The 70,511-nt window shown below is 43.1% G+C and overlaps 7 protein-coding genes across 8 annotated transcripts; 4 read left to right on the plus strand and 3 right to left on the minus strand.

Moving 5' to 3' along the window:
* Positions 1-1,167: 1,167 nt before the first annotated feature.
* Positions 1,168-3,320, minus strand: snai1a (snail family zinc finger 1a; the record flags this gene model as incomplete). Its single annotated transcript, XM_084441039.1, has 3 exons — positions 3,126-3,320; positions 2,079-2,597; positions 1,168-1,352 (listed from the first exon to the last, which is right to left on the minus strand). The coding sequence occupies exons 1-3, from the start codon at positions 3,199-3,201 to the stop codon at positions 1,168-1,170; spliced, it is 780 nt and encodes a 259-aa protein (XP_084297165.1). The 5' UTR covers positions 3,202-3,320.
* A 2,062-nt stretch (positions 3,321-5,382) lies between these two features.
* Positions 5,383-7,889, plus strand: tp53inp2a (tumor protein p53 inducible nuclear protein 2a; the record flags this gene model as incomplete). The annotated part of the gene is made up of 4 exons (XM_084440986.1): positions 5,383-5,475; positions 6,805-7,056; positions 7,304-7,430; positions 7,628-7,889. The coding sequence occupies exons 2-4, from the start codon at positions 6,933-6,935 to the stop codon at positions 7,887-7,889; spliced, it is 513 nt and encodes a 170-aa protein (XP_084297112.1). The 5' UTR covers positions 5,383-5,475; positions 6,805-6,932.
* A 1,542-nt stretch (positions 7,890-9,431) lies between these two features.
* LOC311311307 (glutathione hydrolase 7-like) lies at positions 9,432-12,703 on the plus strand (the record flags this gene model as incomplete). The annotated part of the gene is made up of 11 exons (XM_084440987.1): positions 9,432-9,509; positions 9,641-9,795; positions 9,894-10,011; positions 10,098-10,165; positions 10,244-10,317; positions 10,490-10,671; positions 11,656-11,720; positions 11,825-11,942; positions 12,144-12,212; positions 12,321-12,426; positions 12,552-12,703. The coding sequence occupies 11 exons, from the start codon at positions 9,432-9,434 to the stop codon at positions 12,701-12,703; spliced, it is 1,185 nt and encodes a 394-aa protein (XP_084297113.1).
* A 10,813-nt stretch (positions 12,704-23,516) lies between these two features.
* Positions 23,517-34,743, plus strand: top1a (DNA topoisomerase Ia). Of its 2 annotated transcripts, XM_084441204.1 has the most exons (21): positions 23,517-23,618; positions 24,148-24,172; positions 26,786-26,882; positions 27,598-27,730; positions 28,441-28,493; positions 28,642-28,734; positions 28,947-29,028; positions 29,104-29,195; positions 29,405-29,520; positions 29,652-29,773; positions 30,039-30,161; positions 30,315-30,502; positions 30,774-30,918; positions 31,399-31,542; positions 31,658-31,843; positions 31,937-32,005; positions 32,217-32,331; positions 32,646-32,773; positions 32,900-32,994; positions 33,111-33,260; positions 33,415-34,743. In XM_084441204.1, the coding sequence occupies exons 1-21, from the start codon at positions 23,586-23,588 to the stop codon at positions 33,515-33,517; spliced, it is 2,292 nt and encodes a 763-aa protein (XP_084297330.1). In that variant the 5' UTR covers positions 23,517-23,585; the 3' UTR covers positions 33,518-34,743. The 2 variants fall into 2 exon arrangements, with proteins under 2 accessions (XP_084297330.1, XP_084297329.1); XM_084441203.1 differs by having other exon boundaries at positions 28,947-29,195.
* An 826-nt stretch (positions 34,744-35,569) lies between these two features.
* zhx3a (zinc fingers and homeoboxes 3a) lies at positions 35,570-47,191 on the minus strand. The gene is made up of 3 exons (XM_084441191.1): positions 47,083-47,191; positions 37,608-40,523; positions 35,570-37,036 (listed from the first exon to the last, which is right to left on the minus strand). Exons 2-3 carry the CDS (start codon positions 40,418-40,420, stop codon positions 37,003-37,005), a joined length of 2,847 nt encoding a protein of 948 aa, XP_084297317.1. The 5' UTR covers positions 40,421-40,523; positions 47,083-47,191; the 3' UTR covers positions 35,570-37,002.
* A 1,586-nt stretch (positions 47,192-48,777) lies between these two features.
* fam83d (family with sequence similarity 83 member D) lies at positions 48,778-53,965 on the plus strand. The gene is made up of 4 exons (XM_084440781.1): positions 48,778-49,278; positions 51,443-51,610; positions 51,772-51,896; positions 52,307-53,965. Exons 1-4 carry the CDS (start codon positions 48,796-48,798, stop codon positions 53,259-53,261), a joined length of 1,731 nt encoding a protein of 576 aa, XP_084296907.1. The 5' UTR covers positions 48,778-48,795; the 3' UTR covers positions 53,262-53,965.
* A 13,632-nt stretch (positions 53,966-67,597) lies between these two features.
* mafbb (v-maf avian musculoaponeurotic fibrosarcoma oncogene homolog Bb) lies at positions 67,598-69,451 on the minus strand. The gene has a single exon (XM_084440584.1). It carries the CDS (start codon positions 69,214-69,216, stop codon positions 68,224-68,226), a length of 993 nt encoding a protein of 330 aa, XP_084296710.1. The 5' UTR covers positions 69,217-69,451; the 3' UTR covers positions 67,598-68,223.
* Positions 69,452-70,511: the final 1,060 nt, after the last annotated feature.

Below are 70,511 nucleotides of genomic sequence, written 5' to 3' on the forward strand. Positions count from 1 at the left end.
TGATGATGTAAACATTTCAGACATGTTCTTTGGTCCCAGCCTTTCACTATCTCTGAATGTTTGATGTTTGAAGATTCTAATACTGAAAATAGATGTTTTAAACACAAACTACCGACTGAGGTAAGAAGGCACATATTTGGTTTGGAGATAATACGTTTCAAAAAAATAAGTTCATATCTTAGAAAATGGCTTTGAAGTCTGACTCCTGTCAACTAGACAGGACCAATTAACACTGTGGTAACCTGGAGTGCACGGCTTAAAATGTCATTCAAGATATCCACAGCAATGTAGGAGCACATCTTCCATGACAAGATGGTTTTTCCTATCATAGCCATCAGATTAAAGAGGCGCTTGATGTGTTCAAAATAGAGGCTTAATCAAACCCTCTGGAGAAAAGCCTTCAAGGAGACCAACTGACGCCATCCTTTTGTAATGACTTGCTTCCTCTTTTTTTCTAGACTAACTAAGTGGAAGTCACCTGCTATCGGCCCAGTGAAGGTTAGTGCCATAGCACCTGCTAGCACCTTGTCTCTCTACACCACAGTACCGGGGACAGCTGCATGTGTGCGTGCAAGTGTGTGTGTGTGTATGTGTGTGCGTGTGTGTGTGTGTGTGTGTGTGTTTGTGTGTGTGTGTGAGAGTGTGTGTGTGTATGTGATATGCTGAGCGATGTATTCCACCCACACACCCCTACCTCAGCAGCTGTGTCTGGGCCGTGATCCTGAGCTGGCCAGCACTGAGACAGAGATAGAACAGACTCAGAGAAACACAGGCTCCTACAGCCCCCATGAGCCCAAGGTATTTGGTCTTTGAAACAGAGGAGAAAACAAAGATGTTGGAACTAGGTCAATGGGAAGGATTACACAGTTGAGAGCTTTGCTTGAAATGGGAGGAGTTTGAAAAATAGACCTGTTCCTCTTCTGTTTTAAATGCAATCCAAGCGAAGAAACAGAGTCTCCAATCCAGAGAGAGAAAAGGCCCAGTCGCCCGCCTCTTCCACCAGTGTGGGTCCATGATCTTTTCTGGCAGACGGAGTCAGGCTCCTGTGGTCTTGCTGGTGGTCTGGAGCCTGGTTTGGCTTTCCGGACCCCCCCCCCCCCCCCTTATCCCCCTCCCCCTGAGGTCTCTGTAGGTCTCCCCCCCTCCCTCCCTCCCTCCGCTGGGTCCTCATGCTGTGGAGGAGCAGCAGCCAGAGGCGCTGTGTTTCTGGAGGAGGGACATGCGGCTGAAGGTGCGAGAGCACACGCCACACTGGTACTTCTTCACCTCGGCGTGAGTCTGGAGGTGCGCCCGCAGGTTGGAGCGGTCGGCAAACGCCCGGCTGCAGTGAGGGCAGGAGAATGGACGCTCCCCTATTAGGAGGAGAAGGAGGAGGGGACGAGAGAGCACGTGTTGAGACACCACACATCACATGTCACAAATGCCGGGACCATTGCCCTGGGTCTCCTCCAGATGACACAACGGTCTGAAGTCCTCTTGACTTTGATTAGCAAATAGTGCTAATGATCCTACCCTCACAGTGATATCAGTCAGGTTGTCTGTCTCTGACCTCACCATAGGAGTCCATTAACACCTCAGTGAATCCTTCTCTCAACTCCATTCTGAAGTTAATGACCAACCAGGCAGGATCAGGGCCCACTTCAATTAGCATGATTAAATCAGCATCAAATTAGATTAGTACTCCCAACAGATAAGTGGGCAGATTGATAGAGCTTCCATGGTGCTCTTTGACCCCTTTCATCACAATGTTGTGCCCATTGTGTCATCCAACACTACAACCAATGATAAGATTAATTTGTAATGTCATTGTTGTAACCACAACAATGAGTGATCAATGGGTCCCCAGGGCTTCCCTGTGTGATGTCTACCATTCCACTGAACAACATATTACATTAACTGTAGATTACAGTGTGCCATAGGTCATGAAAGTTATAATTCAACGCAATGAGCGGTGGTTATCATTTAGCATTTTGCTAATGTTTCACAAAGTTATTATAAAACAACAGCTTATAATAAAAGCTATATATTATATCATATGGAAGACAGTAAATGTCCTCTATGGGTAATGGGGGTCTTACCTGTGTGTGTGCGGATGTGCCCACGCAGCAGCCAGGGTCTGGAAAAGGCCTTTCCGCAGGTAGTGCAGACACAGGGGAGGGTGTGAGAGCGGATGTGCATCTTCAGAGCCCCCAGGCTGGTGTACTCTTTAGGGCAGTGCTTGCAGAAGAAGGCAGGCCTGGCTGCAGTGACAGGGGCCTCTCTCTCCTCCTCCTCCTTGACAGAGCCTCCGTGGCTCTTGGCGCAGTTGCGTTTGGGTCGCTGAGGGGGGTGATAGCCATCTGTGGGCTCGGGGCTGGGGGGGTCGGACGTTCGGCCCTCGTCCTCCTCCCCACTGCTGCTGGCACTGCTGCTGAGGCTGGAGGGGGAGCTGAGGTCCAGGGGCCCCGGAGTGGAGGAGGGCTCCATGGGGGAGGTGGGGAGGTAAAGGGCTGGAAGAAAGCTCACGTCCCATACCAGTCCTGTAGCATAGCAGGTGGCAGGTGAGGCATTGTCTGCTGACGGAAGCTCAACCAGAGGGTACCTCTCCAGTGAGGCGGCTGAGGAAGATGGAGGGTTAGATTAGGTATAGTAATAAATCATCACAAAGATAACTTTCTCAATCAAGGTCAAGTGCCTTATAGAGCAGGTTAAGTGTTGGTAGTTTGAGATCAGGACAACTACACATATCAGGTGCCTTTTGGGGTGACTTTTTTTCCTTTAAAATTCCAGATGATATTTTTCCCCATATACAAAAACATTACAACTAAAGCCAAGCAGAGGTTTCATGGGCCGTTTCCTCCCACGTATTCACAAGAGGTTGCATGAATGGCAGCTCTGTGTAGTTGCAGTTAGGGGGAAAATGTTGTAGCTAACTTCAAAAGTAGAAGCTATCTGGGAATTGTGATCGACAAGTGAACAGAAAGATTTTATGTTTCAATAGTTTCTCAGTGTTCAGAAAATAATTCAGCTCAAAGCATATAGCCTGACTACCATAATTGAAAAAACAGGTGGCCCTACATTGTTTTACACAATTATGTAGGCCTAAGTCTATCTAAATGTATGTCTTAGATTGTTGGATTACTCACCATTTTGGCACTCCAGTTCACTATAGTTGGGTTTTTTATTTGCGAAATACTTTTTAACTAAGAAAGATCGAGGCATTTTATTTATTATTTGGTAGAGCTGTCTGTGCGTAAAAGTATCCTGCAGTCACAGAGTAAACTTTCGAACCGAACTGACTTCTTAGATCTGCCTGGGAGTGCTGTAGATAGTAAAGAAAAAAATGACAGTTTTCTGAAATGTATAGTCCACCCGTTTCTTCGCTTGCCCAACGGTAAAATCACAGTGTGTGCGCCGTTCCCAATGAATGCTACTCTACTGAAATACTCTGACACAACCAAGGGGTGTGCACGCCCGCAGGGCACACCCCACGTCTTATATCAATGGTGAGAGCGCAGGAAGGGGACCATTAGCTCTCCCATTCTTGAATAAAACACGGGCCCTAGAGTGTTAACAGGGCCATCTCGCATTGACCCGATAGACTCGTTTAATGTATTGTTGCATATTGCTCATTCCCCATGCCAATTGATTAGCTCAGGGTTATTGCGCATCTCAACACCTCCTGAAATAAATGGGTCAAGTTACAAAATTCATTGTTCAACATGTTTATATGTGTGTGTATATAAGTAGCCTATATATTGCAAGATAACGCTAAGGAGTTTCAGAAGTAGAGAGTGCACCAGCAGGTTCTATATAGCCTGTAGACAAATTATCTGATAGCGGCACCGTCTGGCTGATCGTGAACCACCAAAGTACACCAGAAACCACTGTTTCCAATGACTATATATTTAGTAGGACTAGCCTACGCATAGGCTACACATAATAAATCATATTTAAAAAGCATAAAAAAATAAATTTCGGTAGGCTAATTGGAGAACATCAACAAACTGATTAAATTTAAACGCAACATGCGCACGTCAGTGTTATGGGGTGTGATTTAACGCTACTAAAGCCACAATACGACATCGTGTGTTATGTTTTGGTAGTGCACGTTTATGGTATCACTCCACTTTGTGAGAACGTGTATCTGGATCTTTATTGTTCGTAATTAGAAACTGGCCTACAACCTGACAACAAACATCTGAAATCGTTTCCATTTCGTTTTTGTGTTTTGAAGCATTAACGCTGGATTCATCATTACAACGTTAGTATAATGTGGGAGGTTGGTATATGTAGGCTATTGTGTGTGTGTGTGTGTGTGTGTGTGTGTGTGTGTGTGTGTGTGTGTGTGTGTGTGTGTGTGTGTGCGTGTGTGTGTGTGTGTGTGTGTGTGAGAAAGAGAGAGAGAGAGAGAGAGAGAGAGAGAGAGAGAGAGAGAGAGAGGGAGGGGGGGGGGTAGAGAGAGAAGTCATTGCAAAAATGTCTTGTTGCCATGCTGGAAGAAACTGCACTGTTTGTCCTGATGGCACCTGCTCTCTGCACTATAAGCCTAACCTCAAGCCAGGCTGTGATAGAGTGGTTGCTTCTCTAGATAGGCTTCTAGCGGAAAATGCCCCTATAGTTTACCTATAGGCAAGTGTCCTTTGGTCCATGGATGGGTCAGGCAAGACATGCATGGGGTAGGCCTAGCCTGGGGCCTATTTGAGAGGAGAGCCTGGTGACGTGAGGCTAGGGTCTAGTCTATGCGACTTTCAAATCTGGCCCCGCCCTGTTTTGAGGGGGAACTTTACAAACTACTGTAGTCCCGAACCGTTACTGCCCCACCCCCACCGTCCAAATGTCAGAGGGAGATACGTTGCATTTGTAACACTGCATAGTTTGTTTTCTAGTTTCACAAAACTATAGGCTATACGACTTTGTATTCCACTGTTGTTTGATTGTTTGTGACGCAATAAAAGCTGTATCACAATTAGCCTTCACAAGTTGGCAGAATGAGGAATTGTATGCATTAGCCTACCATTTAACCTGTACGAGGTTTTCCTGCTGGTGAAGAAGCTTCGGGTGAGTCTATGTTGTTGTAGTGCTTTTAAAGGTGTTGTTTTTGTTATACAGTAGGCATAGGGTACTCATTTCTAATAACGTAGCTCATTTTGGAATATTTAAAGGCCTTTTTGAGTCCAGCCTACAGTCACTACTGCAGAAGTTAACCTCCGTTTTGATTGGCTATATACCACGAATGGGAGGGGGAGAGGTGGTGCTACGGTTGCTGTGGTATCAAGATCAGCTGTTTGTTACATTTTTGAAATAGTGGCAAAGCAGGACCGCAGGACACAAAGAGCAAAACAAGGTTTTGTGGAAGCCACGGCTGCTAACGCTTTAATTATAAAACGTAAGGAATCGATGGAAATTTTGGTGTAGGATAGGCCTATAAACTGCATTTTGGTTATACGAACGTAATAAGGGTTACGAAAAATAAAAGCTATACTGCAAATCCAGGTAAGAGTTTTTACTTGTAGCCTACGCCTTGTTTTAAAGCAGTCTTAGTCCTAGAAAAAGTAAATATGGTCAATAGTTGAATTATTGAGATTACAGCATCGCAACAATGACCTAGCTAGCCTGCAGCTGCTGCAGCTGATCTGTCATTGGCAACTCAATTTAGGCCACTAATATAGTCAGATTTTATCCGTTATCATAAACTTGTATCCATCATTATTGTAATGTTGAATGCTTTAACCATAGAAATAGACCTTCATTTCTAATTAATTTCTATTCCCGAGTCCCGACCGATTCAATTGTCTCCTGATCCATTCCCTTGCCCAATCCCCTGAGACTGTGACGTCACTTATGTCCAGCCCAGCAAAGCGCTTGGGATGTTGTGAGCAGACTGGGTCTGAGCCGCTCCCACAGCAAGTCAGTATGTAGGCTACTAGCCCTGACATACACTAGGCACTTTGTTGATGCTTGCTTTCACGTGTAGCGTGTCCCTACTGCTGGTATGGTTGTCACTGCACTCACCGCCCCACCCCCCCACCATCTCTCATGATGCAGTAAAGGGCCTTTATTACACTTCTAGGTCAGTAGTTATAAAAAGAGAATCACCTGTTGAGCAAAAAGTCCTGCATGCATGAGCCATGTGACACTATTGGGGTCAGCAGATGCCCCTTTGCTATCTTATTATTAATTCCAACACCTCATCAGTTCTGTGTGTGACCTTGATGATCAGCCCCATTCATATGGAGCTACTATAGTTTAAGTTACTTTTATTCACCTGGAAAAAAAGCAATGTGCCAGTCTTTCCCAATGGGTTAGGAAATGTGTATTGCTCATTATAAGTGGCAGTTCATTGAATAGTTCTGAACTCTTTGAAGGACTACATTGAACAGAGGAAGGTTTAGACTTTAACAGTGTTTTTGAGAGATGACCCATCCCCCATACAATAATATAGCAGATGGGCTCTGACAATGGAACTCAACAAGGGGTGCTGATTATTCAGACTCCTATATTCATAGCGATCTCATTGGCCAATCAGTGACCACTGAGGTCAGCTGACTCAGGGTTGTATTGATTACAATAGGCCAAAATGAATGAATGGTGTCCCAGTAGTGGCATCCTCGGCCTCCTAAGTAATCACCAGGGGATTAGGCGTTAGTAACAGTCAGTTATTACAAAAGTATATCCCAGGGTGTTCATGAACTTTCTTATTATAGTTCATGAACATCCTGGGATATCTTTTAAAAATAGTTAACGGTGCTTAGAGCAGTTCTGAGTTATAGGAGAGAGATCTGATGTAGCCAATGTATTCTTTCCTTTTTCTTGGTAATCCAGGTCTCTTGTAGTGAGATTTCACCCGAACCTACGTCAAAACTACGAGCCTCCTGCCGAAACACTGAGAGGAGAAAGACAGAGAGCACAGGAAAAGAACCACCACAGAACCACCACAGAATTACCCAGCCATGTTTAGAAGACTCACCAGCCTGTTTTTCGGAGGAGATGAGGAGACCCCTAAAGACCAATGCCAAAGGACCTCCAAGCCCGGAGACATGGTTGAGGAGGGATGGCTTCTGGTCAGCCATCATGGTCAGTGTAGTAGTGATGTGTAGCTTCAGCGTGGCTGTGTTGATGGTCTCAGCTCATGGGAACATGATCATTTCTGAAAGAGAAGTGCAATAATCCTTTTTGCACTTGGGAATCGGTATATAATAGAGCATAATATGTTATGTTATTCTGCTGTGCATGAAATGACCGTTCCGACAATTGTGATTACTTTATTTCTGATGATGAAAAGAGTTTCAGTTGTCACCATTGTCCTCTTGTGTCACTACAGAGGCAGTCAGCGAAGTGAACACAGTGGAAGATCAGGCGGTGGAGCTGGCCAACACATCTGTGTACAGGTGTCCATCCCTTCCACCAGTCACTGAGGAGGCTGAACCAAGCTTGGGAAATGATGTCAGGTGAGAAACTGAAGGCAGACAAGTAACATGCACTGGTGGCATGGAGTTACATTTTCACTACTTGATGTCTATAGCATTGCATATTAAACTGTCAGTGAAGAGAGAGGACAAATGTTTTACCGTGTATTAGTTTGAGTCTGTGTGTACACACACGTGTTTGTTTCAGCTCCCGTTTGCCTGCATGTGTCTCTCAACAGGAGGTCAGAACCAGAGCACTCAGTCCAGAGAGGTCACCCACCCAGCCGAGCCCTCCGTGGATCCATGTCCCACGCAGGAGCTTTGGCCAAGGTGACCCAGGTAGCACGTGTCCAGAGAGCTCAGGCGCGGGCCGGCCGCCGTCACCTCGGACGGACCGGCATTCAGCGCCAGAACTGTATCCGGCAGCGAGCTCACCGTCACTCTGCCCGCTCATGCACAAATCACCTCCACCAGCCGGGCAAGCGCAACTTCAGCCACTGACGCTCTGACGCTCTGACCACCAGCAACTTAGCACCAGGATGTGTTGCCAACAGGAGAAAGAACATTCAGTCTGCTGACACCATATGCATACAGTAGACACAAACATATTTACACACACATAAGTGACGCTCAATTACAGACATGCTCAAACACACACACACGCAAACACACATTCTCAAACCCTCTTTGATCTGCGACAGATTCCGGCATTTCAAAATAAACTCATGATTCAAACACATCTTGCACAGTTCACTTTTTACTTGTGTAGATAAGCTACCCCAAACCTTCCCATCTGATAAGGAACAGTTGATAACTTTGTTATTGTTACTTGTTTATTGGTAGCTTTTAAACCTGTACTGTAGACGACAAAATAATGAAGTTGTGTTACATCTCATGAAATGAGACATGGTGTTTGTAGACCTGATGGTGTGAACTTGGCATATCCAACATAAAGTGTTAGGCTTAGTTTATATAACATAAAACATGTTATAGGAAAAAAATGAGAGGTAATTTTCATAAATACTGTATGTTGTCGGACTGTGGCTTGTAGGTTTCAACTTTCAAACATTTTCATACAGCAATAAAATGTATAGTCTAAATTCTTGCATCATCCTTTCTTTTTTACATCATGGATACTTCTTGGTCAATTAAGTTCTTCTCAGGTTCATTTCGGTCTCCTGGTATGCAAAAAGGTTTTGAGCTTTTACTTAATGGATATACTTCAGTCTGTTTAACTCTTTGGTGATTATGACATTGCAGTGTCTTTGACTACAAGTCAATTGAATAATTGATGGGATGATCCTATTGGTTGTGACATAATTCTTTACCACCTCTGTTCATTATAAGCCTGTGGTGACTCAAAAGAGATTGCAGATAAGTGGTAAGATTGGTTTTGAAACATTACTTCTTTCAAACAAGAATATTGCCTGACTGGCTCATCTGTGTACCCATCTTATAATTTGTCTGATTTTTTATACATTTTAACTAGCTGGTCTTAATTAATCACCTGTTGGCTTGAGAGACTTTTTGTAGATCACATGTTTATCCTTTTCAGAATATAGGAAGGATGGATGAGCGCCCTGACTCGAGACTGAACTGTGGTCATATACCAGTTGATTACAAAAGCTTTGAGAGCTTACCAAAATTGACTGTGGATCACACATTGGTAGAGGATGACAAATGTGACTTGGAGAGACAGCATGGCCATTATACAGGTATGACAAAATGATTAAACTTATGTCAATTCAGTTGATATCATCTTAAATTTGTTTTCAAATGGGCACAGATTTCCCAATAAAATGGTGTTTAACCACATCCCATACTCCAGAGTCTGAGGCAAGGAGGGCTCTCTCTCCAGATCCCTGTGGCCTTGCCACTGCAGCAGCCCTCAGCCTGTTCCCTATGGAAGTCCCTCTGAAACAGCTGACTTCTGGAAGCCCAATCCCTGCTGACCTGGACCTCTCCTCCCTTAGAGAGACTGACAAGGACCCTCTGGCTGGCGGACCCAGGACATGTTGTCTCTGGCAGGATGGGCTTATGTCCATGTATGTCGCATCTCTCACCCTTGCCACAGGAATCACCATTGCTATGGTTTTGCAGATTTACTTGGGAACAAATCAGGTGCAGTCTTGTTTACCCTTATCCACAAAAGTCGAAACACTTGACAGTACTACAACTGCTACTTTGTATGGCATTTCTTCTCACTTTGTTTTTTAATTTAATCTGCTTTAATCTGCACACGTGATCAGAGTCAGGTCCTCCAACAAGGTGTGTTGGTAACAGACCATGAACACTGTACAGCTCTGGGCCGTGAGGTGTTACATGCCCAGGGCTCCAGTGTAGATGCAGCAGTTGTTGCTGCGCTGTGTCTGGGCATAGTTCATCCTCATGCTTCAGGCATTGGAGGGTAATTGATCTATTTTCTCTTACTAAGCTCTGGCTATGATCATGCAGATGGACATAACTGCATAAAAGACTGTACCTGTACTGATTATATTTCTGTAGAGGAGGAGTGATGCTGGTTCATGACATCCGTAACAATGAAAGCAGGGTGATTGATTTCCAGAATACAGCGCCCTCTGCCCTCCAGGAAGAGATGTTACAACATGATTTGGACCAGAAGGTAAAGTGCTTGTAAAAAAAAACTAAAAAAAACAGCCAGGTCATATTGTTGACCCTTAAGAACCATCTCTGTTCTCCTCCATCCAGCTAGGTCTGCTCGTTGGTGTACCAGGCATGTTAAGAGGATTATACCATGCTCACAAACTCTATGGGAGGTAAATCCTATTTCATAGCTAATAAATGGCTCGTAGAGAAGTTTTCTAACTAAGGAAACTGTTTATATCACCTCACAGACTACCATGGAAGGCTATGGTCCACAGAGCTGCTAGAGTGGCCAGAGACGGTTTCAATGTATCTCACAGTCTTGGTGAGTAAACATCTGTGATCATCTATATTGTTTGGCTCACAGGTCTAACTTTTCAAATCAAATTGTATTTAAGGTGCATTTGACAATTTCTCAATCTCAACCTTTTTTCATGCACATATCAATACAATAAATACACATGTTTAACCACAGGGTGATTTCATATTCTCCACAGCGGAAGCTATATCTAGGGTGAAAGGTCAAAATCTGTCAGAACGCTTCATGGACATGTTCTTACCCGGTGGCCATGCTCTGGCCCCTGGCTCCTTTCTTAAAATACCCATTTTGGCTGCCATCTTGGATGCTGGGGTCTCTGAATTCTATAATGGGAACTTCTCACAGGAACTGGCCAAAGAGGTAAACATCAGTGGATTACATTTACACATCTGGTTCATAACACAATCAGCTGCTACTGCTTCTTTATTGGCAGGTCCAGGCAAATGGAGGAGTTCTAACCGAGGAAGATGTAACCAACTACAGTGTAGTAGTAGGAGAGCCTGTGAGTGGCTTGTATCAAGGTAAACTCTACTTTATCACATGTGGACATTAGACAGAGAATTACTGTCTTCATCCATGCATGTCATAGTGCTTAATATTCCCCAGGGGGATCTTCACCATGTACAGCATCTCTAAAGGCAGATGGTTACATTGTCTGAATTCACCTTAATGTCCTTGCATTATACCTTCCTTCAGGATTTAGAGTTCTAGTACCCCCTCCACCCTCTTTTGGTGCTGCTATACTATCAGCACTCAACATTTTAGAAAGCTTCCACGTAAATGGGAATACTACAGTCAATAGTGCACACCACTGGATTGTTGAGGTATTGTATTTCATCTCTATTGGTCCATAGACTTATCAACCATGAATTATCTGGTCACCTTATCAGTAACCGAGAATTCTTGATGGCATATCACTCGTCTCTTTACTGTATGAGTTGAACTCAATGGATTGTCCAATGAATGCTACTCATTTTCCTTTTCAAGTCACTCAAAGCTGCGCTAGCTATGGCCAGTGGATTGGGTGACCCTTTGTATGACTCATCAGTCTCTGAATTACTCTCCAGAATGTTAAGGTCAGACTTTTACATCATTGGCTTTTGTGTTGTTCTGATTATCACCAATATGAGTTGTAATGCAACGCCTATGTCTATTTACATTGTGGCTTTGCTTTTATTCCCTTTCTTAAACTTAGACCAAACATAATATTTAATCTGTGTAGTCTATATTATCCGCTCCATACTGTCTCCCCAAAGTCAGAAGCAGGCTGCAGAGCTTCATCAGATGATCAGTGACACCCATGCGTCTCCACCAGAGCGATACTCCCCGGTCTACCCTCTGCAGCGTGATGCCGTGGCCAGCCAGGTGGTGGTGATGGGACCTGATGACATCATTGTGTCTGTAGCAAGGTGCTGTGATGGAGGAAAGAATGCCTGGATGCAATTTGTCTTGCATGGTTAATGTGAAAAGACATGCTTTTGTATTTGTACATCTGTTATTTTTCATGTTACAGCTCACTCGGTACATCCTTTGGAAGTAGACTCATAATTCCTTCAGGGATTATTTTGAACAGCCAGATCATGTCCTTCTCTTGGCCAAACACAACCCAGGGTCTACTCCCACCCAATCCGGTACAGTGACACCTCAAGATATTTACCATTACTGTGTCTTCCTTAAAACTGGATCGTCTTAGGCTACTCTAAGACAAATAAAAACTGGTGAGAACAGCATTTATCAATATTGCTTTTGTAATGACATTTCAGAACAATAGAATCCAGTCTGGAAAGAGACCCACATCCTTTCTCATGCCCACAGTTGTGATGCCCTCACAGGGTAAATGTGGGACCTATGTGGCCTTAGGCTCTTCTAACGGAGATTATAGTCTTAGTGGGATCACCCAGGTCTGTCCCTTTTTTAAACTCTTCAGTTTTTCATTATTCAAGACTGTCAGGGGAGATGATGGTGTTCTTTAATTATGGAACCTTCTTTGTTGTGCATTTTCACTCCAGGTTTTGATAAATGTTTTGACATACGGTGACACCAGCTACCATAATACCAGCTTGTCCCGGGGAAGACTTCATCCACTGCTGGAACCCAACCACGTTCTAGTAGACTGTGAGTATAACTAATACCATTACAACACTCTTCATTTTAAGTTGAGGGCCACTGCATGACAATCATTGACAGTAGAAATTTATGTTTCTCACATTTCTTGTGTCTCCCTGACTCTCTCCCCTCAGCCAAGTTCCTGGAGGAGGATGTGCAGGTGTTGCGGTTGAAAGGCCATGTGGTTCACAGGGTGAAGATTCTGTCCCCAGTGCAGGGCATCCAGAAAACCAATGACATGATTAAGGCCCTGATTGAACCTGATGCATTGGAAAGCTCTCCTTAGCACTTCTCAATGTTTTTCTTCTCGATAAAGCTGGTTTTTAAGCCATTGAACAATCAATTAATTCCATGTGATGGAGAGAGACCTAACCTAAATTAAGGGTTGATAATTTCCAAGTAATCTGTTTAAGCATCGGGTGAAAGCTTGCATGCTAAAGTTTTGGTACCTGAAACAAAGATAATATTTTGTCACTAGAGGGCGCACTACTCCAGAGCAGAGCTATAATAAGGTAGTCTCGTGAGACCATCTTGATTTCACGATCTTAAACCATGGATGTATTAAACCAAACTCACATTCTGTTACCACCTGGTAGTCTCAACGCCAGACCCATGAGAGTTCATTTGCTGATACACCACGTAAGCTACACTAATTACTGCATGCTGCATATGTAGCCTAGTATGCGGAATGCAGCGATTCAACGTAATATTTGAGTTGGTGCGTCAGGTTTATAATAAGGGCTAGCAAAGCAGCACTTTATGTAGGTGAGTGATAAAAGACGATATGAAAATGTACCTCATCAAGAGGATTACAGTAAAATGCATATAGTTTTGACGAAGTTCTTTAGTGTCGCTGGATAAAGGCAGTATAAGCCCTAGATCTTCAGGTAGGGCCTATATTCATTGTTTCTATTGTAACCTATGCTAGGAGCTACACAAACACGTCACTCAAAACTCCTCCAGGCAGGTAAAGCATTTTCCCCAGAGAAAACACGTGACGGATGACCCCTCGGGTCTTGTAATTACATGGCAGTGGCTCATCAGTCTCAGTTGGTGGAGTTGGTTTAGCCTACCCTTTCAGCAGTTCTTAGATTTGTCAAGTGTCACTGTTACAACTGCCCCGAGGTGTCATGTAGAGTGGGTGTGTATAGAATGCTCTGCTGGAGAAAAGCCGTAGAGAAATGTAACCTTACAAGTAGCCTTGGCCTATGGGCTCTCTGACATATGTCAACAGAGCAGCTAAGCCTATATAGCCGAGACGAGGCTGAAGTTATCTTGAAACCCCAAGATTCCGACTGTGAGGAGGTCTCCTACCACTGTGTAGCATAGAACCCGTGGCATCTTGGGTAGTTTTATTTTAATCCTGATCTAATCGTGATTTAAGGCGTTTTTGAGACTTTAGAAGACTTTTATTTTGAAATGCCATATCAGAATCTCGTGAAACTCCACGAGTCAGACCGGGAGGAGGTCTACTACCACTGTGTAGTATAGAACCCGTGACATTTTAGGTAATTTTCTTTTAATTTTGATTCAATCCCGAAACTTTTTTTTAAAGTGGACCGGATAATTCCAAACGCCGGGTTCTGAGAAACGGGTTCTAACTTCAGCCTCGTAGCCTATAGCCGAGTCGGTTTTCTTCATTTAAAAATTTTAAATTTAATAATTACAAAGCTGTGACATCATACTATAGGCTACCCGTTTAATAGGCATATGTCAGTCTGCCCTTCAAATTATGAAGTCTGACATTTCTTGTTGAGCGGGCTCGGCGAAATTTGCATAATAACATCGTCAGTCATGCGCGTGTCGAAGATTAGAAAGTGGGAGTTGTTAGTCAGGTCAAGGAAAGTGTAGCCTACATCAGTTGGCTGTTCAACTTCCTGATTCAGAATTGTAGGCTACCCTTGCTGATAGCAGTTGATGTCCTGGTCTTCAGATAGGCTACTTGAACAAACGGTAAGAAAGGTACTATATTTTATTTAATTAGTACTCTAGCCTAATAAAATATTAAATTTTGTTGTAGCCTTAATGTGTAGGTTGACACATTTTTTGTAAGTTGTTTAGGCTAATTGTTAAACGCGCATTAATCAAAAGCCTAATAATAGTGAGGGTGTTTGAATTAAAGGCTGTTTGAATTAAAGAATGCAGGATATCAATGACATGGGCAACTGTGAAAGAATAGTTCACAGGGTCATCTTATTGTCCTACACGGGATAGGTGGGTTGACTTCAGCTGGGTTGACTTCGCTGAAGAATGAATCATTCCTGTTCACTTCTATCCTGTTTAGGTTGCCTGGACGTTTGTCAGCAGGACTGCCAGTGTAGCTTAAAAGAAGGACCCAATGGAGACCAAAGTGAAGGACAAGTTTTTCATAGTGACACGTGGGAAGGCTAACAGAGGTTTCAACAGAGGATGCATCGGTTGTGTGGAAGCAGAGACCCAGCGCGGGGAGCTGATGGGACGTGTGTATGGAGGAGGCAGCAGTGCTGGCAGTGCCAAGAGCGGTTGTCTTGTGAAGAGGGAAGACACGTACCCACTCTCCCGTCACCAGGCGCAGCTACTGCTATTTGTGTCTCCCCCTAGCAAGCGCCTGGAGCTCCTGTGTAACCCCCAGCTCTTTGCTGCCACCTGTGAGCTGTCGCAGGATGACCTGGTGGTGGTGAAGTACAAGAAGGGTCATCAGGCTGGACTTGTCAGGAACCTGATGCGGATCGGTAGGAAGGACAACAAAGAAGATCTACTGATGCTGGGCTTTGAGGTAGAGTTTGTGGTGAGTAAGCCTACATGACGTGGGGGCTAGTACTGTATGTACAGTACAATATACCTGTTAGGTAATAGGAAAACAGTGAGCAGACGTGAAGAATGTGAAGATGGGTCACATTCTAGGAAGAATGTGATCTGCCAAAAGATTGCAGTGCATAGCTTTGACTTGACCTAAAACTGTAATTAGTACATCAGCACCATTATATTTCTAGCCAGTGAAACCTCATCTCCACACCTGTTTTGATAATATGTTTACTGGATGGCCTTGGGCTGATTTGCCAATTGTCATGTTTCCTTTGCTTTTCAGGACACTGATCAGACTGACTCCTCTAAGAAACCCGTCCCTCTCCCCCTATTCAGCGCAGCAGACATTGTCCAGGTGGTCACTGCCTACTCTGTACCTATAGGGCCTCGCTGGAGAGATGGCCATTCTGAGGGTCTGTACTGCTTAGTTTGAATCACACTTATTCAGAGGTTTACTATTTGTCTAAATAAAAAGGTGTGTTTGGTAGTACCGGTAAAACGTTTGACACACATATAAATAATCTTGGTACAAGTGGTGTCAACTGTCAACTCAATGACAGATTTCTTCAAATTAGTATCATCCCCTACAAAGCCGGTGGTGTACCACCCAACAGAAGACTGGCCTTATCAGGCTCCTTTATCAGTAAACACTGCTAAACGTTTTTGGAGGTTTAGCAAACGTGTGACCAGACAGCAGGGCACAGAGTACAGAACCGGTAAAACTGGCCCAGGTGTTCTGGAATGCAAAAGAGAAGATTTGTCACATGATCTGGCATTTGTGTACCGTATCACCGCGTGCTCCACGCTCCTTACATACCTCATATGGAGACAGACCTCATGGAGACAGACATGTCACAAGTTTACTAGAGGTCAGTCTTAAGTCACAAAGTATGTGATAAGAAATCACAAGATATTTTGTATTTCTAAACCCCTTCCCTCCCTTTTATTTCTGTCTCTTCTCCCCCCCAAGGTCTGAGCAGAAAGGATCAGATCAACCCCATGCCAAACATAGGGTCATCTCATGGGCAACATGTGAGAGAGACTCCTATAGACCAGGTTGTCCCTCGAAGCCAAACCCATAACCATTCACACACCCCATTTGAGGTGGGATCTATGGTGGAGGTGGCATCTGATACAGGGGTCACTGTGTACGGGGTGATCCGGTGGATGGGGGTCCCCGGAGGGAAGAAAGGCGAATGGGCAGGGCTTGAGCTGGTGAGTAAACCATTTAAGGGCCCTGTGAACATTGCTATATGTTTTTTTTAACAAAACAGATGGAAAATAGAACATTTAAGGCAAGAAAAAATGTTTCACTTGCATGTCAATGGTTATAACTCAGATCAATCAAATCAGACTTGGATCAATTGTTTTTGTCATTCCTTCAGGATTATGAGGTGAAGGGTTGCTCTGATGGGAAGTATGGAGGCCAACGGTATTTCACTTGTAAAGGGTCCAGGGCTTTGTTCGTACCCCTCACAAAGCTCAGCCCTGATGCGAGGTTCCTGTGCACCGCGAGGTTCCTGTGCACCCCCATTCAAAAGGAGACCCTTGTGTCTACAGAGCACTCCCCAGGTAAAGGAACTCTTAAAATACAATTGCTCTTACTCTTGCACACACACACACACACTTTTCACAAATTGTCAAATTGCAAAAGATACAAGAAGACTGATGTGTTTGTTTTAGTTCCTCCATCGGAGGAAATGGAGGAGGATGTCCCGCCTATTCCAGAATCTGAGGCCCTGTCTTCGCTGGTAGGCAAGATGAAGGGAATCCAAGGTCACTTCAACTCCTGCTACCTGGATGCCACACTCTTCAGGTACACCTCTGTCCTCCCAAGCCTTTCTGTGCCAGTAGCTCACTGTTCTAAACTCTTGCATGACATAGGCATTCTATTACCCCAGTGTCATGGAAAAACAAGATGCTCTGCTTTACCATAAGTGCTGAGTTAACAAAGCTCTGCTCCGCCCACAGTCTGTTCAGTTCATCCAGGACCATGGACAGTGTGTGTCACAGGCCAGCTGAGACAGAACTCCACATATCTCGCACTCTGAGGAAAGACATTGTCAACCGTTTGCGAAGGTAAAGGCAGTTAGTGACAGTGCTGTTTTAGCCTTTCTGCTGGTGACAGTGACACAGACACCAGACACTCATGAGGTTGATGAAGTGAGTGTAACACGAGTGATGATAACCAGGAGTGGTAACTAACTGTGTCCACAGACAAGGTTTTGTCCCTGCGGAGTGTGTGATGAATTTCCGTAAGCAGCTCGGCGATGACACCTTTGTAACAGAGGAGAAAGGTACAAGAAACCTTACACTTAATTTAACAACTTAATCGTGGTCATGTTCATTTCACACCAAATATTATCACAATATTATATAATGAATATGAAAAACTCTTAACAGTTATTCTGCCTCCCTGCAGACCCTGAAGAGTTCATCACAATCCTTTTTCGACATGTGCTTTGCATAGAGCCATTGCTGAAGCTCAGGTTTGAACCTATCCTTTTAGATTCTATTGACTGTATATTATTTTGCATCCCTTCTCTACAAAGCATAATGCATCTACTCCTCCTGGCCTCTCCCCTCCGCTCACTGCTATATATTTCCCTTTGAAGTCCTGTTTGACTTGCTACAAGTCAGTAATTTCCCGTGGTGGAGCTCAGTTGTGAAGCATGTCTTTTCTCTGGGCACCAGGTCCAGTAGGGAGACATCTCAGGATGCCTACACCTTCCAGATAATCCTGGAGAAGGAGCAGGTGGAACAGACACCCACTGTCCAGCAACTGCTGGAGACCTCCTTCCTGTCATGTGACCTTAAGTTTGAGGAGGTGGGTGCGACTCTGTTATATATTCTCAAGAACACCATCTACAAGGGCCTTGAGGGCCAGCCATATTTGTTGCCTTTACAATGACAAGTGTTTACACTCTGTGCTCCTCAGATCCCATCTTGTTTCATGGTCCAGATGCCAAGGTTTGGAAATAGGTACAAGATGTTCCCCCACATCGTCCCCTCAACAGAGCTTGACATCACAGATCTTTTATACAACTGTGAGTAACACCCATAGTCAACTCATTGAAGTTCAGATGCAATCTCTTATACAGTGTTATACGTTATAAAGTGTTTACTGAGTGATACACAGGTGCATCTCAGAAAATTAGAATATTGTGGAAAGTTAATTATTTTCCGTAATTTAATTCAAAATATGAAACTCTCATATATTATAGATTCATTACACATGAAGTGAAATATTTCAAGGCTGATTGCCTCCATGCCACGCTCCATGTTGAGGCAGTAATTTGTGCAAAAGGAGCCCCCACCAAGTATTGTGTATAAATGAACATACTGTACAATCAAAGATTAAAACAAAAAAGACTTGAAATATTTCACTTTGTGTAATGGATCTAGAATACATAAAAGTTTCACTTTTTTAATTCAATTATGGAAAATATTGAACTTTTTCACAATATTCTAATTGTTTGGGATGCACCTGTTTGACCACCACCGTCTCCCCCCAGCCCCCAGAGAGTGCTTTCTGTGTGGCCGTTTGGCAGAGTATGAGTGCCCCCAGTGCCTACAGGACTGCAGGCTCCAACCAGGAAAAATCAAACAGTACTGCACTACCTGCAAAACACAGGTGTGCACAATATCACAACCTGACATATGTGCTCATTTATAATAATTAAATAGAATAAATAATCTGATTTCCTACATCTCAATTTCCTGTCTCCCTCTAATGATCATTCTACTACTACTTTTCTCCAATTCTCTCTTTGGCACAGGTTCACACCCATCCCTCACGGCAGTGTCACCTCCCCAGGGCCCTGGCGGTCCCAGCGGAGGTACCAGCAGACGCCCCTGTCCCCAGACATAAGATGCAGCTGTTTGCTGTTCTCTGCATCCAGACCAGCCACTATGTGTCCTTCGTGAAGTATGGTCCTAGCCCCAGCTCCTGGCTCTTCTTTGACAGCATGGCTGACAGATGTGGCAAGTATTTATCTATCCCTGAGAACACATTTGTGTTTATTTATCAATTACTAATCATCACATCAGGTAATTTGAAGAGTCTGAAATTGTCTAAACAGTTTGTCAATACTGTCAATAACTCAAATGTCATGTGTATTGTGTCTTGCCTTGTCTGGTCTTATTTGATAGTTTTTGTGGGTACTTGATACCTTGTGACTCACTTGCTATCTAGATCTCTTCACTGTCAGATGAAAACTAACGTAACTCCATTTTTTATTTATTTTTATTTTTTACGTCAAGCTGGAACTACTCTTTACGACCTCTGAACACCTTCCGGCCATGAGACCAATTACATGTATTCTAAACAGCTCATCATGTGATTTTATGTTCAAAAACATAGAACATCATTTTCATCTGACAGTGATGCAGACTGCAGGATAAGACTTCACCATGACGTACATGTCTTATCTTCCCTTATGCAGATAATTAATCTTAATCCCTACCGCAGGTGATGGCCAAACAGGCTACAACATTCCAGAGATCAGGGCTTGCCCAGAGGTTGGTGACTTTCTGTCTCAGTCGGAGGAGGAGCTTGCTCGGGCAGACCCATCCCAGGCTGCAGAGCCTGTCCGCAGGCTGCTCTGTGATTCTTACATGTGTTTATACGAGAGTGCATCCATGGGGCCCTACAGATAAAGCCAGCATAAACCTGGCTGGGATGCACCATGGAGGACTCGGCGTTCCAACAACAGGCCCTAAATAACCTTGGTGTAAGCGCCGCTGTGGCGTCAGTGGGTCGTCTGCAAGGTTCTGAAAACGCTGTTGATTAGCTGGAGAGGATACTTTTATGATAACAGAAATAAAACTGACCAAGATCTGGTCAAATATTTGACATTTTACATGAGCATTGACCTTGGTGGAAATTAATATTGATATGATCAATTAGCCAACACTGACTATTTTCCAATGCTGTTGTCTTTTATTTTTCACATTTATATGTAATATATTTATACACTAGACTTATAGCGAATGATCTGTGCTTGCTAAACTTTTTTGAAATTTGAAGTGTTTCTTTGGATGCCTTTTTGTACACACCACTGTCTTTGAAATGTAAGATGAATATCTTCTGATATCATTAGGTAACAGAAGACCCCAATACGGTTTTTTGTTTTAATTTATACTAAAGTTATCTTCCAAACATGTCCACTGTACCTCAGTGGTGAACTGGAGACAGTTTTGTATTGGGACACATTCAGCTTTTGGTTTTAATGCACCAAATCCCTGGAAAACATTTTTTTTAAATGAAATCAACTTTATAAAAAGTCACTTATTACTGAACATTTGGTGGAAGCCTGTACATGTTTTGTCTGAAGTGTCCTGTTTGTTCTTGTTGTAGATGTGAGCAGAGCACTACTGAAAAAAAACACTGGTCTCAGTTGGAATTAATAAATGTTGAATGTCGCTTGAGATAAGACTAGTTAATGTTGTCCAGACAGACTCTGGTGGTGATAATTGCAGGGTAGAGAGGGCTGTGGATGTGAAATATCTGAAAAACGTACACTCCGAGAACCCAATATAGTCCGTTTTAACTGTAAGATAAGTACTCTTTGTGGAGGTTACCCTGTAAATTTCAACCCAAATTAAAGCATTGAAGTACACAAATTAGATCATTTGTTGAAAATGTGTGTAGGTTAGCCATAGTAACACACTGCACAACAATATTGTACAAATAATTAATACTTTGTTTCCAATCCTTTAATCCAATCCACTGATTTTTTTACACACCCTTATTTGAAAGATGACAGACAATTGACAATACCTTGTCCTCGGGGTGCCATAGTAACACACTGCACAACAATATTGTACAAATAATTAATACTTTGTTTCCAATCCTTTAATCCAATCCACTGATTTTTTTACACACCCTTATTTGAAAGATGACAGACAATTGACAGTACCTTGTCCTCGGGGTGTGCATTGTTTCGAACAAGAAAACACTGCAAATGATAAAGGTATCTGATTTGATCAAGGACGTGTTCAGCACATGCATACAGTACCAGGCCAGGCAAAATGAGAAACATAAGTTAGACTATAACGCCCTCTTATGGAGAAACAAATGTTCAACTCACCACACATCCACAGCATATACAGTACAAATATGAGAATGATAGTCCTAGATAAGTGATAACACGTGTCCACATCCTAAATGACAACCATTAATGCATTATATGGATGATGTTCTTAAAAAGCAATCTTTTTTTATTAATAATAAACATCAATCATAAACATTAGTATAGCAAAAATCTCATCTCTGAACATTCTTCTTAAAGAAATTAGATAAAAGATCTGGCTAGTCATATAGATGTATCAAAAAAGAAAATCATTTTATGTGTTCTATGAACATAAGGTTCTGGCATTGTCTCATGTTCATCCTTAAACCCTGCTTATCCTGCTAATGAGGTTACACTCACTGATCTAAGAGGGTCTTACATTGATCTGAACACACATGTGCCCCCTGGTGACCCTGGGAACTGGGGCCTCTGAACTGTGTAGGATACTTCCACAGGTTAGCCTTCTGGAGTGACTATTGCGTTTTATTATTTTATTTTTCCTGCATTTTGTTTTAAATGTCCTTTTATACTGTGTTTTTTTTTTGCATTTCAATTTATATGTCCTTTTATAATGTGTTTCTTGCACTTTGTCTTGATGCTTTTAATGTCTCATGTAAAGCACTTTGAATTGCCTTATTGCTGAAATTCCCTTCTCCGTTCCCTACTCTGGTTCCCTGTAGCGGCTCGCATCCATTTTAAAACTCTGGCGCTAACCTACAGGGCAATGAAAGGAACAGCCCCCTCCTACCTCCAGGCCATGGTCAAACCCTATAACCCCTCCCGACCGCTACGCTCTGCTACCTCGGGGCGACTGGTTGCCCCGTCACTCCGAGGCCCCTGCGGTCGATCGACACGGTCTTCTCTGTCCTGGCCCCGAAGTGGTGGAATGAACTGCCCACTGACGTCAGGACAGTAGAGTCGCTGCCTATGTTTCGTCGCAGGCTCAAAACTCATCTCTTCAAGAAGTACTACAACAATCCTCCCTCCTGAGCACTTATTGTATTGTATTGTATTGCACTGTACTTTAGATTGCTTCAGCACTAGATTATGCTCTTAGTCACTTGTTTTAGAAAGAAGATGCACTTGTGAGTTCTGGCAAGTAGTAGTACATTGGCTTTTCCTACGTTAAAGGCAATTATTGTTAGTCGCTTTGGATAAAAGCGTCTGCTAAATGACTGTAATGTAATGTAAATGTTCTATACAAATAAACTTGCCTTCTGTAGGCTTACAACTGAATAGATAATAAACTTGCCTTGAATGTTTGTGTGGGTTATGCTCCAGTCTACCTACGTAAGGTTGGAGGTAAGAATTTAATTCACCCAGTTCAAGTAACTATTCTAGCTCACCTTGGCCCATTAAATAAATGTCCCACATTATTCAAAATGGTATTGCAATTTGCAATACAGGTAGGCTAATGTTAATGCCTCCAGCAAAGTTGCGACTTTGAATGTTAAACAGGACTTTGTGATTCCCATTGGACAGCAGGAGGCAAGATATGCATGTTACTAGAGCCAGTTAAATATATAATATGTGTGTGTGTGTGTGTGTGTGTGTGTGTGTGTGTGTGTGTGTGTGTGTGTGTGTGTGTGTGTGTGTGTGTGTGTGTGTGTGTGCGCGCGCGTGCGTGCGTGCGTGTGTGTGTCCAATGAGCTCTAGCTGCCTAATTTGGACTCATAGGAGCCAATAGTATATTGAGGCTCCATGCTCTCTATACATGTAAGAAGAATGACGAACATTTTGTATAGGCTACCATGACAGATCTCCAGACTGTTCCGTTTTTGCACAAGAAAAAAATCAATATTTCATAAATCATTTAGTCTCTCTCCAGACTCAAATATTGCGTTGAATCGCTGCGCTCCGCATACTACATAATAGATAGATCTGCAGCATGCAGTAACGTAGTTAGCGTATCTTACGTAGCGTAGGCTATCCGCGAAAGAACTCTCATGGGTCTGGCGCTGAGACTAGAGTAGCTGGTCTAGGCTATAGCAGAGGTGTATAACCCGGTTTCAAATACTATACTACTACTACTATTTCACCAATTAGTTCCTCTACCTGGCTAAAGAGTCGTGCTAATTAGAATCAGCTGATTCAGTGCATGGGTGGAGCAAATACATAGTTAGTGGGAGGGGCTTAAATTGCCCAATACCCTTTCCCCGCCCATCTACTGACACGAGCATGCGCATTTTTATAAAATTGGGACTTAGTCTGTTACACAACTATTTCTTTCTTCATTCTGTCCGCATCTCCTCGCCGGCGTTTTATCTTAACACGTTTCTCACTTTGTTTTTATCAGATTAAGCATAGGAAATGAGTGGGGATCATTCCCACAACGATAGTCAGGTAATATTTTGAACATTATGTCATGTCATATTTGAGGGCTCTATAGAAGATACAACTCAGTTGCTGCTGTTATTTGCTAAGGACAGACTAGCTGTTAGCTTGCTATCCAGCTAGAACCCTTAGCTTGGACTGTCTAGCTAGCTATCCAATCGACATTGGCTATATAAACCTAACGTTAACTACAATGTGACATCTAACTATATGAATGCCATTAGTTGTATTTAAGTGTGACATTGAGATTATGTGCTACGCTAGCTAGTTGTGTTGCTATAAATGGCTAGCCAACTAGCTACAACATTGTTTTGGTGAGGACTGAGCTAGCACTAGCAAGTTAGCCAATGCGTTGCAGCCAGCAGGCGGTTACCAGTGTTAGATGGCTAGCTAGTCGGCGTGTGCTACTGTGAGAGGTGGCTAGCGTCTAACTCACGGTTAGCACTAGCTAGCTAACTAACGTTAGCCAAGTTCAAAGTTATCCATCTCTAGCCGCACGTGCAAAAAACATGATCATTCTTTGCTTTTGAAATTGCAGATCGACTCAGGCTCTCGGGTCAATGGTAAGTCTGTGATAAACTACTGACATTTCACGAGGCTGAGTATCTTCTTCAATTCTGACGTGTCTGCACCATCCATGGTTAGGATAGCATGTGCTAGCTAGCTAGTGTACTTGCTAACGTCAGTGTAGGTAAGGACAGAAATGGCGTCCAGAGACTAAGTCCGCTGCCTCACTCACAAGCGCCTATTGTTCAAAAGACTGGCTCTGAAATGGTCTTTAGGCAAATTATTATATTGATGTTTTCGCAGATTCCTAAAGACCTGGAAGTGTTTTATAGCTAAACGTACTTCGAATGTGTTGGTGTTTGCATAAACATGCCACATTCCGGGTCTGAAAGTGAGGGTTTGAGGGTTGAGGACTTAGTCTCTACGCCATTTTCTTTTTCTGTCTAGCGGTCTGAATGTTGAGAACATAGCTGAAGTGCAGATGGCTGTGATATGGAGGCGAAACACGGAGGAGCGTTCGGTTGAGACGTGACTCCAAAAGTGTGGAATGAGTGACATCAAGATGGCACCGATCAATGCACATTATTCGGTTATAGTTGAAGTTCAAACCTTTTTCAGTCGTAACTACAGATAGCTTAAGTTGGGTGCTACATACACTTACAGTTCTTGTTTCCACATAGCATGGGGGGAAATAGTTTACTCACCCTTTTATATGTAATGCTATTGGTGTAAAATAGTTGCTCTATAGGCATAGGCATATTAGAATGTATGCTACTTTAACTTTTAGTACTCTTTTTAGCCTTTTGATGGTTGATTTGAGCTACATCTTTGCCACATGGCTACGTTGGTGCCACACAACCACAACCAATTAAACTCAAGAGGGTGTTCTTATGTTGAACTTTCACAAGCTACAACAAGTTCCCCACACCATGAACAAAGCAGTAGGTCTGTTTTTGTTTGTTTGAAAGACTACATTGCACAGGAAGACCATGCCAGCACTACAAGTACAAGGTAGTGCAAGCCCCATGCCTTTTTTTTTACCAGCTTGGTTAAAGGAGTAGTAAAGGGAAAATGCATGTTTAGCCCTGTTTTAAGGTTACTTATGATCATATACAATGGACCAGATCAAAACGTTGACAAACCTAGCATTTTCGAGAAAGTTGATAATTGCTCTACCACCGTTTTGGTCATACAATGGATGTGGATGGGCATCTTGAAAAATCATTCAAAAACATGTTAAACTCTCAATTTCAAAGACGAGATTTGTTCAGAGACAGTTAATTTATCCTGTATTCCTCCTGGTCTAAAATGTCCAGTGTGACTAGTTTTGGAAGGCTGCTTTTCTCTAACAGTCAATGACACAATGGTATAGTAATCAGCCTTACCTTAGAACACATGTTGTGGAGGTCAGTTTGACTTGAGGGTTGAGACTAGGCTATTATGTGCCTCACAGTAGGAACATGGTTCCCTAAATGTAGTCCAATACTGATTTGCTCTGTTAGATGTCATAGAAAAGCTGTAGTGATGTAGGCTTACTTATCAACATCCTGTTATGGAGTTTAAATGCAATCATTAGGTTAGGCCTCGCATAGTCTGGCTAGTGCACAATACACATGTCGGCATTAATGATATAGACATGACTTATTTTAGTCCCTCAAACCTTCTGGAAAGTGATGTAAATGGCATTTTTACTACCCATTTCATGTAAACTAAGGAGTGAATAATGTTGATTTCTCAGTTATGGCAACATTGCTCAATTGAACAGTGCAGGAAAACGGGAAGCTGACATGACATCTTACACATTGTACTCTAGCCTACATTTAGCCCCTTATCGGCCATACTTGCACATCACAGTTTGAGCACTAGGAGGTGCTGTTCTCCCAGTAATAGTGGGTCATTTAAACCAGAATTTCCCAACCTGGGGGTCTGGGCTTCCCTGGGGGAAGTGTCCATCAGGTGTAAGTTAGGGGGGCTCTGGGGAAGAACGGTTGGGAACCCCTAATTTAAACTACACTGCTCAAAGAAATTAAGGGAACACCAGTCATCAATCATCATTGCGAATCTCCATGAACAAAATAACTAAGTTGAAAATCTTTATTGATTACATTGTGCAATTCACCGAGAACAAAATGACGGTCAGTAGAAACCAAAATACTTAACCCATTGAGGGCTGGATGTGATTAAGTGCGAGTAAGTGTTCCCTTAATTTTTTTGAGCAGTATATCAAGCTACAGGACATTACCTTTTTCCACCTTGCTTCCTTCAGGCCCTGTAGATTAAGATGGAAAGATTCCAGTATGACGAGTGAAATTTCAATTTGTTTTTAGTCTTTTGCTGCACTCTTTGTCTGCATACTTAAGATACCCCTGCATTCTTGGTTTGGTCAGTTTAGGCAGCTCTCTGAGAAGCGCCACATCAGTTGAATCTCCTTTCAATACCCAAGTAGCAGGAGGTCTATCTCCGTGACTGAGGAAGCCTGGGAATGAGGTTAGGTTGTTCCTGATTCAAAATGAGGTTAGGTTCCTCATTGGTTATTCTCACTACAGAGTTGGATGTAGAATTTCAGGTTTAAGGTAGGCATGTTGGCATGTTTCAGTGTTTGGCTTGTTTCTATCAATATCAGCTTTTTCTCTTTACAAACCTAATTTATACTCTTGCTTTCTCCTCAGATTCTCACAAACATAAAGACAAGTATAAGGAAAAAGAATACAAACATAAGGACCACAAGAAAGAAAAGGAGCGTGAGAAATCAAAGTATGGCAACAGGTATGGCTTCCACCCATGCCAGGCTCATTTAGACATGGGGTGGGTGAATGGGATTGACATGCGTCATGGTTGGGGAAACATGGTGTATAGTTGGTCATCTCCACCCACAAGGAAGATGAGGGCTGCGTTCCGAATCGCATACTACCCTACTATATAATATGCCAAAACAGGATGTAGTATGTCCCAATACATAGTATGCCACATGCAGTATGGCAAAAATACCAGGATGTCCTACTACATCCGGTCGTATTTTGCAGTATGCAAGCCAGCAGGCTATTCTGACCCACAATCCTGTGCGCAGCGGAAATGTGCGTCAAGTGCGAGTCATGACAGCTGTAGCTGTAGACGAATGTCACGTTATGGACAGCGACGGATGTGGGCAAATTTCAAGGCGCAATGTTATGACAAGGTAGTATGTCCCAATTGGATGCCTACTGCTTGAAAAGTACATACTTTCTAAGGGCAGCTGTAGTAGGTAAAGGTAGTAAGAAGTAGAAGTATGCGATTCAGAACGCAGCCAAGCTCTTTAATATGGGTATTTGTATGGATGTGTGGCTGATGAGCTGGGTGGGTGTGTATCTGACTGGGTATAAAGCAGATGACTTGCTTATTTTATTGCTGTTGTATTGTCTCTGTCCTCTCAGGCAATTTATCATTTCTGCTTTGGTATGGCTAGTCTTTAACATTCTGTTTTGTCAAATTTTTGGGATCCCAGTGACCATAAGGACTTCTCTGACAAGAAACACAGAGACAAAGACAAGGAGAGGATGAAGCACAAAGATGGCAGCACAGACAGACACAAGGACAAGCACAAGGACAAGGAAAAGGAAAAGAGGAGGGAGGAGAAAGTGAGAGCCAAATTGTTTATATTCTTCACATGATTCAGCCTGCAGTGGTCCCCTTTTTCTATTGTGTACAGTGAAAGTTGAATTAATTAGTTTTTTACTGAAAAGGAAAGGTGATATTGACTTATATACACCCAGTTGCCCCTTATTAGGTACACCTTCTCATTGATGGAAATGGCCTGCTTCTCCAAACAGCAAATCACATGCCTTGCAACTAAATATATAAAGCATGTGACATGGTGAAAAGGTTTAGTTGTTAGTTGTTGTTCAACCAAACATTAAAATCTGCAAAAATCTGATTTAAGGGACTTTGTCCATGGTAGGATTTTTGGTGACAGTCGTGGTGGTTCTAGCATCCCAAACAGCTGCCCTCCTGGGAGTTTCACACTACAGTCTCCAGAGTTTAGAGAGTGATGCGATTAAACAAACATCCAGTAAGCAGCAGCTCTGAGGGCAAAAACACGTTACTGAGAGAGGTCAGAGGAGAATGGCCACACTCGTTCAAGCTAACAGAAAGGCAACTGCTCAATAACTGCGTTTTAGAGCAGTGGTGTGCGAAGGGCACCTTGTTGAATCCATGCCACAGGGAATTCAGGCTGTTCTGGAGGGGAAAGTGGGTCCTACCCGCTACTAGATAAATATATCTATAATAAAGTGGTCTCTGAATGCATTTGGCTTGCCTATTTGTTCTGAATGACATTATCCCTTTTTAGATTAAGTCTCTTGATGTCAAACCAAAGAAGGAAAAGGAGAATGGCTTTGCCAGGTAGGTACATGGCAGTTGTGTGTGGTATAAAGGAGTGCTACTGTAGGCATATCATTTATTTGACTAGGTAGGTACATGCCAGCTGTACGTACTATAAAGGAGTACTAGGCATTTAATTTCTTTATGCCTGATGAATTTTTGTCAACAGCCCTCCTCGCATTAAATCTGAGCCTGAGAATAATGACTTCTACCACTCCCCTAAACATGAGAAGTCTCTGAAGAGAGTCCGGGATGAGGACGAGTAAGTAGATCTTGTCCCTTTTTCCTCTTCTACCCTGAAGTTTCATTCCGTTCTTTCTTAAGTTATACTGGCGTTCTAGACTGTTCTCAAAGTCAACTTATCTGGTTGGTCAACATTGTAAACAACTCCATCACTTGAGTATTTCAGAGAGCTTTCAAATGGTAGTCAAAACCATGTTGCCATAAGTAACCTTACAGTTGGTGTCTTCTCAGTTCTGATTTCAAGCCTAAAAAGATAAAGATTGAAAATGACAGGATGGACAAGAAGGTTAAAAAGAGGAAACAAGATGATGAGGTTAGTGAAAGCCCCGGTTGTGTTTGCCAGCCGATGAGAGGAAAAAATAGCTCACCTTTTCATTTTCTTTTCAAGGATGTCAAGCCTAAAAAGACAAAAAACAAGAAGGGGGAAGTCGCTGATGGTAAAAAGAAAGCCAAGAAAGAGCCCGAGGAGAAGTGGAAATGGTGAGTTTCATATAGTTTGACAACCAAGGAACTACAGTAAGTTCTCATAGCACAGTGGGTGTCTCATTTCGTTGGGGGTTTATCAATATGATGATGGTAGAAATGTGGATGTATTCCGTATCACTACTGGACAAAATGATCATCTTGTGCGCAAACTGTCTCCTCTACCTCCTGCTCATTCCATGTGCTTGTTCTGTCTGGGACTGTAGGTGGGAAGAGGAGCGCTCCACAGACGGCTCCAAGTGGAGGTTTCTGGAGCACAAAGGACCAGTGTTTGCCGCGGCATATGAGCCTCTTCCCAGCAAAGTCAGGTTTTACTACGATGGTGAGGCTAACTTACTATTTTTCCATGTCTTGTGCTGCTCATGACTCATCTCAGAGACAGGGAGTATCTTGTGGTGCATGGTGATAACCGTTTTGATCAGCTGCGAGTGTCAAGTTTAAATCTCTTAATAGGGAAGCCCATGAAACTCAGAACAGAGGCAGAAGAGGTAGCAACGTTCTTTGCCAAAATGCTGGACCATGAGTACACCACCAAGGATGTTTTCCGGAAAAACTTCTTCAAAGACTGGAGAAAGGTAATGAGTTCTGGATGATCCGGGTTTCTGGTGAGAAGAAAGTTCTGTGGTCTAAGTACTTTAAAAATTCATCCTACTGTCCCTTTTGTGGAGATCCTAATCATTGATTTAAAATGGATTTATTGGTCAAAGCATTGTCGAAGTTCTGTAACTTTGAAAGTCATGTCAAATCAGGTTGTTACCTACATTACCTAAAGCAAGTAAAGAATCAATTGCATTTAAGACCATTTCAAACGAATGTGTCCTTCTCTCCGCTCCTACACAGGAAATGTCCTCTGAGGAAAAATCAAAAATCACAGACCTGAACAAGTGCGACTTCAATGAGATGAGTGAATACTTCAAGGCTCAATCTGAGGCCAGAAAGCAGATGACAAAAGAGGAGAAACTGGTGAGCCAACAGTTGCATCATAACTGTTGTCATACTGTACTTGTCCAGTCTAAGAATTCTCCCACATTGCTGCCTAGTAGCTCTACTTCTGACAATAATGGCATTGTGTTAACAACTCAAGTAAAGGGGCCTCCTTCCCTGTGTCTGTTGTAGAAAATCAAAGGGGAGAATGAGCGCCTCCTCCAGGAGTACGGCTTCTGCGTCATGGACAACCACAAGGAGCGCATCGCTAACTTCCGCATCGAGCCCCCGGGTCTGTTCCGTGGCAGAGGTGACCACCCCAAGATGGGCATGCTAAAGCGCAGGAGCCGGCCTGAGGACATCATCATCAACTGTAGCAAGTAAGTGAAGGCTACAGTGTAGACGTTTCCTGCAGCAGAGCTGAGGCCAAGGCAGTGTTGTAATGAGACGGTTGTATCAATAAATCTTTTCTTTCTTGGTCCCAAACCAACACCCCGGGTTTCCCAACAAGACTAGTGTTAAACAACATTATGGCAATTCCAGTTAGATAACCTGAGGGAAATCGTCACATTGATGAGTCATATAGATGTGGTTAGGGGAAGGTTTGATACTGGCCCTCTGACTTGACCTCCTTGACCACCCTCCCTCCAGGGACTCCAAGCATCCCAAGCCTCCCCCCGGCACAAAGTGGAAGGAGTTGCGTCATGACAACAAGGTGACCTGGCTCGTGTCGTGGACTGAGAATATCCAGGGATCCATCAAGTACATCATGCTGAACCCCAGCTCCAGAATCAAAGTGGGTTGATTTGATTTATAAGGCTCATTCTATATCATCTAGTCTGAATGTTGTATGTAAACCTACAATATGTGGTTCTATTTCCAAGATAAAATCGAGAGGGATCATTCAAAGATGACCTCTGTGAAAAGCGTGTCTTCCTAGCCCGCTGTTTGGCCCTGCTGCCGCAATTTATAAAATTTACTGTCGACACCAGTTTTTGCAGCATGCGCGTGTGCTAAGATTCAATCGGCAACACAGAACGTTCTTCTACCTTATTTGGGAGTGTGGACATACCTAATATAAACAGAATTTACCCTCGGCTTAAGTTACATATTTCCATATTAAACAGTTCAACTGTTCTACATGCTGTACAGATTCACCCCCAATTAGTAATTTGTCTCGATCCCTAAATGACAGAGACAGCCCCTCTAAACAGGTCCTCATAACCATGTGGTGTTTGCTGAGCGCTCTAATGGTTGTGTGTATCTTTGGGTCCAGGGGGAGAAGGACTGGCAGAAATACGAGACAGCCCGGCGGCTGAAGAAGTGTGTGGACCGGCTGAGGGCTCAGTACCGCGAGGACTGGAAGTCCAAAGAGATGAGGATCCGACAGAGAGCGGTCGCCCTTTACTTCATTGATAAGGTGAGATGTTCGCTTCACACAAACGCATGCGTGCACAGACTGGTTACTTGCCCCATGGTGGATGCCTGAGATTGCATTGTGTTTTAACATGGCTGTGTGCTCTGCTGTGCTCCAGCTGGCTCTGAGAGCTGGTAACGAGAAGGAGGAAGGGGAGACTGCAGACACGGTGGGCTGCTGCTCCCTCAGGGTTGAGCACATTAAGCTGTCCCCTGAGAAAGATGGGCAGGAGTTTGTGGTGGAGTTTGACTTCCTGGGTAAAGACTCCATCCGCTACTACAACAAAGTCCCTGTGGAGAAGAGGGTAAGAAATTCAGTAATTGACACGCAAGCTCATTTCAGCCAGTCCGAATCACGTCTTTCATGACTTGCTTTTATTGTTATACCCTTTTCCCAGGTATTTAAGAACCTTCAGCTGTTCATGGAGAGCAAGCAGCCAGAAGATGACCTCTTCGACCGCCTCAATGTAAGCAGGAGACAAAGACCACTCCTGAAATAAAATTTAAAAAAGACCATTAAATGTCAGGCAGTTCGGAGTCCCGTCACTCACACTCCACCAAGTGCATCATCACATTAGCAGGGTGGTGACATGACATGTCCATACATTACTGTAACTCTGCCCCTTTCCCTCACCATTGTCTCATGACTGCCTTCTCTCCATCCTCCCATGCCTCCAGACCACCATTCTGAACAAACACCTTCAGGAGCTGATGGATGGACTGACAGCCAAAGTGTTCAGAACCTACAACGCCTCCATTACCCTGCAGCAGCAGCTGAAGGAGCTCACCAGCCGTAAGTTAACACCTGCCCTGCTACACACATACAAACCATCACTACCTTTTGAGGTCAAGGAGAATGGGTGGAGTGAAAGCAGAAGTTGTATTTTGGTCTATTGAAATTGCTGCCATACATTTCGCAAGTTGTGTTTTGTGGAATTTGACGTGATGAGGGGGGGGACTTGCCTCAACGGTAGTGTGAAAAACAGGTTTTGGAGAAGGATTCAGTTTAGAAGAAAGGCTGTAGATGAGACTTTGTAGTTGCAGAAAGGCCCCAGGCCTGGAGCAGAATCACTGATGCTCTGCTGACATGCCCCCCCCCCCCTGTAGCTGATGAGAACGTTCCTGCCAAGATCCTGTCCTACAACAGGGCCAACAGAGCTGTGGCCATCCTGTGTAACCATCAGAGGGCCCCGCCCAAGACCTTTGAGAAGTCTATGCAGACCCTCCAGACTAAAGTGAGTGTGAGCTTTGCTCATGCACCTGCTTTAGATCATTTTAACTGCTGAACCGGTTGAGCAGTGGTATGCTAGCTGACATGTAGAGGCTACTTTTTCACTAACTACTACTGCCATTTCCACCAGATTGATGCAAAGAAGGACCAGCTGTCGGACGCCAAGAGGGAGCTGAAAAGCGCCAAGGCCGATGCCAAAGTACGGAGAGACGAGAAGGCCAAAAAGTAAGTATCAAAGAGTACTAAGGGCATGTTGAAACATCCACGGATGGTGCTCCTGGGCTTGTGCAGACGGCTGACACTCCCGCTCGTGCTCTCTCGCTCTCCCCCTCCCTCCCAAGAACTGTGGAGACCAAGAAGAAGGCAGTTGAGAGGATAGAGGAGCAGCTGATGAAGCTGGAGGTGCAGGCGACTGATCGTGAGGAGAACAAGCAGATCGCCCTGGGCACCTCCAAGCTGAACTACTTGGACCCACGAATCTCTGTGGCCTGGTAAGACAAGACTATAACCTTGTACACAAGCCTCGCTGGCAACTCTAATCCTCAGGCTATGCTGGGTGGTGTGACGCACTGACAGTCTTTTGCTTAGCACCACCTGAGTGAAGAACTCTCATCCCCTCCCTTCCCACTCCCCATGTTTCCCCAGGTGTAAGAAGTGGGACATCCCCATCGAGAAGATCTACAACAAAACACAGCGTGAAAAGTTTGCCTGGGCCATTGACATGGCAGATGACGACTTTGAATTTTAAATCCAGTTTGCAGTTTTAATGATATTATTGTTTTATCAGATACCCGTTTTAGCTTAACCGATTACACCTGATGGCCAGCCTGATGAGGAATGGGGAGTAGTGTGAGCTCAACAGGCATGGTTGTAGAGGAGTTGAATGCCAGAGGGTGGGAGGATATTCAGGCCATTACAGATGAAATAGCAAGAAGGAGGGGTGGGGGGGGGGGTTAGCCTTTGAGGAGCTGATCTGAGATCAGACGAGAGGGCTGAACTATACCCACATCGGGAGGTCAACCAGTGGATGACCTTTTTTACCTTTTGGGCTCTTCCCCTTCAGCTGCCAGACCTGCGGATGTCTGAACTTTGAACTCTGTGGTCCTTTACCTACTGTATTTAAAAAACAAAAACAAAACAAAAAGTATTTTGTTCACTTGGTCTGTATTTTTGGCCCTCCCATATTAATGAATTCTATATTTTGATAGAAAAAAAAAAATCCTTAAGTACACCCATGCGCCTTTGAGGACATGAAATGTGAGCTGGAGTCGTGGGGAAAAAGACCATGAAAGCTGTGTGTTTGGGTGAGTGATGTTTTGAACTGGACTGTCGAATTGTAACATAAAAGAGCATTGATGCTTGAACTGGCAAGGGAAAAATACTTCCAACTTTGTCAATAATTACCTACGCAAGCAGAATGTGAATTTTTGTTTTACAGCTTCTATCAGGGACTTGTTTTCAATGTAAATGTGAACCAATCATTTTCCCCCTTGCATTGCCAGCATCCTCTTGACTCTTTCTGCATAGCCGTGACTCCATCTGGTTTTAACTTAATTATTTCTAATTATGATTAAGATGATTGTTCCATAAGGAAAACTCCCTTATCTGTTACTTGAAGAAAATGCTATTTTAATGTATTCTAAGTTAGTCAAGTTAGAATTTTTTTTTTTTTCAGAAGGTTGTGAGGGATATCAACTTTGCCAAAAAAAATTACAATTATGTTACAATTTAGGCAGTTATTTTTTTAATTGTAAAAACCAAGGATAATGAAACGTAACAGGAGTTTTAATGTGATTGATCCAGTAATTTTATTCCACTCTGTTCCATCTAGCGTCTAGAAGGGAAGTTTTAGTAGCAGTGAACTCAACTTCTGGATTCTGTTTTACAACCTCTCCTGTCATAGCTTCCAATCATGTTTGTTTTAGGTTGTATGCTCAATGTAGGTTGAAAATGAAATAAAATCCTACAACTCAGCATTCTGAAAGCAATGTCTGATTCTTTTTTCTCTAGCGTATTTTCTCTTTGAGGTGCAGTAGTGTTCCCTCAGCTTGACTTGTCTAATGGTCATTTAAAACTTGACAGCCCATTGAATGTTATACTGTAGCATGTGTGTGTTCCTGAAGCGGAATACAATAATAAGACCACTAGGCCCTCTGAAGACCCAACTGCCTGTTTGTGTTGGACTAGTAGCCGTTTATGAGATCATCAGGGTTTGGCCCATACCTGGGCCTGAAATTTTAACACAAAGATGTGATTTTACTGAATGAAAATCTGAAGTGCAAGATGTGACATTCTTTAGAAACCATTGCCTTGTTCTTTAGTAATGGGGAACGGTGTCTGAGGCACAGTGAGCGATTTCTAAATAGGATTCAGTATTCTGCAGACCCATCCGCTTAAGATCCCGTTTAGAAGAACGCCTGCTCAACTGGTGTATGTTCAGCTTGAATTGTGACTTGGCTGACTGGACTCACTATAAGCTTGTGCATTCTGTAAAGGCTTTCTTTCCAGACCACTGTTGTGCTTGCAGTTCATTGTGTAAGAACCAAGAAATGCTGTTCCCTTCTGTCCAGAGGAGAAATAGCCAAAGCTGAATTCCCCACCCTGTCAACAGATTTGTCTCGGTATATTGAGGTGTATGTGCACAAACGGTTCTTCGCCAGTAGATGACACTGTATGTTTAACACGAAACCTGCTTTTTGTTACAGTATTTGTCCCAACTGGAAATATGTATGCATCATTTACGCTATCAACTAATGCTTTTGTGACAAAATCAACAGACATTCTTGATCAGTGAGTATTCTGTTTATTCTGTAAAGATTTAGAAGTGTAGAAAGGATGATACAACAGTGCTTTATGATCAAACTATTTCATAAAAGTGATCATAACACAGTAAGTCCAGATTCATTTTCATCTTTAATGTCTCAAAACCAAAATAAATTGGTAACATACGACAAGTGCATACAATGCTGGTAGGAGGTCACCTCCAATTTCACTTTGGATGGTATAGCACCGTTCATAGCTAGTTAGCAGCTTGACAAAGATGCAGCTTTGTAGCATTCATGTAGTGACTACGATTGTACATTTACATGAACACATGAAAATTCAGTGGAGTGAAATATCTCCTCATTTGGCTCTCTAGCTAGCACAAGATCTTACTCTGTCAGTGTCCAGGGGTTTAGAACAAATTGACATTTTGATTTTTACAACATTTGCCAGTAATATTTGATATAACAGCAAAATGTTAAACTTTTTCAAAGTGTACAGAAGCAGCAAATTCACATACATAGACCAGCAATAACCATCAATGCACTGGAAAAAAATTGATCTCAACAGCACATTTTAGCTGAAAAGCAAGGTGATGGGCAGACAAGTCATAACACAGGGACAGCTGAGTAAGGCAACATTAGCGTGATAGGCTCTTTCTGTTGAGTTTGCAGATCAAGCCAGGGCAGTGTAGAAGAGTATTGATCTTGACAACAGTCAATATCTTTACTCTGGGGCAGTGATTTTAGCATTGCTGTCTTCATTAGTGCATTGTATGTATTGTCTCTTGCGAGCAGCTGAACTGTGATTACCAACATCTATACAGAGCTGAATACAAACTGTTTTGATTGCATCTGGACTTACAGTGACTATAGGAGTAAGTAAAATTGAAAACCAAATGACAGAAAAAGCAGAATTCAAGGCAGTGCTGAAGTACTGTACTGGTTGCTAAAAAAAAGTTTAAAAAAGAAAAAAGAAAAATTATATATATATTTATCACAAAGCTAACAATAACACCTCCATGACACTTACTGTCCAGTCAATAAAAACAATCCTCAATAGTGCATTTTCAATCATATATGTATGCATATCTCCCTCGTCTTAACAACAGTATCTTCTCTCTATAAAATTCCCTCATTCAAGTCAGTTATCCAGTCTGTGTGTTCTTCTCTTTCCATTTGTGATCCATCTAACTGACCTAATTTTGCACCCTCCCCACACAACCACATAGAAGCATGAAGAAAGGCTTTAATCACAGGACTCAAGGGTGAAAAGTTCTTTCTTTAGAGGATGGCAGGAAGTGATGGGTGATGGAAGAGGAAGGGACGGGATAGGGGGTATTCACAGTTACAGTCAACGGTCCAACGGTTCAGCTACAATCACATCTGCTGTCATAATGAACACACAGACCCTGGCTGTAAAGCTGGCCAGCCACACCGTCCTTCCCCCCTCAGTGATTGGATCGCTCTGTCACACTTCCAGCAGCTCTGTCCTCAGTCGATCCCTTGGAAAAAAAACACACACACAAAGACTCAAGCATACAAATAGGACATGCATTTATTACAAGGCTGCCCTGATTATGTTTGATGTTCTGTGAGTACATTTTGTATATTTTTGAGATGCACATAGTAAACTAATACTAGGAAATCAGGAGCTAGCCCTTGTGAAAGCCATCTCACCAAAGACAATTGTCATGACTTATTCATATATATTAGCACACTCTGTCAATCTATAATTCAATGGCCCTGCCCAGACTCTGTTTCATCTAAAAATAGCTTCTTAAAACACAGACCTTTGATTGTCAGAAGAAGCTATTCAGTACACATGCTCCCTCTCTCCCTTTCTCGTCTCTGCTAGTCACACAATAAGTGCACACAATAACTACACAAACAAAAGATGTCTTTGTTTAATATCCTCATTTGATTCACAATATAATGGGCACCTCATATAAAGAAACCTCCAATGTAACGTGTAATGTAATGTAACTACATGTTAATGCAATGTATATGTCATATCACCTAAATTACAACGTGTCCCTTTAAATGTAGTAAGTCATCTACAGTTCAGAGACTCACCTGGCCTGACTGCCCTCAGTCTGCTGCTCCACAAAGGCCGGCCTGGTGGCAGTCTGCTGGTGCTCATCCTCTCTGTCCGTCCAGTGGTCCTGCAGAGCTCCTGACTCCAGCGTGTTTTCTGAGCTCGCTAGACTCAGCAGTGGAGTGTGAGTGTCCTGCCAAACAGCCCTCTGGATGGTGGTCAGCTGGCCAGGTCGTCCTCCCTCAAGCTGCTTGTTCAGATCCTGGTCAACCAGTTTCCTTTGATCTGGGTCTTTCGGTGTATCAGGGTCTGGGTCTTTAAGGCCCTTCCCCTCCTTCACACCTGCTGGTGGATGCTGGTAGCTCTCCAGCCACTGTAGCTGACTATTCTTGTGGATGTAGCGGCTGTCGCTGAACCAGCGCACCACCTCCGGCTTGGGCAGGCCCGTCATGGTGCTCAGCTCCTCGTACTGCTGGCTGCTGGGCCAGCTGGTGCTGGAGAAGGCCTGTCTGAGAAGGTGCACCTGCTGGGGGGTCTTCTTGTCCCAGGGGGCAAAGAAGGGTGGCTGGGAAGTGGGGGTCTTAGGAAAGTCAGGCTTGAGCCCTAGAGTTGCGGATTCAGAGCCTGGCATGGCATCTGACTCGTTCACCTTCAGCCTCTTCAGGTTGATCTTGATGGGGTCGACTTTAAGCCCTGGAACAGTCTTGTCTGTCTCAGCATGGTCTTCCTCTTTGATGAGCTGCTGTAAAATTGACATACCTTTCATGGGAAACTCCTTAATATATTTGACCTCCTCTAGCATGGACACGCTGCTGCTGCTGCTTTTGGTAATGACAGTGGTGCTGGTGTTGTCATTTTGGGCGTTGCTGGCATGGTTCAGGTTGTTATCATTATTGCTAGTGCTGGAATAATCACTGCTAACACTGCCACTGTTGGTCTTGCGGGGGATATAGTTGTTATTTTTGTCATCATCCGTCTGTGTTAATGGGCACTGATCTGGGTTGTTGTTAGATTTGCTGGTGTTCATGATCACTTTACTTTTGTTTCCGCTGAAACCTTCCAAGATAGATGGTATACTGTTAACTTTGCTGTTTTGTTTGCTTTCATTGTCAACTTTGCTGTTTTGTTTGCTTTCATTGTTAACTTTGCTGTTTTGTTGGCTTTCATAGTCAGAACTGCAATTACCATTATTATTGCTAATGATAGTTGAGCAACTGACTATGCTGTTGCTTGGGCTGCCGTTGTTCATGGATTTCCTAGTGCCATTTTCACCACCATTACTACTATTGGAGAAGTAACTACTAATGCTACTGCTACTACTGCAACTGCTGCTGCTACTGCTGCTTCGGTTGCCGGTGCTTACGACACAACTGCTACTTCCAGGAATGTCCAACCCCAGGCTCACACTCTTGTCTGTCTCCAGGGCTGGTACAGTACTCTTGGTCAGTACCTGAGCTGTTCTGACCACTGATGGATGCTTTGGGGGGGTTGCAGATGCAATGTACGAGACTCTAGTGATCTGCTGGCCAGCTGACATATTAGCCTGAGTAGCTATGACCCTGGTCTGCCTGCCTATCATGCTACCATGGTGCACTCTGGCTGTCTGGTAGTTGGGTCCCACTGCGGCAGGCTGGGCGGTGATCGTGTGATGTGTCACTATATGATTGGCATGTCGTTGTTTTGAGGGCTGCTTTTGAGGCGCTGCTGCCTGGAAGACAGTGTTGAACATCTTCCTCTTGGCCTCCTCTATCTCCTCGGGGGACCAGCTGATGCCCTGCTTCAGTCTCTGAGCTGTGAACCACAGTTTGATCTGCTCCTCCGGGAAATCGGAAACCACAGTCAGGTAGCAAAGCTCGGCTTTGGTCGGGTAGGGGAACTTGCCAAAGGAGGTCTTGAGAAAGCTGCTGGTGTCCATGGCAGCATTATAGGTTGGTATGCTGCTTAGAGGGATCATCACCTTTGGAAGGTTTCCGCTGGAATCAGAAGAGTGGGAGGAGTAGAGAGAGGGAGTGTGCTGGTGAAAGGGTTGACTGGGTGCTGTTGTTATCACATGGGTGACAGAGGTCCTGGGCATAGCAGGGGCACCAGTCACATGAGGAGACCCGTTCTGGAGCTCAGGCACATTTGTCAACATGTTGGGGTCTGTCTCCTTCCCTGTGTCTATCCTTCGCACCTCCACAGTGTGGGAGACCACTATCTTCTTGTGCTCTCCTTTGGCCTTCATCATCCTGGCTATAGGCGTTTTAGTCAGGGAGATCCCGGATTCTCGGAGGTCCTCCCCGCTGTCTGTGAACAGGCTCTGCTCAACTGTGGTGATTCCGTCCCTCTTTTTGACATGGAGGGAACCATGGATGGAGCCCCCGATCAGCTCAGGGTGGGCTCTGGCGTTATGCAGGGCTAGGGCCTCGAATTGGACCACTGACACCCCACAGTTCAGGCAGTAGAAGCTAGGCTGGGCCCTGAAATCAGCATGGCAGTTGTGTAGATGGTCCAAAAAGAAGTTCAGGTCTCTGGACTCAAAGCAGCAGGGAGGGCAGCTGTATGTCCCTCCTTTGTGCCATCTGTCACCCCCTATGGATCTGGAGGAGTCATGGGAGAAGTGGCCCGCTTGTTCTCCAGAGATGCTAAGGATGCTGTCCTCTGGGATTGTGGGTAGGAGCTCGGATAGACAGCCCAGGACAATCTCCTCGCGCACGTGTTTGGTTTTGGAGGGGATCATGCAAGGTACAGTTGATTTCCTCTTGCTGGCCATTGTGTTAATCTGTGTCGATGGATTGACTGATTGGTTGTATGGTATGAAAGCAGAGGGTTGATGGCTAGTGAGGAGGTCCTGATCAAGGTTTAGTGTCATGGACCAAGTGCTATGATGTCACAGTGTTGCTTCATGTTTGCCTTCTTGCTCTCAGGTCTCTTGTCATATGTGCACAGATGTGTTGAAGCAGTTCACTGGCCACCTATGCGTGTGAGAGAAAACAAAACAAGGTAAACTGTGAGAATGATTCGTAATGAAAAATAGCTGGTGGAAGCACACACTGATGGTATGATTTATAGGCCTAATTAAAAGCTCATCACTGAAGAGGACAATGTTGAAATGTGTATTGTACTGCTCAGAAAATAAATGAGGAATTAAACATCTAAATCTGATCACCAGTGTGTGCTTCTCCTGTTATTTCATATTATACATTTACCTAAAAAACGTATTCATTCTTGCGCAGACATTTCTGAACAAGAACAATGCATACACATGCCTAGTTGAAGGATTTGAATATAAACTTATCTTACCCAAGGGCTACTTCAACTACCCAATGTTTAGGGAATTTAGCGAGCATCCTGATCATGTGCCTCACATTAAGGCCAAACTATGCTGCCAAGCTTGGATTAGTGCCACGGTTCACATTTTAAAAAGGCAATATTGTTAGTCTTTTAGATTTTACTCTTTGGGAGCAATGTGGTGAGCCAACACCAGTGCATTTTTATGTGATGTCAATGATGTTTAAGGATCATACATGAAAAATCTAAAACTATTGATGGGCTAATGGCCCTATGGCTATAAAATAAACAGATGTGTAGTTGATCTGTGATCACTCGTAAAAATCGCCATTTGTAACACATTAAAGATTGAGGGGTTGTTTCTCTCTCTCCATCTCTCTCACACACACACACACACACACACACATACACGCACATGCACACACACACACACACACACACACAAACATAAAAACATAACAATTGTGAGCCAGAGAGTCCGTTCAGGACATGGGTCAACTGTGGTCAAGGTTTTCCACTTATTGTTTTTATAGTTTCATAGCTAAATATCTCATAGTGTTTCTTTCTCTGGGCAATCTACCATATGCAATTAAGATTGAAGAAAACATTGTAAGATGTGAACATTGAGATAGGACTCTGCTTCCTCAAAACACTCTTGACCCGTCAATGACCCTGAAATACAAACAGACACACACACACACAATGTATTTCTTTTTTAATCTCTCCCTCCTCCTACTCTCTGGCTGTGAATGTGTGGATGGCTTTTCCCTTTCCATCCTCATCTGGCCAGACAGTACATCGCTCAGTAAAGAGCACTCAGGATGCTGCTCCACGTCCTCGTCCAAGACACACCTCTAAGCTCTGGGGTTCAGTACTAGCCACACACTGCTTAATAACATACAGTTTACATACTGCTTAGTGCTCTAATGTATACATATCGAATACATACACAATACAGAGTATACTGTTACATTCTTGAAAATGTATAGATAATCCTATCTCTCACATCCACATTCTGCTGAGAATTCAGTCAATCTGAATGAGGCCTCCAACGTTTGTGTTCACCAAAGCCGGCTGCCTGGTAAATAAAAGATGAACCTGTTCCAGAATTAAAAACCCCCAGTGACTGAACACAGAACATGCCGAACCCAGACAGGCTGTGACGTCCTTTTTGTAACTGCCCCTTTATATTTCTAATCATGGCTGCCTTCCGTCTAAAAACAACAAAAAACAGAGAACAAAACTAGGTCACCAGCATCTTATGCAGTAATCCCGGTCCACTGCATCCAGACGCGGGCATGTGCTGTATGTTTAGCCGCTGGAGAGGTCATGATACTATTTGACGGCACACTCACTTAACCCTTGGTGAGGACAGTGGGTTCAACAAGTTAGTTCCATTGGTTCATTGATTTACAAGCCACTTCTCATGCAAAACAATGGTCCTGTTATGCATGCAAATGTGGTTCATGTTTATTAATACATTTTGGAGACCCCTTTACAATCTAATCTATTTTACAATAATACAATCTAGTATTGACAATATAACAACTACTGCCCAAATTCAAGTCTGATAGTTATAATTATATATATATATCAATATTTATAATATTGTTCTAAGTATAGTTACAGTAGGGAAGGGAATAGGTAGATATAGGTAGGAATTTTTTTTCTTCAAAAATGTCACCTGATAGAAAAGTGTTTGCGAAACAGTAATAGCTCCTGAATATTAAGATGTGACGAGATATGGGCAGTACCAGAGAAGAGAAATAACAGTGTCAACACAAACACTGCACTGGCATTTCTCCTCCTCAAACACCTGACTTCCTGCATGACAAACCCAGGCCAAAAGTTGAGAAAGGTTGCAAAAAAAACAGGCCACCTATCAAAAGAATAGGGTGCTTTATCTAGCCTGCGAGACGTGCGATCAAACGCAATACAAGGGCTTCCCAGACAGCGAACCACTGAATGAAGCTCTCTGAAAAGAGACGCTTCGTGTTTCAGCACTGAGGTAGACGACTCAGACAAGCACTGTCTGTCCCCAGTGTGTCATATGTCCCGATACTGGCACAGGCCAGGCTGAGAGGAGCCTCTTTTTATCTCACTAAACCAAGGGAGTAGGATCTGAACTGAGGTACAGGGACAGTGCTGGGGACAAGCTCTCTAAACACTCACATTCATTAACAAGAATAGGCCTTGTGTTACCTTCGATGCCGAGCTATACAAACGTGGTTTGGTTTGCAGGAAGTGGAACAAACTATTTTAGGGAGACTTTGAAATGTAAAGAACAATTCTGCTGTTGCTGTGATGACTGGAATGAGAAAACTGGGCTGATGTTTGATAGGCGTTTGTTCTGGTGCTTGTCACATGAAGGAGAGCAGAGGACAGTGAGAGGAGGAGGGACAAAGGAAGACAGGGTGGTGAGCGTATGAGTGACGATGACGCAGAGAGCGCAATGAGGTGGTTTAAATTCCACCTGCAACACACACACACATCAAAGCTTTCAGAAATATTTCTCTTTGAACTGAACTACTGGTAAAAAAAAACCTCTGATGCAGCAGTCGGGAAAACAAAAAAAAATCATTATTCGTTTTCAACACTTAAAAGTTCATGAGGATTTGTGTCTGTTTTAAAAGGCCACAACCATTTTCCATGGAATTTACTTTTAAAATCAATTGTAATATCACCCCGCATTGGGGGTGGGAGCAGACAGAACAACTCCTGACAGACACATTGCCAAATGTCCATTAAATAGATTAACGTCATGTGAGTGGATCATCTGGACACCCAAATATAAGTCAGAGACAGAGAGCAATCACTGTTTAGAACAGGGAAGAGATGGGGAACAATGGTGTCTTGTTTATGAGAGAAACATGATCTTCAGACGACTGACCGGTGACTTGTCATTGTTCAATTTCCTGCATGTCTGAGTGTCTTCTGTATCCATGATGTTTTCTGTGTCTGAGAGTGTATGTTTGGCAGCATGGATGTGGATTAGTAGCATAGCTCTGTGTGCCTGTGTGACTTGTCAACAGTAATTAGAAGCAAGGTCTACTGAATTGTACTGAACATTTTTTGGGAGTCATCACTCGTCAATGTCGAGTAGCCTAACATAAATACGGCAAATCTGTCAACTGTGTCTTGCCTGTCCTTCTGTCCTCCATCTTTTCTTCTTTATGCACACTGTAGTATACATGCGTGTCTCCAAACGTCTGTCGAGACGCAGGTGTTGGCAGTCGTCTCCTCCTCACCCCCCCCCCTTACCTCCGTGACTGCAGCCCGGTCCGCTGGGAGACCAGTCGGCAATGCCACTCATGTGTTAACATTGCCATGGCAACCCCTCTCTTCCCCTTGCCCAGCACACACCACACACAAGAGGAGTCACTTGCCTACACCCTCCGCCCATCCAGACAGATACACACAGACACACACCCACACACAGAAAAAGAACCCCTTAAATTGTAAACCCAGGCAGTACAGGACAAAGTTGGTCTTCCTGCTCAGCCATCTTTGAGCAGGTCAGTTCAGACCGTTTCAGATCATTTGAGTGGGGTGAATGCATATAGCACTCTCATCTCTCTACTACGGCCCATCAACGTGCAGCATCTAGTACTGTACCACACAGTGCATTTCACTCTTTTGATGTGTTTATGAAAGAAAATGTCATAACAGAGAAACGAGGACATATACGTTGCCGATAACCCCTCTGTCAGTTATTGCCTTGTTACAGTGCAGGCCTGAGGAGGGGAGCAAGGACAGAATGTACCGCTTAATGACTGCCTGAGCACTTTCTCTATACCTCTTGGGTTTGTTTTCACTCAATACCCATAAAAATCAAATTGTGTTCTCCAGACCCTATCCCTATGGTCGAACTGAAATGGCAGACAAAATTAACCATGTGGGGGGGGGGGGACGGATTCATATGGCCTATTTCCGTGCTTTTGAAGAATAACTCCATTTCTGTAGCCAGGACAACAGGCGTTGAATTTGGCAACTTAAAAAGAAAAAGGAAGAAAAATGGCGGCGGACCGTACATTGTACTGTCCAATACCTAAAATGGCTGACATCACAGCCCTTAGCTGCTGCCAGAGCCTGGCAAACACCAGCTCCTGCTGACCAAACCTTTCTTGCACAGGACAGAGAGAGTGGCAGGGGCTCATTCCTCACTAGCCCCCAGTTTTTCTTCTCAAGAGTGCACAGACGTTTCTTTTGGTTGGAACTGAGCAAACATGCCGTCTCTGTGAAGCTTTTGATTGCTTTGGTCTCGATACTGAAATATCCCTCAGACAAAAATGATAGAAGATGATGAAAAGCATGGGGGAAAAGTGAACTTGTACAGTATGGTGTTGAACCACAGACTTCAGACATGAACTTGTTGAACTATAGTTTGGTTTGGAGACTGTTTTGTAAGGATGGGGGAACTACACTGTTATCAAGAATATGCCTGTTTGCACAGACCTGCTAGGACATAGATCTGGTTGGCATTAGATAGCTGATTTTCCTCTCTGAACTCAAGGAATGTTATACACTCGAAGTCAGCTAAAACTGCAAATCATGACCATATGACCCTCCTCCAGTGTAATCTGGCCATGGAACTGAAGACATGAAAATATTATCCAACTGGTGTTGATAGAACATCACAATCCTCAAAGTGGAATATTCCTGGTAAAAAAAAGGAGTGGTACACAAAGATGTTTTTTTGAGGGGAGATTGGGCACTTTCAGCCCATTACATTGTGTCTGTGTATACAAACACTCTCTGTTATGGCCATAACCATAACTGTGAGCCATCCCTAATTGCAGGGAGTCAGGATGAAAGGCAATATGCCTGGCCTCATTAGACCAGTTCCGAGAAGGGAGATGGAACAACGTTTCCAGGGATCCACAAAGGGAATTGACATTCCCCCAGTGTAGAATGAAACACTCCACACAGACACACATCGGACAAAGCCAAACTGAGCATACTGTGGAGCCAGGCGATGAGAGCTTGTCTACCTTTGTATTTGTTAGTAATGAGAGATTTCTGACGAGGAATAAGATTAGAAGAGTGCGACTGAAAGATTTTTGTACGCTCTCTATGCTCACATCAGTCGTCATGCACCTTTTTGGTTTGATGTATTGGTGTGAGAAATTAGGTATAAGGAAATCACCGACAAAACAATAGTAAAAAGTTAACATTTCCCACTGTTGAGCAATGATAATCATGTTAGCCCTAATTCTTGAAGTGGTGTGATATTAGGGGTCAAATAACTGAAATGGGTGGATACAGCCTGCTAGTAAAGAGGAGAGTGGCTGAAGCCGCGTCAGTCACTACTAGCCTACAGGGATTCCTCCCAATGTCTGTGTCACAGTCTGGCACATGATAGTCAGCTTTTGCATGAATGCACAGATGTCAAGATGACTGACTTCACACCTAAAATAATGTGTGTGACGTTTCAGTATTATGAAGTGAGGTAGCCAATTTCAGACGATGACTTTACAATCTGCACTACACAGCTACATTAAATTTTAACGAGATGACAAAATGACTGCATCATGGCTCAAGCTGCTGGTTATTGTTGAGAGGTCTGTGATTCAAAAACATATGAGAAAATAAAAGCGTGGAATTCCAAAAAATACATCCACTATTGCCAGTGAACTAGAATATACAGTCAAAACAACGAAAATTCTGCCGTGGAGGCTACTCTATATGGTGATTATATGGTAACCAATTCAAAGAGATTTTCGAATATAAAAATCTGGATACTCGTCTGTGTCATAAAACCCGGTTAAATAAGTCAGTATTTTAATTATAACAATTTATTTGGGTAAAAGTCCTTAACTAGACAGTTCAACCACTTGACAGTAGGTGGAAATATTCCGATGTGCAATAGGCTATAGGCTACTTATAGGAAACGTCACATTGTAGCGTGCGGGGCAAATAAGACGAACGTTGAACATTCTTGAAACTGTAACAAACTGACAAGTTTAACCCGTTCACTCCAGAAGCCTGTTGGCAAACACGAACGAAGCTTACCATGAACAATCTATGACACATATAGTACAGCCTAATGAATATTCCCCAAAATCCTAACTAGGCACCCCCCACCTACTGTCGCCATTTTATAGCCTACATTGGCGACTTCATATAAACTGCATAGACTACAGCACCAGATAAAATTTAATAGCGAGACAGAATTCCAGTAAACACATTGGTATAATCTTATAAGGGCTGCTCGACTGTATACAAGGATACGTGTGGCCTTACCTTGATTGTCGGTCAGGAGTAAATGGTATCCGACATTAATAGTCTATAGAATGAATAATTTTAGATTAGCTCCGTCCGTTGCGCTTTGAGAAGAGGAGGGGGTGGGACCTCTCCTCAAGTGAACCCGGTGAACTGGCGTGAACTCGGCAGTGACCACAACTAGGTAGCCTACATTAGCCTACCTCTCCTCGCTCACTGTGTGGACAGCAAACAACTACGGTCGGCAGGGCAGGACGAGGCAGCCAAAAATTATACGGAGTATTTCCTATGAACACGTGATTCAAAGCGTCACCCAAAATCCAAAAACCCTTTCATCTAAATTTTGGAGAAAGGCGGGGGTCGCGCATGTTGCATTCACAGAAGAGAAAATCTCGAGCATGGTAGTGAAGCCTAACCTACTCCTACTGTAAACTATCCTTTAAGATTAAATGTCTATAATAGCCTATATTGAGTAGGCTACGCGTCCCGATCGAAATGTGAATTCGTTCGGACAGTTTGCACAGCATGATTGTTCTGACTCACCATCTCTTAAAATTAACTCTAGTAGACTAAATATTAGCTTAACTTCGCAGTGGTAGCCTATAGGTAGCCTAATGTAAACTAATGCCTTTAGCCTACAATGGGATTTTTGTCCCCTTATCTCTGTCGAGTCAGGCAGATGCATGGCCTACCTGCTGGTGTAGTATGCTACAGTAGCCTAGCCTATAGGAGAGGAGAAAATTAAATATAAGCCCATGGTCTTCTTATATTATTTAGGCCATGTAATGGTTAGGCAACAGTAGCCTAGGCTAACTGCGCAACAACTGAAGTGTCCAACCACCTGAGGATGATTAGTGAACTTGATTCTTACTGCACGTCTCAGTACGTTCTTCCCTGTCTAAATAAAGGCATCTATCTATCTATCTATCTTAACTTCACTTTATTATGAAATCCCAGAGGCAATTTATTTGCAGGGAGCAGCACAACATCAACAACAGTGGACAGAAGACATCGACACATTAAAAGTCAAAAAGACAATACATACACACACATTCACACACTCCTACACGCACCTGCTGGTCGCCGCATCTATCTATCTATCCATCTGTCTGTCTGATTGAAATAATAGGCTAGGCCTATCCTAATCTAAATCAATTTCCATTTCTTACAAGTCATTTGACACGTGGCATAGCCTAGGCTAATTAGCCTTTTTAATCATGTTGACAGCCAGCGCCCTTTAAAATGTAGGCTAGGTTTTAATTGAAAGCTCTTGCTTCATTGTTCACCTTAGTATTGACGTAGGCTATTAGGTTGTGGCGTGGGCTCAGTGCACCAGATAGCCTACATCCCTACAGAAAGGTCTCGCAGAAGAAAAAGCATCCCATGATCTATCTTTTGGTCCTTTTACCTTTCTCCAGCGCTGACACAGCGCTAAGCGTGGAGGAGATAGGTCTGGCCATGCGAGAGTGAGACTAGCCTGGATAATGTTGCAAAAGGTGGGAGGCGCAAACAGAGTTGTTTGCCTCCAAATTCAAACGGCTGGCCAATGAGTGCAGTGCATTTGCAGAGTGACAGTCTCAAAGCACATCCAGAGTGGAGAACAGTGTGCGTTTCTTGTTTGACAGCCAATGCCAACAACCGAGGGGCAGGAACCGAATGGAAATCAAAATACAAACGTGATTACAGTATTACCTGCACACTGTTGGAAGTGTAGGCTATAGAAGACACTAAATTATGGCTTTATCACAGTGTTTGGATGATTCACCTGCGAGATGGCCCTCTAAACAGGGAACTGATTTGAATCTTCAAGAATTGTATAACGAAAGACATCGACTCGCCTTGGAAGAATTGATTTCAGGGGGAGTCGACAACTTTATGGAATTTCTCAGAAAAGAGAGCATTCCCAACTTTTTGTCCGATGATGAGATTTGCCGCATTGGTCGTGCGGCAGTGGTGCCAAGGTGTTTGTTTCTCCATGGAGACGACATGGTTTTCGAGCAGTCGGTATGCAGTTCCACCATGGATTGCTCCTCTGTTACCTATTTTCCCGAGATCTCTGATGTAGAGCCTCCGCTGCTGGAAATCGGCTGGCCCGCCTTCACCTCTGGTTCCTTCCGTGGAGTCACTCGCGCCGTTGCACATTTCCAACCCAGCTATGGGGAATGTATCTACAGTTGCAAGGAAGCTGCAAGACGAATGATAAAAAGCGCAAAAGAGGTATGACAATATACAGAATACGATAGACTAATGTCAACATTCAAGGGCTTTGATTCAGAACCGCGTGAACATGGATAGCCTAGTTCAAGTTCAATACATTTTATTTCCAGAGCATTGAAATTCTTGCTCCTGTTCTCCACAGATGCTTATCAGTTAATGACTTAACACTGTAGGCTAATGTAAATATGAATAGGCTAATATAATATAGCCTAACCTAGACCTAAAAGTGAAGCCTAAATGAATAGTTAAATATAGGCTGCAGTTGAATAATATAATGTTAACCTGAATATAGAAAGAACCTAAACCTAAGTCTAAACCTATAGAAAAACCCTAAACCCAAATATAGCCTATTAGAATATGAATATAATACAGACGTAGGCTACACGTGTAAAGTCAAGTGTCGTGTGCTGGATAGGTGTTCTGCCTTGCCCGAAATGAACGCTGAATGTCGCCGAATCTGCTGGCTAGCCTATATTACTAGCCTATACTTCAAGCATGAATAGGCGACCTTTTAGAGTCAAATTATATTAGCCAAATTCCTCAAGTGTCAGATAGCAGACTTGAATGTGATAGGCCTACTTTGTGCATTAAACATGCTGCCCTTGTGAATATACTGTAGCATCTCACTAAGAATAATTTCTGAAGTCTATAGTTATTCCACTCAGCCAGAACACACAAGCATGAGTTGGTTTGGGGGTGGGGGGCACTAGTATATCGGCAACCCCCTGCCGAAATGAGACTGCCCCTCCTAATTCAGGACTGTGAAGGATAGCGATGACAAACGTTCCAGGACTCAAAGTAGAGGTCATCAAATGCAAGTATACCGAATTTGGTCAACATCAGACTGAAATCTCCTGAGAAAGTTTGTTTTTTTGTCGTTTTTCGGCACAACACCTGTTGATGAAGGGTGTGGGTGGGTAATAGTCCAATATGGAAAAGGGGGGGTTGTCCAGCAGGGGGTTGCAGGTGGTCTACTGTTGATGTTGTGTGTGGGGGGGGGGGCAGAGTGAGATGTCGAGGACGCTGATGCTGCAGCACGTATCCTCACTAAGACCAGAAGGAGGGCACACATCACACCAGTTTTAAAATCACTGCACTGGTTACCTATCAGTTTTAGAATATATTTAGTCTATACGTCATTACATAATCAAGCACCTAAATACATATCAGATATGCTTTAAAATATACACCCAGTAGGTCCCTCAGGTCCTCTGGCACTGAGCTTTTAACAGTCCCTAGAGCCAGGACTAAGAGGCATGGGGAGGCAAATTTTAGTTCATATGCCCCCAGCCTTTGGAACACCTTGCCAGAGGACCTGAGAATGTCTGAGACTGTGGTAATTTTTAAGTGAGATCTTAAAACACACCTTTTTAACATTGCTTTTATCACAGTTTTCCTTCTTTTAATATCTTAGTGTTCTTAATTTGCATTCAGTTTTATAGTTTTTTATTCTATTTTACACTATCCTTTAATTTTTATCTGTCTCCTTTTATGTAAAGCACTATTGATTTGTATGAATGGTGCTATATAAATAAAATGACATTGAAAATGACATTGATGGCCAGCAGCTCCACTCTGATGATCCTCACAACTATTTGGATGGCCTTCCTGTCGTGGACAGTGGTGCTGCCGTACCAGACTGTGATGCCTCCAGTCAGGACATTCTCAATGATGCTGCAGTATGAGTTTACAAGCGTTTGTGTGCTCATTCCCCATTTCCGCAGGCCTTTCAGAAACTAGAGTCATTGTTCTACCTTCTTCAGGATGGCTAGTAGTGACATACTGTAGGCCTACACTAATGCAAACCTTGGTACATAGCTAAAACAGACATTCCAAGCCAAATTAATCATGTTGCCTACGTGTTGGGAACTGTCTGTTAACATTCCAGCATTGAGGCAATTACTCCTAACAAAAAGAAGTCTGGAGCACTCTCATGGCCTTTCCGAATATGCCTAAGCATGCTTCTCCCACACCTGTTAAAGTTAGGATAATCTTGCCTATATCTAGATGGCATATCAGGATTGGGTTTCACAGATACAGCTAAAAGACCACTGCCTGTTGGGCTCATAAACTTATATCCATCAGATATAGACTTATCAAGAAAACCCACATAATGAAGAACTCCTTATCGGCTTCACTGCATTGCCTTTGTTTACCATTGCAGGTGATTGCCATAGTGACAGACTCTCTCACTGACCTGGACATCTTCAAGGATCTACAGGAGGCGTGCAACAAACGCAAGGTTCCTGTGTACATCCTACTGGACCAGTCATGTGCTCCTGCTTTCCTCAAAATGTGCAGCAACATCAATGTGCGATTGGATGATCTTCAGGTAAGTGGTTATTGATGTTAGGGCCGAGATAATAGGAGGGCAAATTACTCTTTATGTATTGTACTGTATATCTAGCAGTCATCACGATACACCTGTGTAACATAATTTGCTTGTGTTGTGTAATACAACTTATTGTTTTTTCCCCCCTCTTAACTTCTAAGAAAATGCGAGTGCGAACAATAACTGGTGGAACATACTTCATGCGATCGGGGGCAAGGATTACTGGAAAAGTTCATGAGCGGTTCATGCTGATTGATGGGAACAGAGTGGCGACAGGCTCCTACAGGTAAAAAGCCTGCTTCCCTCAGTCAGATGACAGAGAGCATTACCACAGTATTATCTGCTGTTTAGCACTGGAAAACCTTTTAAGAATTTTGTTGCACCTCCCGGGTGGCTGGGGTGGGTGCAGCAGTAATGTATCCTATTTAAAGGATGGGAAAAGATAATAAAATGATGAGACCGATGCAGTGGCTTCTCATTTGGCAGTTCTCAAAAGAATTCAACCATTTTTACAGTTAAATACAAGGACTGCCAAATGAGACGCCACTGCATCGGTCTTACCATACAGTTAAGGAATAAGGTATACAACATTACTTTATATCCCATATATTGTATTCAGTTAGCAAAAATGAAGTGGCTTACTGATTGTGATTATTTGTTTGATTTGTGTATTTATTATTGCCTTCCTCTGCAAAGGTTCAACTGGACAGACGGAAAGCTGAACAGCAGCAACCTGATTGAGCTGTCTGGCCAGATCACTGAGAACTTTGATGAGGAGTTCCGCATCCTCTATGCCCAGTCCATACCCATTGGTGCCCGGTGCCCTCCCAGTGCCCGTAACAGTGGCATCTATGATCACCTGCTCGTCAAACGGCCAGGGACACCTCAGCCTGCCAGGGAAAGGCCCGCGGAGCCTATCTGTCTGACCAGCACACCCAGTCGGGCCCAGGCCTCAGCACTGACACTTGCCTGCCTGCCTGACACCAGTAAGCTGCCTGGGGAGTGGGACCAGAACTCCAACCATTCCACAATTGGTGAAGACTGGAAGGAGCAGGAGCACATGCAGGAGGTCCTTACTGGTAGTGCTGCACAGTGCCAATCCTCTGGTGACCCCCCATCACCCAACAACACCCTCTGCCATGTCTCGACTCAGACAAGCTGCCCCAAGGTGGACAGTGCAGTCCAGACTGACCTGGAGCCCTCACTCCAGAACACTGACCTACCTCACGACCCCAACAGCACAGCGGCTGCTGCCAGCATCACCTCCACCAGTGCCCAGACCAACAACATCCAGAGAGAGACTGTGTCCTCCTCCTCTGAGGCCAGCTCCACCTCCCTAACCCATGGGGTGGACCGCAGCCCTCCAATACGTCACTGTACAGCACCACCTGATGGTAACTTGAGGGACTGCTTCCACAAGCTGACCAAAGAGAGGCAGCATCACTACTCTGCCATCCGCACCAAGCTGGAGCACATGGTTAACACGCTGTCCCACCGGCGTGAGCTGGTGGACCTCACCAACATGGCCCTAGGGCCGGGCCTCCACAGAGCACACAAAGCCCAAAAAGATCATGGGCTGGGTCATGCCCCTGGGCTTATGATGGATGGTGTAGGCATGGGCACTTGGCCAAGAGCCAGATGCCTACAGTAAAATTTTGACAGAATTTCCCCTCTGAGATGAATAGAGAATCTATCAGAACTAGATGCAGGGGCTGGCTGGTGTTAGAGAAAAATGTTTGGTCATGAGGTTTGTATTCATTTCTTACACACTGCTTGATGGCTTTAAGGGAAATGCAAAAGGTTTATTTTGAGCTGAAAATATGAACGTACTTTACCATGTACTGTTTGTGTACTTGACTGTGAGGCCTTGTTCTTCATTTTTGTCTGATACCCTTCCCTTTGCTTTCACACACATCTTAATATTTCTTGCTAAACTGTGCAGCCAGCATACCCTCTAATACATCTATTGATTTCACAAATTGAGGTGTTCTTTTTTTATACAACCTAGTTCAAGTTTAAGTTGGTTTATACCCATTGGGTATATGTATAGGGTACGGGTACAATACCTGGATGAGACTAGTTCAGATTTGCCATAATGTAACCAAAAATATTGCTCTATTATTTATGGCAAAAATATGTGCTAAATTGATGTTCAATGGGATGCATCTTTACCATTGTTTTTGTGATTATGTGGATCCACTCTACTGTCATGCACAAATAGTTGACTTTAGAAGGCAAAAGAATGGACACAGTTTAGAAATTTTTATTGTGTAGACACTGCAAAAAACACTAGTTTTGAGGAAAAGTATAGTTTGAATAAGTGCAATATATGTGTTTATTTTAATGAAATTCTTTTTTCAATTGTAGCTGCAACTTTCAGAGAGAACTGCAGTTTTATTGTGCCTTGCTGACAACTCCCGTAATAAAGAAGCTGTTAACCTTGATTCCTTGTTGCTCATATTGTTGCATTTGTCACTCCAGAGGGATACTTCACTTTTTGTCACTTGACAGCCCTTTCATAAGATGTAGATTTATACTTGTGACATGTGTGGGGTCTTGTACTTCTGACTCTTACTTAAGGACAAAGGTCCTATAGTGAAGAATCCAGGCCAATGTTTTGCTTTCATTTAAATGGACCATCATAAATGTTCCACAGAGACGTTAGTTGCAGGAATATTTAACCACAGTGAAGACGTTGACTGCATCGGGCTTGTAGAAAGTAGACACAAAGGATAAATCGTGACTGTGGTCCAAATCATTTGCTTATCAGAGCAATGGGTTTTCCAATCTAATTCTGCTTTCTTATTATAAAAATGCAGTATTTCCGGTTATTTAAGAAGCTTTTTTTGTGATGTGATGCAGGTGAAAAGATACTGTAGATTTCCTTCAATTTTGGGGGGAATAAATTTACATGACCAGAAACCAGACGGATTATTTAACCTAAAATAACAGTGTCAACAACTCATGTTGTAATGTGTAGCCCAAATGCAACCAGGCTGCCTAACAAAACCCACTTCATGCAAATAGTGAAGCTACAATTGATCAACAAGAGAACACACTGGCTGCAAATGAATTGGATTCTAATTGGCTGCTGTAAAAAAAAAACTTTAATGAAAACAGCAGGGTTTCCATAGCAGAACCGTCTGGTTATTAGTTATTTTGTAAAGATTACACACATTTATCTTAGAACAGATCATGTATTAATGAAATGTTAATCATTTAGTGCATAATTGACAAGTTGGTATACTTTCCCTCAATTGTTAGTACATCATAGCATACAGCACATGAAACACCAGGCCTAAGGAAAGGAACAGCATTGCCAGTTGCATATTGAGTACTTCATTTTTTATCACAAATCATGCCATCACATCAAGCAAATGAAATGACAGATATTAAAATTATTTATTTAAGCATTTTGCATAACATTTTTCAGTGAGTGTTGTATCAAGTGGGGTTGGACCTTGAAAATGAATGAAATACTTTGATTTTGACTTTTTTTTTTTCTTTTTCAATATAGCAGGCATTAGGTGTGCTGTCATTAAAATTATTTTTAATTCCCATTGTACTGCACATAATGCATGTAAATTAGTACTATATTAATTAATAATTTGCCAATTTGAATTTAGGATTCAATGTTTATGCTTCAATAGTAAACATTCACTGTTCAAAGACAGAAAAGGACAGGACTTATTATATCAGTGAAGTGGCTAGGTGGGTCATGTATTCTCAATCAAATCTGTGTCCTGATTCAATATTCAACATTTAGAGAGGTTTGAGTGCAGTCTGGTGGGACAGGGGTTAATTCCCCTGTTCAGGTTATGGAATCAGCAGCAACAATAATGGTTTCTCTGCCACCAGAGGGAACCATAAACTTGGATATCAAATAGCTGTGGGTTCCCTGGTTGGTGTCTGGTCTAACTCATTGCTTTGGACTCGGAGATCCACTCCAGACTCCTTATATATTTTGACTATTCACTCTAATCATGTGTGTATGTGTGTGTGTGTGTGTTTACTAAGTAGCCTTGAGAACCAATGGTTCTCGAGCCTAGTGGCCCATTAGGGCAGCCTGAGGCAGCTTGATGTCCAGTACAAATACAGCCCCTGGACATGACACTCTAACAGTATGTCATAGGGACTTACCCCCAGTCCAACCCTTGATGCTCTAGTGTCAAGTAGGGAGGCATTGGGTACCTTTTCATATTTTTAATTTTTAATAGTCTTTGGTATGACTCAGCCAGGGATCAAACCCCCAATCTCCCAATCTCATGGCAGACACTCTAACCACAAGGCCGTGTGTGTGTGTGTGTGTGTGCACGCATGCATGCATGCGTGTCTTTATTGAGTAGCCTAATTCCCTCCAAATGCCCACATAAGGTCATTTCCAGTTTCTATTGGTAGACAGTACACTAGTGCACACTGAATAAAGTCATCTTGGCTGGCATAGTGGCTGACAGAAGGTGTAACATTGTCCCACCACATTATTGAATTAAAAGCTAATCAGATTAGTAACCACGAGCATGCCATTGTGTATTATCATGGATCACAATTATGGAAATGGAGTTTAACCTTGTGCGTGCCCGGTCTAGAGCAACATCCAGATCTTGCTAGTGTAATCACTTTCTTCAGTCTTTAATTTGACAGACATGATTCATGTATCTGATAAGACACAGTATTTCTATTTACTTGGTTTTCGTTTTGTTCTGACTCAAGAGTGATGAGAACATGTACATTTGTGTCAATGTCTCTGTATGTGTGTGTGTGTGTGTGTGTGTGTGTGTAGGAAATTCCTTCATAAAGAAGATGCAATGATTGCACAAATGCACACTGTCCTTCAGACTGCCCAAAGTAAAGGGTAATGCCCTTTTAGTTTCTCAGCATCCAACGGCACTCTGTTCATCCTCCACTGATCTCCTTTTAACAACAGAGATCAGGGGAGAAAGACAATAACAGCCACCCTCATTGATTATTGGATTTGTATACATCACCCTATAGATTTATATATGGACTACCTTGATGCCTTCCAAGGTATTGAATCTCACATTTGCAATGACATTCATTGGAAAATGATTAAATGAGAAAAAGAAGCAGAGAAGGTAAAGTATCCTCACTTAATTCCAAACATTCTGGGTTTGCTATTCGTAGCTTTGGTAACAACAATAATCAGGCCTGTCTTATTAATTAACGGGACAGACTGAAATGGCTCTCCTGATGGTTAACGTAAACCTCAATTACTCTAAACACGGGGTGTTTGATGAGGTTAGGTTGATTACTTGACCCTCTTTAGTCAGATAGTGATCTATGGCCATTCCCATCGGAATCATTCTGTCTTTGGCAATTGCCACTGAAATTAATCTGTCTTTTTAAAATATGTTTCCCAAATTCTATGTTCCCCCCACACACACCCTCCCGCTCTCTTTTTCTCTTATGTTCACTCATATACTGTACCTGTCTTCTGTCAACAGGTTTCAGTCACCTGCTTTAACATTCAGTTAATTGCTTTTAACAAAAAAAAAACTCATCAAACCTGCTCAGTTGGCTGAATCCAGCCTTGTTGAGCTACCCCTGTCACGATTAATCTTGTTTGTGATGCCATCCATCCCTGGTGTGTTTTCCATGAGGGAGGGCACGGGTAGTCACTGCTCTGGAGACGGAGTGTTCTGCCTTAGGGCAGGAAACATTGATAAAAAATGTTCAAGTCATTGGAAAATTAAGTGATTCTAAAACATGTAGTCAGGTTTTTGCTGTTGTTCAGTGGATGTTCAGGTAGGGGAGTCAGATGGTGGCGTGTACAGAGTTTCAGCTGCTCCTAGGTCTGACGATTTCTGGTCTGAAAATGCTGATGACACACCACTGTGGGCTAATGCAGGTGGTGGATATTGTTGATAGTCTTTCTGTGCTAACTGCGTGCTCTGCACTTAAACTCTGTCCAACAGCGAGGCTGCTATTTTTAGACACGTCCAGCTGCTCCTCTGCCTCCTCCCTTCAAATCAGTGATTTATAGTCGAGGCCTACTACTGTCAGAGTAGAGCAAGTCTACACTGGGCCTACTACTGTCAGAGTAGAGCAAGCCTACACTGGGCCTACTACTGTCAGAGTAGAGCAAGCCTACACTGGGCCTACTACTGTCAGAGTAGAGCAAGCCTACACTGGGCCTACTACTGTCAGAGTAGAGCAAGCCTACACCGGGCCTACTACTGTCAGAGTAGAGCAAGCCTACACTGGGCCTACTACTGTCAGAGTAGAGCAGGCCTACACTGGGCCTACTACTGTCAGAGTAGAGCAAGCCTACACTGGGTGGGCCTCAGTCATATACTTTGTTTACCATGAAATAACATGGAGTAACTCAGTTCACTGTTATTGTTTGTTGTTTTTTTCCCCAATAAACTAGTGTACTGTAGTGAAACTGTAAATTGGACATGGCTGATTTTAGATTGATAATTTTGAGTGGCCACCCAGAAATATGTAGGCAAATTAATTAATTGGGTGGCAATTATCATCTGTTCTTGAAATGTGTCCTGATAAGAGACTTCCTGTTTTTATGTCTGGAAGAGATAGCAATTCCTTTGTCCTAGAACCCTTTGTGTTTAGCAATTCCATTATTTTATCATACCTCACTCAACCCTAGATAATGTTTCTGTGGTCATTTCATAACAACCGCTGTCAGTGTGAGCAGGCTGCCTTGAGCACATTGATTACTTGATCAGTAGGATGGACACCAGATAAGGAAAGAAAACATGTTAATAGTCCACGAAACAGAAGCCCTGACTGCCATTATCCTTGTTTAACCTACTTACACACCACACACACACACACACACACACACAATGAGGGAAAGAGAGAGCGATTCAGTGTGTGAAACTCTCAGTCAACACAAGCTTATTACTTAATTATTCACAACACTGGAAAGCTGGCCTTCTTTCAGACAAGGTGAACTTGTCAAGAGCCTGCTGGTTGTTCCATTTGACACTTAACACTGGTGTCCATTTCAACAGCTCCCTATCCTTTTATTGATGCATGTCTTCCATTGATCCAGCCATTGATTTGCCATGCAATCCATTACCCATCTGTCTGTATCAGCAGGCTTTCAAATGATCAGTCAGATTGAACTATTAGGGTGAGTGGTAGAAAAGTCCAAAGGCTGGTCTGCTCCCACAGATAAAGATAGCTGAGTGGGAGAGAGAAGGTGACATTAACATACCAGGTAACTGTATAATCATACACTAATGCTGTTTCTGTTACATAGACATTAGACACAGGTATAATCAGACCTCCACAGCAAATATAACATTATCTTTTTGTGTTAGTCTACAGTGTGTCTGTAAGAGGACAGAAAGCAGTGGATAAACGGAGCCAGTCGATTCCACGTGGGGGTCAAGAGGTGGGTATGCCATCGGAAGGACTCATGTGTAATGGGATTGCTATCATTAGTCCTTAGATGGTCAATTAAATGTTTAATTAACTGAGACTGACATCAGATAATTGAACTATTGACTGTTCTCTCAGTAGCATTTGTCTTTAAAATGGGCTTGTGCATATTTGGCCCTAAGCATCATATGGTGTTGGTTATGAGGCATGTGAGCTGTGATTTAAAAAAACAAAACAACAACATTGGATTATCATTATTTTATTTCAGCAATCTTCTGAAATCAAATTCAAACTTTGGTTCCTATTGTAATTACTATCCCTTCCTCATCAGATTCTTATCATGCAACATCTTAGTGGAATCAGATATCCTTGAGAGTATACAACGTGACTGTTACAACAAACGGCTTACTTACAGCCCAAGGATAAGGGGAATGGTGATTTATTGCACTGCTGGTCAAAAACAAACGATTTGCATATATTTGGAAGTCAAGGCCACCATGTACGTGTCTAGTTTGTGTCTCTGCTATGGTCTGTTTTTTCTCTGTCATTTTTTCCTCACTCTTCTCCACAGCATATCTGTCTCTTTACACTCTTAATAATACACGTCTATTGTTCCAGCATGATCCTATGTAAGTGAGAGGTTCTTACTGAAGGTTACAGCTCTGGTAACGTCATTTGAGAGATAACACTGTGTAACCGACAGAGGGCCATCAAATGAATGGAATGACTAAACAGCCTCAGGTCGGCTCCTTAGGGGCAGTGATGGGCAATCAGCTGTCATCAGGGATGAGGGGCAGGAGGAGGGAGTTGTGGGACTGAAACCTTCTCTCCCCTTCTGTGGGAAGCCTCATCCTGACTCCTTTACAGAGGTGGCAACAACAAACACGTATGTGCACACACACGCTCACAAGCATACAAACACACACATACACACAGGCTGTTAAACACATCCCCGCAGGGAGTCACAGTTCACTTCTCAGCCCCTATCTGTGGTACTGTGACTGAGCACCCCCCTGTTTCTCATGCTCACTGTTGACACTGGATATGTGGTAAAGAGAGAGTGACAGAGATAGGTATGAATATGCGTGTCAAAATAGCTAGGAGCAATGGCGAGTTTGGAAACATGAAGAGTGTGGGAGGCGCGTGACAACTTAGGAGTCAAACACACGTCCTTCTTAAGTCTCAGTCAAAATCTGAATGCCTTTTAATAGTATAGTAGCATGTACTTTAATGATTCCCTGGGGAACAGTTACAACATAGCTTATAGATACAAAATATACAGAAATCCAAATATTAGCATGCCTAGATTGTGCAAACATGCCTAAAGTGTGCAAAATTCAAATGTCAATCAAGTACTGTGTGTACATTTTGCTGTTTACTTTCAGATGGATAGGGCTGTTGATTTGAAATGTGATGAGCCACAGAAACCTTTCTGCAAACAAACAGTCATGCTACTGGGGATGAACAGTTGATCTATGAGGATTATTTCTTCAAAGAGTGAGCAGCCGCTCTGTGTGACCAGCCTATAAAGGTTCCACACCAGTCACAGCTAACCGTGATGAGGAGGGAGTGTCAGGGCTGATTTCGACAGGTTTATCAAGTGATCGGCGAGAGATAAAGATTCGGAGGCTGCTCCTATTTCAAAGTGTGTCAGCCCTCTGGTCGTGTGGGAAAGCCTTATGTTCCTGATTTCCATCCTGCACCTAACTGCACCCAGATACTTCAACTGCCACTCTGAAAGTCTCTGTAGTGCAGTTGTGAACTCACAAACAGAAGGATTTTTGTTGTGGTGAGCAGGATCTTGAGAATGTATCACTTGAGAGGAGATATTAGAAATTGTGATCAAGGAAATCTACACAAATCGGGCTGTGGTGCCAACAGACTAGTTGTAACTCACCAGGAGAGCAGTATATAACATAGTTCAACTGTAAAAAGATGTTCAGTGCTGCTTTCAAGCACTATGACAGCTATTCAGTCCCGATTCTCATTCAGTTAGAGTCAACATTTACCATTATAACATTATTATTGCTTGTTTTGTGAGGTGTGAACTGGGCAGCTCATTAGTTGTGTGACTGGAGATGGGATGCAGATGACTACACGTGAGTCAGAGCCAGTCCTCTCCTTTAGTTTATATATAGCCCTACTCACCATTACCCCTGTCACAGAGAGTTATCATGACCTTTTGACCTTTACTCAACTGCACAAAAGGAGACTTTGACCAGCTACTCAGGGGTGTTTTCACCAACACAGAAAAACACTAACAGAAATGTGGTAAACAACAGTTAATTAGACAGAAAAAATAACTTTGATGTGACTCCTTGGTTAAGTTCTATCATGAATATGTTGGTCTATTGTTCAATCATCAGATATTCCTTACAAATACATTTAAAGTTAATCTACCTCTCTCTCTCTGTAGATTCTTGAACATGATTTTTAAGTCGGTTCACATGACAGTACGGGAGACAGACAGCTTGTACTTTCCCACAACAATGGAATACTTGAGCACTGGGAACACCTGACAGTTGGTTTAAGGTCATGGGTCGCAGGGTTACATGTCAGGGGTCATCAGCCCTTTTTGCACAACATGTTGTGTCTGTTAGTAATGCAGGCCCAGCACTCAGCCACATGTGGGCGTTGAATTCCCATACAGACCCCCAGCTCTCTTTTGTTCAGTATGATTTTTACCATCAACAACTTTCATATATTCATTTTTATTGCTTGAAATAATAAAGTACCATTCATACATGCTAAGGGCTCATGCTTTATCATGTGTGACTGGTACTGTACTATTTCAAGCAATAAAAATGGCCTAGATGTTGGGATATGGTTAAAGAGGGTGTGTCAGTCAAATTCACGTACACAGCTTCATGATAAACGTATCTCTTTTAAACAAGTATGTTTGTGTTGTCTACTTTTATCTTTTTCTCATTTTTTTTCCTTCTCTGGGAAACTGCTGCCTGTTTGTTTTCTTCTTTCTTTTTTCTGTAGTTAAAATCCCAAAACAAAGTACTTCCTGTATTTCAGCCACAAAAAGAGAAAACAAGTACATGAGTGTACTTTAGTTTAAAGGACGCTGTCCCCTTAAATAGATCTCTTAAAGTCTATGTCAATGAAAAACTCTCATCCATGAAGATAAACCACAGCACAGAGTTGGTTTGAGTCATCGGTTGCTTTTGTTGTTTCAGCCCAGCTTAATTGTGGTGAGAAAACTGGGTTTAAATCAAATAGTGTGTGTGAAGGGAATAGCTGGTCTGCAGGGAGCTGCTGAGAAACCAGAGTAACATGGCCGGCCTTGAAGTCTTCTTGGTTCTTCTGAGAAACATGACATGAGATATATGACACATTAGAACTACATGACACATACTGTAGGTCTCAAAAGGACACACCCAATTCCCAGTATTCATTAACGATTAATATTGTTGTATATTATATAACATGGAACTCTAGACAATTAATTTGTTTGCTGGCCTACATGTTTACTCACAGCAGAACAGTGAATTACAAAACACATGTCGTACTCAGTGCAGCTATTTAAAGGGGACTTCCTTAGAGCATAACAGCATGGTTTACCGAATGTTCAACACACCCAGACACATGTAAGTGGAAGTACAGTGCATGTATGGATGGCGTTCACCCACACTAGAATGGTCATTAGAGTGATGGTGTGACTTAGGGTCAGAGGTGTTCTTGACGGAAGTGTTTGTCATCATTTCCATTTTCTATGTTCTCTTTTTTCTCACTTATTCACCCCTTCCTGGTAAAACTGTATTTTCACTACCAGAGAATTACAGAGGGTGAGTTAAGCAGTAAGACAAACATGGTAAGTTTCCATTTCACTTCAAAATTGTGCAATCTGCCTTTTTAAGGAAGTTCACCCTAAATCTGGAGTTGTGCATCCAAATCAAATGACTGCCGTTAAAATAGCCTTTGTGTAATATCAATTCTGTATGAATTGTCACTCATTAGGGGGATGGCACAGTGAGAACTTGTAGTTCTTCCAAACACCCAAACACATACAAACCTACACACACAAGTAGGCGCACACACCCCCCCACCCACACGCACACACACACACACAGAGTTAATTTGCTCGTTTTCACATAACCAGAGACCTGTTTGTTATCTTTGAGACATTGGGAAAGAGGTCTTCAGCTTTTCAACAACAGCCCCATTGCCAATAACTAGGTCCTCCAGTAAGACATGCGGATGTGAGAATCATAAACACAAAGAGACGTGATCATACCGCCCCACAGTTCTGGGCTTGCTTTAGAGTTTGTGTTGAACTCCACAGGGCACACCGATGGCGTCTAGCAAGGCCTGACCCTTAATCAGCAGTGCTGTGCTAACAGCATTGAGAGACATGTCTCTGCCATGTAGACAGTGAACCAGTGCCAGGACCCTGGGGCCTGAAGCTGTGAAAAGGAAAGACGCAGTCAGAGGGGAAGAGCCTGAGTTAACCCCCGTGGCTCATGTTTCTGCAGTGCCCTAATGGACGCCTGTCATCATTACAAGCTGAAACAGAAGGGCGCCTGCCAGCTGCGTGACCCCCATAAAAAAGAGCAGGAAATCCTAGCAGGCAACGAGAGTGAGGGTGAAAGGAACTACTGCCCATGTTTCTCCTCTCCTCTCTCTCTCTGTTATCTCCCTCTCTCACATGACCTCCAGCCTGATGCTGCTGTACTCTGCTGCTTTTTAAGTATTTGTGGGCTTGTTCCCTCCTTGCTTGTTCCCTCCTTTCCAACAAACTGCCATTTCACCTCTATGAAGAGACAAGAAGCCGTCTTTACTCTCAAGAAGCTCTGAAGCAAAGAAGCATGAGAACAGGAGTTGGAATCACTGTAAATTCTTTCAAATGGTCCTGTTGAGCAATTGCTTCTGAAATGTAATCTTACCTCCCCGTTGCTACTAACTCTACAGTATCTTGTACCAAACGGAGCATACTTGTGTCACACTCAATATATTGTGGTTATCATAAGCAGTGCTCCACCTTTGCCCAATCATCAAAGTCCAGGGTCAGTGAAGTGACAGGACTTTGTCACATCTCTCTGAGTGGTGCTCATAGAAACGTGACAAGAGTAAGAGGGCCTTCTTATCTGATCCCCAGGAACTTGTGCACAAACACGCTAAACTCACGTCTACAGGTATTATATTACATTCATTAAGATAGCAGGCTGCCTTTATGGTAGCACTGGGGCTACACATTAATCTGGATCATGGGTCTACCAAGCCAGGCTGTGCTGAGGCGATCATGTGAAGAATTGAGTGATTTACTGTAACGTCACCAGAAGAGGTGAATTTTATTGTAGGTTCAAAGATCCAGGGTAATCTGACTTAAGACAAATAGGTATCACTTGAATTTCAACTAAGACTTATTGCAAACCCATTGGGTGAATGTAAGGCTTTAAGCGGTGATACTACTGTATAACATGTAGCCTATGGTGTGTGTGTGTGTGTGTGTGTGTGTGTGTGTGTGTTGTGTGTGTGCGTGTGCGTGGGCATTTGTGATCTGTGCGTGATTCATGATTCAGCCTGTCACAACTGGCTGCACAGATACGACTGGACATCCTCAGCGGAAACCACATCCTGAACGGACTGCATTTTCCTGCACCACACGACCCAACGCTCGCACAAAGAGTCACTTGACTCGACCCTCATATAGGAAGTGAAAGAGGAAGCCCCCCCCCCCATCCCATCCTCTCCCCAATCTCTGCTCTGTCGTTCACGTGAATCCACACATATAGACAGGTCATCTGCATCAGTCTCAACCCTTGCACAATGACAATGGAGCTGGGGGATGAACAGGCTCTGACTGGTTATGTCCTGCTCAGGGTCAGCTCAGCTGTCTGGTCTGTGGACAGAAAACCAACAACCCAGTAACTGACAATCATTGTTTTTTTTAAAGTTTTTTTTCATCTTAGTTTATAATGCAGAATGAATATTTTGCGTGTTTTAAACAGTGTGAGAGGATGTTTGGACCAAAGCAAATACCATAGTCCTTTTTTTTTGGTATGGGGTCCAAACCGATTAGTGTGATGCCGATGATTTTGAGGATGATTATAGTGAAATGTTTTTATGTTTGAGTCAGGGGCCCCATTTTGCTGTACTGACTGACGCCCCTGGCTGTGTTCATTGGTGACACTGCAGCCTGGCGGCCTGCATTCCTGCGCTTCTCCCCACACAATGGCGCACATCTCTGACATTCCTCTCTCTGTGCCCACTGTCTGAGGAACAGCCAAGCCTCCACCAAACCAGCACACAGAGGACAACTGATTCTCTCCACCCATTCCCAATGAACATCACTACCATGAAAACCCAAAATGTACACATGGGAATTAATGATAATGGTTTTATTTAAAACATATTTACCTTTTTTTTATTAAAATAGTTTGAAGCAATATTTATCATACTGTATATCTCATAGTATTTCCAGACCAGCTATCTACTCCGAGGGTCTGCTGGACAGGTACGGCAGGGTATTGTGAAGGTCGTCTGGTTATGAATAGAGGATGAACAGAGGATGCTTTCCCTACAGCCCTCTTTTTTCCTCTCTCCTTTCTTCTTCCCATAATCTTAATGTTCTCCTCATTCCTCCTATATCTACTCTCTAGTCATATGCCACTAATAATTTTCCCTCTATCACACATCTATTTTCTCTATGTTTTCTGCTCTCCGTCTCTCCCCATCTCTCTTTCTCTCTCTCCCTCTCTCTCTCATTCTCTCTCTCTTCGATACTACACAGGCAGACACCTTTTCCTCCTGCTGACTCAGTAATCAGCCCGAGGCGGTATGGGGTGGGGGTGTTGGTGGCCATGAGGAGGGGGAAGTGCTGGGCTCTCACATCCAGCACAGTAGCCTATCACATGCAAAGGAAAAGAGCTGGCTAATCGTTTCTACAATGGCACCCAGCAAGCTGTGTTGCAGGACCACAAACTGCTGTCTCCACTGACAATCTACTTCAGGCGCAAAACACAGTGACTGACTGTCGCATGCAGACAGACACACTCACTCATGGAGACACACACGCATGCAAGTATGCACGCACGCACACACACACACACACAAACAAACAAACACACACACACGCATAAACAAACATACACACATTCACTCACACAAATATACACACACACACACACACATATATACACACAATACATGCCTATGAAGATCTGCGATGAATCAAGCATCATACTTTTCCAGTGACACAATTTCAGGCTACAATTCAAAAACAATCAAACCATTGCGCCATCCTTCATGCATAGCGTACTATATGTCACACAGGGGCTAGTGAGAAAAGGACCTAGCTGCTACCCTATTACCCTCTTCCTAAAAAATCCTCCAAAATGGGATGACCTTTTAGGAAACGTGAAAGTCACAGAGAGAGTGCTTCTGCACCTGTGGTCTGTTTCTAGGTTGTTTCCATGAACAGAGGGTAAGGTCAACACTGGTGGCAGGTCATATGAGTGGAGGAGATCCTGTCAACAAGGTTAAAGGGTGGAGTCCTACTAAGTGCCACACCTGCTCATCCAAGCTCTGGGGAGAGGGGATAAAGAAAGAAAAACGAATGAATCAATGAGCAAAACATCCTCATTCCATCCAAAATGTTTAATGCAGTTGAAAGGCTGGAGAGAATTAGATGGTTGTATCATTTCGAACAAATCACATCCTCCACAACACACACACACACACAGCACAACAATTAGCTGTCGTTATTTCTTTCTTTCCCTTAGTTAATGCATATAGAGGTGACCTGTTTGTCTGAGGAAGGGAACAGAGGGGAAGTCTGATTTCCACTCATATTATCTCTGCCACACAGCCCGGCCTGGGAGCCCTCAGTGCTTTCACATGCAGGGGTCCCTCAGGAAGCAGCACTCCATGAAAGCCAAAGGTCAGGAAAAAAAGCCACTCATCCTTTCATTTACCAGCAGCCCCACGCCCCCCCCCCCCCCTCCACACACACACACACACACAAAAAAGTGGCTATATAGTTATATGTTATTAGTAGGATATGTGTAGTACTACTCAAGGTTAGTGTAAACTGCACCAAATTAGAAAATGTGTCCTTCAGAGAGCTAATGATAAAAGTTTTATGCTGTACAATAAAAATGTTGGCAAACAAACTAACTGATAATATGTACCGTACCTCATGTTATTTCCTGTGTAACAATGTGCTGTGTTATAAAATGTCAGCTCAAAGTCAGTACTTCAGTAGTTTAACTGACTTTAAAAAGTAGACCTATCTAGCTTTCCATAACTGGCCTTTGTATGTGTGTGTGTGTGTGTGTGTGTGTGTGTGGGGGGGGGGGGGGGGTTACAATGGTATTTTGGTATTTCTACACCAATAGAGCAATCTCATTTACCTTTAACACAAAGGATAATATTAGCAAACCTATGACATGCTTCCTGAAAATACAACAATTTATAATTTATATTTGTCTTAGTGTGCTCTATTCCTGCCACATAATTCATTTCTGATAAATGGCTGGGACTATAAATTGAAAGAAGGCCTTGTAGCCTAATTACTGATATGAAAAACAAACGTACAGAGCAGAAGTAATGACTTTATTGGTCTGGAGCAGATTAAAACAATTGAAATACAAACAATGATATTCAATTGCAAGTTACTATTCATTAATATAAAAAAGCTCTATTTCTGGCAAAATTGACAAAGTATTTAAGAGAACATAAAAGAACAAACTAATCTGTCCAGCAGAAAAATCTTACAAGGAAAACATTATCTATTTTTTCAGTGAAGGGCAAAGTAAACAGATTGATTGGAACATGTAATTGATTAAAATAAAAAAAATACTTTTAAAGTGATGATGGCTGAAGGCATATAAAATATGATCTGAATACAGAAGGAAGGCTATTGGAAGCCAAACTGGTGTCACCACCGTTCTGTAGATAGACAGACTGATCATTTAATAACAAAAATGAGAGGACCGTCATTTAAAGTCGGCTAGGCTACTTTAATGATCGCGTCTAGGTAAAATGTAGGCACGAAAGAGACATATTCTAAATTGCACACATGTCCAGCATGCATGTAACCATTTTAAAAACTCTGATAGGCCTACATTTCTCGTTGAGTCGGATCATAAATGATAGGCCAGGCCAAATTCATGACCAGTAAGTTATAAACGATGTAGGCTATGTCCTTGAAACAGGTAGATCAACACTTCGGCAACAAGTTCCTAATCAGTAGAATAACCTCAGTTACGCGAAACACAGTGACTGTGTACGAAAGACGTTCACATGAAATATTCTGGTGAGGAAGGGTTATCACTGGTAGACCCAGTTTCATGGTAACCATTTGAACCAGTCAATTTTTCGCATTTCATCTTGTATGCGTCCCTTTCGCGTGCCAGCCGGTTGAGCTCGTGCTTCAGCTGCTCCACCTGTGTGACCAGGCTGGTCTTCTCGTGCTCCAGAACATGCTTTTGCTGGACACGTTTGTAGCGGCATGACTGTGCGTAACCTCGGTTTTTCAGGGTTCTGCGCTTCTGCTTCAGACGCATAACTTCGTCCTTGGTCAGACCCCGTAAATGCCGGTTGAGCTCTCTAACTGACATGGAGACCAGCTGGTCATCCGAGAAGTGGTTCTCTACGTTGAGTCGTCTTTCGTGTCGATTTTGATGGTGGAGATGATGCGCACTATGGGTAGGTTGCTGCGAGAGGGGTGAGTTTGGACACGAGGTGTCGATGTCTCCCTTGAGGTGATATTGATTTTGGCAGTGCGTATTTGGAATATCTTGCAGCTCAGGGTGACCCGAGAGGGCGTCGGGTTGACGGGGTAGTCCAGGGTACGGCTGGCAATGCCCGTTTAGATGATGCGCTGACCCATACCCTTCGAATTCAGCTTGGAGAGGTTGTTGGTTACCGTTCACCCCATGCACTGTGGTACCGATGAGGGCCTCCACTGCGTCTTCTGGTGTCAGCCCAAATGTATGAGGATACATTTGCTGCGCGTAACCTCCACTGTTGGGTGCCCAAAAATGATCCCCAGGGTTATTCCTCTGCTCCTCAGGATTGAGGCTCGGCGATGAGGGAACCGAACTGCAAGGGGTGCTCTCCGGGGTTGACGAGACGGAGTCCGGTCTCTGAAGCTGGCTGCCCGGCCCAATGAATGACCGATCGATCACCTGCATTGTCTCCTTCTTTACGTCGAACTTCATCAAGTCGAACTCGCTGGCAAAATCCATAGGGTTTTTCTGAAGTCCCAATTGATGTGCTTCGGCTGCCATGTTATTCAGGATTTAGTGTTCTTCTGGCCTCTTCGAAAGGTCACAAAAACAGTATTTTTCATGCAGTCTTTGATAATAATGTCACTTTTTGTTCAATTGCGTCGAGTAAAACGTGAAAAGGCTCTGCGTAAAAAGTAAACAGATTTCGGGCTACCCAACTATCCAACAGATCGATTCCTTGGAATATTCTACTTTAATCCCCGTGATAGAGCACAGAGCGTAGACTACGACATGAGTACGCCAGGCTGTGTTACAGCAACCACGATGTGAGATTGCTCTGTCTATTTCACCAGAAGCGCACTTTCTTCATAAAGCACAGTGATGTCACGCGGTATAGACTACACCTCCATGCTCTTCTCCAATGAAAAAACGCCGACGGGCGATTTGCATAAAAGCTGATGTGTGCGTTTTGAGTCAAAGGCTTTGCCCATTTTTCAGAGGATGAAATGGTGTCCACGATTTTAGGTTTAGAGACTGCAATATGCACATACGATTATTAGTCTTGCCTCTGTTTTTCCACACGTTTTCCCTATTTTTCTATATTATATACGATAGGCTACCATGGATGCCATGAATAAAATGCATCTGCAAGGTTTGTTTCAGTTGTGTCTACCACTATTAAAAGCCTATATGTCTGCCACTGCAATAACACCCATACCCTGATGTCACACCATTGTATTAAAACTGTATAGGTAAATATTTGTTTCTTAAATTTAAGAGTGGCCTGTGTATCAGCACTTCAGTCTGACAGTTTTAAAATTTCAACAGCACCATTCACTCATCACTGGGCCACAAACACTATACCCAGGATTCGACGCTCCAACAGTCTATTGCAAAAAGAGAGCTGCATAACACTGTCATATTAATTTCTTTACCAACACAATCAACATGAAACGGGATACAGACAGAGTAGACTGGAGACAATGTATTATTTATCCTGCTATATATTTATTGTTCAATGCTGACCTCTTGTGTTCATTATGCAATAATATACTCCTCACAGCCCAAAAGCACAAACCATCTGGTGCGTCAGGTTACCAACATTGGTAACAACATTGGTAACAACACTGGTAACAAGGACGCTTTTTTATGGTAGAGCCGTACTGAACATGGCTCATATAAGAATGATAAGAAACTTCAGGAGGATTTGTAGTGTGCAGTATAATACGACACAACCAAATGTCTTCTGTGAAGTCAAAGCCCCCCCCATATCCTCTCTCTAGTCCTCGTGTGTGTATACACAACATCTATCCCACATTGTAAGTTGGTGCTGTTGTACACTGGATATTTGGTAA

This window comes from Borostomias antarcticus (assembly GCF_949987555.1).
Source record: "Borostomias antarcticus genome assembly, chromosome: 7".
Classification (NCBI taxonomy): Eukaryota; Metazoa; Chordata; class Actinopteri; order Stomiiformes; family Stomiidae; genus Borostomias; species Borostomias antarcticus.

Coding starts and splice junctions, on each gene's coding strand:
- top1a (XM_084441203.1), top strand. CDS start 23,586: ATGAGTGGGGATCATTCCCACAACGATAGTCAG. Junction 27,731..28,440: donor AAAAGAGGAGGGAGGAGAAA/GTGAGAGCCAAA, acceptor ATCCCTTTTTAG/ATTAAGTCTCTTGATGTCAA. Junction 30,919..31,398: donor ACCCCAGCTCCAGAATCAAA/GTGGGTTGATTT, acceptor CTTTGGGTCCAG/GGGGAGAAGGACTGGCAGAA.
- zhx3a (XM_084441191.1), bottom strand. CDS start 40,420: ATGACACTAAACCTTGATCAGGACCTCCTCACTAGCCATCAACCCTCT. Junction 37,037..37,607: donor ACTGAGGGCAGTCAGGCCAG/GTGAGTCTCTGA, acceptor TTTTTTTCCAAG/GGATCGACTGAGGACAGAGC.
- fam83d (XM_084440781.1), top strand. CDS start 48,796: ATGGCTTTATCACAGTGTTTGGATGATTCACCTGCGAGATGGCCCTCT. Junction 49,279..51,442: donor TGATAAAAAGCGCAAAAGAG/GTATGACAATAT, acceptor TTACCATTGCAG/GTGATTGCCATAGTGACAGA. Junction 51,897..52,306: donor GTGGCGACAGGCTCCTACAG/GTAAAAAGCCTG, acceptor TCCTCTGCAAAG/GTTCAACTGGACAGACGGAA.
- mafbb (XM_084440584.1), bottom strand. CDS start 69,216: ATGGCAGCCGAAGCACATCAATTGGGACTTCAGAAAAACCCTATGGAT.